The sequence below is a fragment of the Mangifera indica genome, chromosome 6 (assembly GCF_011075055.1).
Source record: "Mangifera indica cultivar Alphonso chromosome 6, CATAS_Mindica_2.1, whole genome shotgun sequence".
Taxonomy (NCBI): domain Eukaryota; kingdom Viridiplantae; phylum Streptophyta; class Magnoliopsida; order Sapindales; family Anacardiaceae; genus Mangifera; species Mangifera indica.
In genome coordinates, this window is record NC_058142.1 from 9000746 (window position 1) to 9072834 (window position 72089).

The 72089-nt window shown below is 32.1% G+C and overlaps 5 protein-coding genes and 1 pseudogene across 9 annotated transcripts; 4 read left to right on the forward strand and 2 right to left on the reverse strand.

The window, feature by feature from the left end:
• The first annotated feature begins 2477 nt into the window (after positions 1-2477).
• LOC123219147 lies at positions 2478-8906 on the forward strand (annotated as a pseudogene).
• Positions 8907-16245: 7339 nt separating this feature from the next.
• LOC123218456 (protein BIG GRAIN 1-like B) lies at positions 16246-17932 on the forward strand. Its single transcript, XM_044639917.1, has one exon. It carries the CDS (start codon positions 16660-16662, stop codon positions 17827-17829), a length of 1170 nt encoding a protein of 389 aa, XP_044495852.1. The 5' UTR covers positions 16246-16659; the 3' UTR covers positions 17830-17932.
• Positions 17933-38654: 20722 nt separating this feature from the next.
• LOC123218138 (omega-amidase, chloroplastic-like) lies at positions 38655-44684 on the forward strand. Its single transcript, XM_044639379.1, has 10 exons — positions 38655-38841; positions 38944-39060; positions 39146-39367; positions 39465-39558; positions 43402-43476; positions 43560-43638; positions 43745-43760; positions 44021-44101; positions 44209-44291; positions 44364-44684. The coding sequence occupies exons 1-10, from the start codon at positions 38773-38775 to the stop codon at positions 44437-44439; spliced, it is 912 nt and encodes a 303-aa protein (XP_044495314.1). The 5' UTR covers positions 38655-38772; the 3' UTR covers positions 44440-44684.
• Positions 44685-44834: 150 nt separating this feature from the next.
• On the forward strand, positions 44835-46808 carry LOC123218136 (putative pentatricopeptide repeat-containing protein At5g37570). Its single transcript, XM_044639374.1, has 2 exons — positions 44835-45918; positions 46130-46808. The coding sequence occupies exons 1-2, from the start codon at positions 44883-44885 to the stop codon at positions 46780-46782; spliced, it is 1689 nt and encodes a 562-aa protein (XP_044495309.1). The 5' UTR covers positions 44835-44882; the 3' UTR covers positions 46783-46808.
• A 74-nt stretch (positions 46809-46882) lies between these two features.
• LOC123218137 (developmentally-regulated G-protein 2) lies at positions 46883-55834 on the reverse strand. 3 transcript variants are annotated; one of them, XM_044639375.1, is made up of 12 exons: positions 55691-55834; positions 55461-55543; positions 54949-55016; positions 54644-54720; positions 54319-54499; positions 54005-54061; positions 53473-53547; positions 52992-53111; positions 48222-48392; positions 47707-47820; positions 47408-47578; positions 46883-47211 (listed from the first exon to the last, which is right to left on the reverse strand). In XM_044639375.1, exons 2-12 carry the CDS (start codon positions 55528-55530, stop codon positions 47116-47118), a joined length of 1200 nt encoding a protein of 399 aa, XP_044495310.1. In that variant the 5' UTR covers positions 55531-55543; positions 55691-55834; the 3' UTR covers positions 46883-47115. The 3 variants fall into 3 exon arrangements, with proteins under 3 accessions (XP_044495310.1, XP_044495311.1, XP_044495313.1); XM_044639376.1 differs by lacking the exon at positions 55461-55543 and having other exon boundaries at positions 55691-55808; XM_044639378.1 differs by lacking the exons at positions 54644-54720; positions 55461-55543 and having other exon boundaries at positions 55691-55808.
• Positions 55835-69911: 14077 nt separating this feature from the next.
• LOC123218314 (protein ELF4-LIKE 4-like) lies at positions 69912-71461 on the reverse strand. Of its 3 annotated transcripts, none has more exons than XM_044639699.1 (2): positions 71265-71461; positions 69912-70548 (listed from the first exon to the last, which is right to left on the reverse strand). In XM_044639699.1, the coding sequence occupies exon 2, from the start codon at positions 70505-70507 to the stop codon at positions 70163-70165; it is 345 nt and encodes a 114-aa protein (XP_044495634.1). In that variant the 5' UTR covers positions 70508-70548; positions 71265-71461; the 3' UTR covers positions 69912-70162. The 3 variants fall into 3 exon arrangements, with proteins under 3 accessions (XP_044495634.1, XP_044495632.1, XP_044495633.1); XM_044639697.1 differs by having other exon boundaries at positions 71173-71455; XM_044639698.1 differs by lacking the exon at positions 71265-71461 and adding an exon at positions 70726-71134.
• Positions 71462-72089: the final 628 nt, after the last annotated feature.

Sequence of the window (72089 nt, forward strand, 5' to 3'; positions counted from 1 at the left end):
TCTCTTTTAGGTTTAGAAAACGAATAATTTCCCTATAAAATTAAATTTTAAAATATTATATTTTTCCTTTAAGGTTTCTCCCTCCCTTTTGCAATTTTGAAATCGGTCGGCTTAGCTCTCTCTCCCTTTTGCAATGTGAATCATCTTCATCTAGTGATTATCGCGATTCACAATAGGGGAAGAGAGCTATCAAAAAAGGGGAGAGAGAGTGAAGTCTATTAGTTCCAACGTCAGAAAAGGGTGGGAGAAACTCTAGAGGAGAAAATGTAAAATTTTAAATTATTAGTTTTTTAAATCTAGGAAGGAAATGAATAATGTTTTATTATTTTTAATATATTATTAGTTAAATTGTAATTTTACCCATAAGTTTAACTATTTCTATTAATTTTAATAGTTTATGGGTGAGAGTTTGAATTTTTGATATTTAACGGGTGAAAGGTATCGTAGTTTTAAAAAAGAAAAAATAAAAAAAGTTTAAATATAGATTTTCTTATTGTAAGCATAAATTAAAATAATACAAATTTAGATTAATGTGCATGATGAGATATGATTTTCAAAAACAAATTTTCTCAAGAATAACAATAATTTTGATGTATTATTTGTACTCTAAGAATATGTATATATATATAAAATTATTATATCCATTTTTTTAAATATTTTTTTTTTACCACTCATGCAAATAGAGAATAATAAGGAACCTTGGTATTTTAATTCCTATTTCATGTATATGTTCTTCAACGCGCTTAGGATGACAATGGGGAGAAATAGGGCCAAATACCCTAGTCTATGTTCTCATCTCTATAGGGATTTCAATCTTCGTTTCTGATTCGTCTTTGTTATGAGAATAATAACGATTCTCTGTTCCTTTCTTATGAGAAAAAATCTTCTCCTTATTTTTTATTTACAGAAAAAAATCTCTTTCTCGTCCCCATATTTATGAAAAAAAGTTTCTTTTTGTATCATTTAAATATAATATAAACATATTAAATAATAAAATTAACTAAAATTAAAATCAACTTATTTTAAATATCACAAATAATATATTTTTTGTCTTATCTCTTTTTCCTTTTTTTATTAGAAAATCTTTTTTCTATTAGAAAAGTAAATTTTAAATTCAGACTGAAATTGTTATCTCTAAAGACTATCACTTATTATAAAATTCAATAATTTCGCCAAAATTGCAAGGAAGTTGAAAATTAAAAAAGAAAAAAGAAGGAAAAAATAAAAGAGAGAGAAGTGGAAAAAATATATAAAGGAAAAAGAAAGAAAAGAACAATAACTAAAGTTCTGAGGTTTCGTCAAATTGAGTGGATGCTGTCATGTGTGGTGAATTTTGAATTGACAAAATTACCCAGCTTCAAACCGTTTATAAATTGATCAATTATTGTCTACCTTTCTATTCAATGTGTTAAGATGATATAACAGGCCAATGGATAACTTCTTACCCAAATTTTAGCTCAATTTTAAAAGCATATTCACATTAATTGAAAAACTCAAATACTCACCCATAAACTAACATTTGTTAGAATTTTTAGTTATAAAAATACCAAAATCGTCATTTTATTACTAAACTCTAACATTTCACTTATCAGATTTGAAAAACTAAATTTTCACCTCTATTCTTAAAATTTGAAAAGTTAACATTTCATCCTTACGTTTCATTTCTTCGCCTCCATTTTTCGACGATCATTCTTTGGCCAATCTCCCATCTGTCAATGCACCATCTCACATCTCAAACGACTATGCAACGACGAAGTTGTCACAAATTAGATGGATCGTATCTCTTTGTTCAAATCCATTGCGTGATAGATCGTCATGCTTCGTCCAGACCCGTCGTGCGATGGATCTCAACCAATGAAAATGTCTCCCAAGAGTCTTTGTCATTTTCCTGGCTGAATCAAAATGTCTCTCAAACATCTCCATCGTGGTTTTGATTGAATCGAGGGTTTATGGTTCGTCGTCGTGACAAATCTAAATTAAAGTGTCATCGTTGAGTTACCATGGTAGCTTTGTCATTTGGGATATAAGAGGGTCTGCCGGTAGATGGGAGGTTAGCTAGAGAATGATCGCCAGAGAATGAAAGGGAAGAAATAAAACTCTAGGGGTGAAATTTTAATTTTTAAAACTTTTAGAATGAGGGTAAAATATTAGTTTTTCAAATCTAGGGGTGAAAGTTAGGGTTTTAGGGTTAATGATAAAATGACGATTTTACTTTTATCTATAACTAAAAATTATAACAAAAGTTAACTTATAGGTAGATATTTGAAGTTTTGATCTAGCATGTATATACATTTATATTTATATCAAAACTTGGGTGGGAAATAGTCTTTTGCCCTAAATAATATTTAAACTGAATTTGACGTGTTAAACGAATGCTCTTAGTCAGGGGTATTTTGGTAATCTAGGCCTTAATGGGAGTTGGTTTACAAGAATTATGTAAATTTCGATTTCATTACACCAAATCCCATCAAAATGGCTGTTGATACTAAAAACCCTAATGAAAATTAAACTATCCGGAAAGGTCAAATTTGGCATTTCAGAACAAACCCCAAAACTCCACAACAATTCTTCAAAGTCTTTTTGAGTGGGGGAGCGTTTTCAAAACCCTCCAGCAAGCCGTTCATTTTCTCCTTTAATGTGTGTTAATGCAAACCCTAACCCTAGCCATAACCAACCCGACTCCAAACCAGACACTGTACACTTTTCAAGCTCTTTAGTTGACCCTTTTTGCCTATTCGGTCTCTTATTTTGGGGCTGAAACTTGGTGGGCTTGTGTTGAAAGTGGATTTTAGCTAGTGTTTTGGTTTTTGTCTCTGTGGTGGTTGTGGCGGCGGCGCGTGGCGATTGCGATGGTCACTAGTGGCGGGTCAGTGAGAATCGAAGGTGGGAATCAGATTTTGTCTGCGGGTGTGAGGAAAACCATTCAAACAATCAAAGAGATTGTGGGTAATCACACGGATGCTGATATTTATGTGGCTTTGAAAGACTCTAATATGGACCCAAATGAAACTGCTCAAAAGTTGCTTAATCAAGGTCAGTTTTTGTTAGTGCAAAAATTTGACCTTTCGAAATCGGGATGTTTCTTGTTAGCGCGTGTTGGTTTATTTTGTCGGGCAGTTAACAATTGATTACTAGTTTTAACAAATTCGGTTGCATAGTGGCATTTGCAATTTTTATCTGTTTTGGTTATTTTGTTAGTTATAGTAACATAGCAATTTCTATTTAACTGCGTTTTTTATAATCTGATTAGTTTCTTGGAAGGTTGTTGAGATAGGAATTTAAGTTAGTTTCTTCATATAAATAATGTTTCTTTGAATTAATTTGCTCTGTTGTTTAGAGCTTTATACAATTGGCCATCAGTGGTTGGAAAGTTTGATGTTTGTATATAGAGAGAACTTGAATGTGTAAGGTTGATGTTTGTGAATAGAGAGAACTTGAATATGTGTAATAGTTCCCAAAGATGATGATTTTCTTTTTGTTGGAACATTTGGTTTGTGTGAAACCTTTTTTTTTTGTTTATTTTTCTATTAGAAAATATGTTATTTTTTTGGTTTAATATATTATGTATGTGCATTTTGTTTTGTTATTCAGATCCATTTCATGAGGTAAAGAGAAGAAGAGACAAGAAGAAAGAGGTGCAATTTTGTTCAGACATTGTTTCATTAACTGCTAATTGCTAGTGGTCATCTTTTACTGCACCAACATTTTCTAGCCTTACAGTTGTTGAAATTTAAATGATTAGGATACGACATTGAGTTTTCAACAATGTTTTCTCTCATCTCCAAATATTATTTATTGTTCATTATTTTATTTTTGTTTTCTATGCGATTAAACCAGGATTGCTGAGAAAAAATTATAGTTAATAATCATGTATACATCCCAAAGGAAATATGTTGCTTCTTCTGCCTGTAGAATAGGTATATGCTGAGTGAAATTCTAGGACATTTGGACAGTATTGTACATATGTAAATGTTTAACCACCGGGATGTCCTCTTATTTATTCTTTTTGACCTTTTGTGGCAACCCTGTTGCATGTTTTATTTGCCATACGAAAATGCTGGTAGGACTTTTGGTAAACAACACATTGAATGGCTCTATAAATTTTATTTTGATTCAATTGAAAATATTTCTTAACCAGAAGTTTAGTACTCTTTCTATATTTTTGAGTTGATTTCATCTTGAAAGCTTTTCTAATTTAAATACTTTGCTTCCCAATACATATGTACTTAGCTTCAGAGTGTAGGCTACAAGTTTTCAGCTGATCCACGAAAAAGTTCTGCGAATTTTATTCCAATGACCAAAGTGCAGACATTTACTGACCGTAATGGTCGAAGAGGTGGCTATACTCGGAATGCATTACCTGGTATTGAAAATTTTAACCTGTTATTGCTTACATGTTGCTTTATCATTGATGCATTAATTGAATTTTAGCTATTTAAGTCTACAGATTTTGTCTAAACTTTCATTGTTTGTTATGAGGCAATTTTATTGCACTTTTCTTGATGGATAGGCTCTTACTAGCTGCAGGAATTAATAGAGAGTTCCGTGTTGTGAGAGACAACAGAGTTAATCAAAATACAATTAAGGAGATGACGTCTCTTCTGCCCCAATGCTCAACATCTACTGATGAGAATGTGGTACTGAATGCTGCTGAAAAGGGGTACGTTCCTGTTGGTACTTTCTGCTTGACTTCTAAATTGGAAGTGGCCCCAAATTAGCACTTCTATTACCCCTACCTATAGATATTACTGCTTTAAGTTCTGTTCTTATGGTTTTCATTGCCAAATCTTGCTTGTGATTAGGATGACATTGAACATAGCCGTTTTACTTTTTCAGTAGCCCAGCAGGAATTCCAAGCTGTCAAAAGCCCTCTGGTGGATGGAATTTATCTCAAGTGTCAAATGGACCAACCAATCCACAGAATAGACCTACTCGAGATTCAAATCATAGTGATACTGATAGGAGAGAAGCATCTGATGTACAGGAACCGTTTCCTGGTGCAGGTTCTCATGTGCAAGTGGTGAAAGCTAACAATTCTCAAGAACAATCTGTGACACTGGCATCAAGCAATTCTCTTGGTGCATACTTTTCTTCCACAGATCCTGTTCATGTGCCATCTCCTGATTCAAGATCTTCTGCTGCTGTTGGAGCTATTAAGCGCGAAGTTGGGGTTGTGGGTGGTGGGCGACAGTCTTCTGAAAATGCTGCCAAAGATGCCTCTGCAACAAATGGTTCTTTCTCAAATTCACTTTTGGGAAGGGATAATTCTTCAGAATCATTTCAACCATTTCCTGCAATTTCTAAGGCTGACCAATTAAATCAGAATGTTGCAAGTGGTTCTGGAATGCCCAGTATTCCAGTTAGCAGGGCTTTGTTTACTAATCATTATACTGGCAAGTCGCACCAGCAAGCTATTGGTCATCAAAAAGGTACACTTCTTACAGATTTGAGCTTCGATATAAGAATTTTTGTTAAAAGGGAGCAACGTGTTAACTGAAAAGTTAAACAACTATATTTGTTAACCCTTTTTCATATTTATTTGGTGGACTTTAAGTATTCCTCATTAAATTGATATATAAAACAGTAATGGATTGAATTTGTACGCATATGCTGTGATATGGTAAAGGGAACATGTTAGTTTGAAATGATACAGAAGCTTAACAATTTACCCTCTTGTTGACCTACAGCTATAGAAATTACAATGGCTTTATATGATCCTCTGTTAGAAATGTTTTATTTCCTTATCTATATAATGTGATGTTGTATATGTCATTTATGTCATGATTCAAAGTTCAGTGTTTTTTGCATCAAGATGTTGGGGAAATGGGGAGTTTAAAGATCAGTCATTGGCATATTTAAACTATATTTGAAAAAATTGACAGTACTAATCTGTATCATTTATTGACAAGGAGGTAGACTTTTTTTGGTGTATTATTGGGAAATTTTCTTGCTGGTACCTTTTCTAAGCAGTGAGTTATTAAGCTGCTATTATCTTTATGTTACAATATGCATTTGTGGTGGTGCATTGAAAGTGTTTTTTTTAGCCTTTTGGAAATTAGTCAGTTCATGGAAAATATTCTGATTTCTTAACTGCAAAATTAGTTTAATAATTTGAGGCTTAAAGCCTTGCTTTTCTGTAAATCTTTTGGACATTATTGGTTATGTTCTTTTGATGCAGCATCACAACATAATAAGGAGTGGAAACCAAAATCGAGCCAAAAATCAAGTGTAATAGGGCCTGGAGTGATTGGAACACCAACTAAATCTACAGCAGTGCCTGCTGACAATTCTAAGGAATTAGAGTCAGATGTAGCAAAATTACGAGATAAGCTTTCTCGAGTAGACATCTACGAAAACCAGAATGTAATCATAGCCCAGCATATTCGAGTCCCTGAGACTGATCGCTGCAGACTAACTTTTGGCAGTTTAGGTATGGATTTTGATTCCTCCCGCCTTTTTCATCTGGATTTCAATCTGTTGGTGCTGCAGAAGAATCGAATAGTGAATCTGCTGCAAGGTTGGTGTTTTATATAAGTAATTAATTGCTTTTGGTTGATGTGCTCACAGAGTTGGTTGTTTACATATTGTATAGGTAGTTTTGATTTTTTTTTATTTGATGTGACTGAATTCTGTATTTTGCCTGGTTGACTCAGCAATGAAATTATTGATTGCATAGAGGATTATGTTAACATTCATGGGCATATCTAGTTCATTAAAAAATAGCATGTATGCCTATTAAAAATCTGTTGGTTTCTGGAGTAGTGAAATAATAATCATCAGATGGTATAAATTAATGTGTGACATTAATATTCTATTGGCAGCCTGTCTGTAGCTGCTCCCAAGTCTTCTGGTGATGATGTTTCTGATAACAAGCCAGTTGATATCGTAGATGATCAAGTGAGAAATTCTGGTTCTGACTCAACAGCATCAGGTGAAGCATCTGAGCATCAATTGCCTGATGATATTAAAGAAGCTTCAAGTCCTCAGAATTTGGACAACTATGGTGATATTGGATTAGCACGGGAAAATAACCAAACCTACACTCTTTCAGAGTCACAACAGCAGCAAGATCCTTCTGAGATGGCTACTTTTTTGGTGAGCACAATTTAAGGACACTTGACTGTTATCTGTGATCTTTGCAAGGCTTGTAAAGCTGGTTTTTGCATGACATTTAACAGTACTGTATAAACTGTGCTTATGATGTACTTATAAATAAAGAATATTTACATTTCTTAGCTATTTCATTGCTTTTTTGCAATTTAACATGCTTATGTGAATTGCTTTTCTTGCAGGCATATGATCCCCAGACTGGTTATGATCTGCCATATTTCAGACCCGGTGTGGGGGAAACTGTACGAGGACAAGGTCTACCTTCGCCTCAAGAGGTAAAATGATTGTCATATTTGTATATATTCGTAAATAGATATGCAGTGCATCATTCATGAGTTACCTGTGCATGTGCACTCATAAATTAATGTATATAATGTATTTGTGTATTTGCTTTTTATATGGAATCATGAATTCAGTTAGCTTGATTTTTATCTTTGTGAGTTAATGAATTGCCATGGTACAGTCCCTGGCCTCACATGCAACCAACAGCATCCCTGCATCTACAATTGCCATGGTACAGCAGCAGCAACCACCACAAATGACCCAGATGTATCCTCCAGTCCATGTTTCCCATTTCACTAACCTGATGCCATACCGCCAATTCATCTCCCCACTTTATGTGCCACAGATGGCCATGCCTGGCTATTCTAGTAACCCTGCCTATCCGCATCCACCAAATGGGAGCAGTTACTTGCTGATGCCAGGAGGTAGTTCGCATCTTAGCACAAATGGCCTAAAGTATGGAATTCAGCAGTTTAAGCCAGTTCCTGTGGGCAGTCCTACCGGGTTTGGAAACTTTACAAATCCAACTGGGTATGCCATCAATGGTCCTAATGTAGTTGGGAGTGCTACTGGGCTTGAAGATTCGTCTCGTATGAAGTACAAAGATGGCAACCTTTATGTTTCCAATCCGCAGGTAAAAATAGTCTTTCTGTTTGCAGTAGCCACTAATTCTTTCGTTATCTACAGTGATGTTAGTTAAGCATGCAGCAAAAAGACATGTACAGGCTCAGTCAGTTTATCATCTTAAACATCTGTGATATCTTATTATGTTATTAGGTGCATGAGATTTTGCTCGAATTCGAATACATTTGACAATTTAATTGATGGTTTGAATGCAGAGTGTTCTGCTTACACTGAGAAAAATGCATAGATTTAAACCTGATTGATAACATTATAATAATTGATATTATTGTATGAGAATGAACTTTGGAAAATTTTTCACAACATGGCAGGCTGAGACTTCCGAACTTTGGCTTCAGAACCCAAGAGATCTTCCGGGCTTGCAGTCGGCTCCATACTACAACATACCCGCACAAACACCTCATGCAGCTTATTTGTCATCCCATACTGGTCATGCTTCCTTCAATGCAGCTGTACCACAATCTTCCCACATGCAATTCCCAGGAATGTACCATCCAACACCACAACCTGCTGCAATGGCCAATCCACACCATTTGGGCCCTGCTATGGGTGGCAATGTGGGAGTTGGGGTTGCCCCAGCTGCTCCCGGAGCACAAGTTGGTGCTTATCAGCAGCCGCAATTGGGAAATTTCAACTGGACTCCAAACTTCTGAAAGAAATGCAAATCCTAACCCACCTCCTTGTACCGGATTGAAGTAGCTATATAAAGTTTTTAGTTTTTATTTGTGAAATGAGTAATCCATATATCATTTTTTCAATTAATGCATTATGTGGTTTTCATCCTCCACCAACTCTCTCTGTTAATATGTTATCTGACTCTTATAATTTGAATCTTACGACTAACTCTCTAAAGGCCGTAAATTTTTGCTCTATCAACTCTTTTTGGATTGGTTAAAGTTACCAATTTACAGTAGTAATGTTTAAGTAAATATTGATAATTCAATAGCTTTTCTGTATTTTCATATTCACAGATTCTTGCATCTCCTCCTGTAGTTAAAGCCTAAAGGTAGATTCATGGTCGTGTGCAGATGGGGACTATGTTCTGGGGTACCAAATTTCAATTTTCCTGAATGTTTCTTTTTTAAAGAGAGAGATTTGTCATTGTTAAGTTGTGCTTCCTTTGTCAGAGAAAAAAAAGGGAAAGAGGAAGGGCATTGTTGTGTCTCTTTTCTTTCTGCACTTATGATCAGTCTGCTGCATTGCTTTCTTCCTGGGGATTACCAAACATTAATTTCCAATGCTTTCATATTTCTGCACCTGGGCTCTCACTTTTACTGGCCAAACAACAATCCCCCTCCTTTATCTACTTCCAATGTGAAATCAAACCCCAATTTCAATGCCCTTTTTCTCTCTACTTTCCATGCCATTTTGATATTTGAATTTGATCCTCATCTGCATGGTGTCATAACAGCAGGAGAAAAAGAAGATTGATCATGTGAGTTTAGCCTAATCTAAATAGAGGTTGTTTATGTTATGATTTTGTCATATAATGGGTTCAACTAAGTTGTATACATTTTCAATATTGAGAGTTTTCTTTTAACATGAATGAAGGACATGGCCATGAACCATGCTTAGGGTTTAGACTCGAATTGATCTGGCTCATCTAAAAAGCTAGCTCAATTCGGTTTGGTTTGAATTTGTTTAATTTGAATTCGAGTTAAATTTGAATTCGAGTTAAATTTGAGTTAGGAAGGTCAGCTTTTTTTAAACCAAGCTGAATTCGCTCTAGAAGGAGTTTTATTCAGTTTGATTTGAGTTTGATTCAAATTTATGATTTTAAATTTGTGGCTTGAGTTTGTTGTTCATTGATAAAATGACATCTTTTAGCCATTATTGGATAAAATGGCGTTGATTTGTTAATGAATTGTGAACTCAAGTAACAAATCCAAGTAATATATTTGAGCTATGAATTTGAACTAAATTCAAGTTAAACCAAATCAAACTATTTTTTATTTGCATCAAACTTGAGTCATCCTTAATTTTGCTTTAATAAACCCAAATTGAATTCGAATCAAACTATTTTTATTCAAATCAAACTCAAGTTACCGAATGTTCAAACTTAGCATGGTTTATATCCACGCCTAACCATGCTATTGGGGGTTCAAAATCATCTTCGTGTAGAAAAAATATCATTTTAATAGGGGAAAGAATCATAATGAAAGTTGGATTAAAAAAAAAAAATCCATAGACTATGAATGATTCATATCTTAAATCTAAGTCCAACAAATATTAGAAGCATTAATATAAAATAATAAAATTTTATGTACACATTTTTTAGTTCATAATTGAGTATATAATTGATATATTATCAGTTGATCGATTAACTTTAAATTACAAATAAAATAATATTTAATTATATAATAATATATATTAAAATATATATTTATTTATATATTTAAAATAAATACATATAATTTTATTATTTATGATTTATTCATGATACGCTTTGATGTGTTTATGATTAATGGGATCTTTCTGACAATAAAGGTTTTGTTAAACCATTAAATTTATATGAAATGGGTCAAACACAATCTTAATTAAACTCTTAATCAACTAATTAGCATGGTGACCCACACTTCAAATCAAGATCTTCTATGATGACAATTGTTATTAAGCCCCTTAATTTCAAAAAGACTATTCATCAAACCCAATTAAACTAGATCTGGTGTAGCATGAGTTGGAGGTATCTTTTCTATATATTCAATTCATTATCAAAATTTGAATGTGGCAGCCACCATAACAGCATTAATTTAGAGGTAGTGCTTTTGTGACCCAACAAATTGAATTCCAATATCATCAATCAAATCAAGCAACAAAATGTGATGGGCATGCAAACAAATTAATTTTAGCCATGTGGATCTGCATTTATTGAATGATTGATTTGATTTGTCCATGTATTCTTTATTAGCTTACAAAAATAATATTAATGGACATAAATTAAAACACCCTTTTGAGTTTTGATTGAAAATATGCGGGGTGGGTGGGTTAAATTCAATTTAGCATAGTTTAAAAGTTCCTTCAAACTAAATTAAAAAATTAATTAAAATTTTTTTTAAATCAAATTAAATTATTTTATATTTTAAATTAAATTAAATTAAATTAAAAAAAATGTTATTTGATTTAGATTATGGATTTTATAAATTATACCAAATTATACCTATTCCTATTAAATATACATATATTAATTAGCTAGCATACAAAAAAAAGTAATGAAGTAAAACCCTAGACACACCTTTTAAATTGAATGAATTAATGCATTCACAATGGGACAATTTTTAATAATGTGGTAGCAATGGGAACAATCTCAAATGATGTGTCAAATCTAGTGGGAAATCAAATCAAATCAATTCATCAATGGTGGAGGCTTGGGTCATCAGCTGCAATACCCACCAAGCATGCATTTTCATTTTATTCTTAGCAAGGATGATGATGTTGATTGAATGGGTAGAAATAGATTAGGGGTTTGGTGTAGTTCAAAAGTGTTTTCAAATTAAATTAGAAAATTGGTTTGAAAAAATTTTAAATTAAATTGAATTATTTTAGATTTTAAATTGAATCAAATTAAATTAAAAAAAATATGATTTGGTTTGGTTTGGTTTAAACTTATTAAAATTATTTATTTCTAAATTTATATTATTTAATAAAATTATTTAAACTATAGTTTTTTAGAACATAATATAAATATATAAAATAAATATAAAATATATATAATATACATATAAAAGAATATAATAAAATAAAGATAAAAAAATAAGTTATACACCTAATTGTTTATCAAAAAATTCTGACAAATATAATTATATATGTATTTAAAAAAAAAAAAGGTTTACAGTTTGGTTTTGTTTAAAAATCACCTAAACTATAACCCAAACTAAAAACTATTTTTTAAAAATTTATCAACTTAAACCAAACCATTTTATAAAGCAAATCAAATCAAATCATAATTTTTAAATGATTTGATTCGGTTTTATGACTTGAACTAAATTATGCACACCTCTAAAGGAGACTCTTGCCTAGCTTAATTGTTAGGGCATGTCAATGGACACACTTTGCTGGGTTTTCAATTGGGTCCCCAAATTGGTCACTTCAATTCTTTGATCTAAACGGAATCTTATGTTAACTCAGTCCACAATCCTTTATCATCACTTTGAAATGAATGACTTATTCTATATACTTTTATAATTCACATTTAGATACAGTCAGTTTGATTATAAAGTATAGTACTCAACTCAATAAATATTTGGTGGTAGATTTTGATTTATTAGATTTTGACTCACTCATACACACTATATATTAGTGGAATTTCATACTTTCATAAATGATTCATTTTCTACGTCATGATTTTTTAGGTCTTTCAAACTATCGATTTTGTTAATTTACTTTTTCATTTTATATTTATTATTGTCATTTTATTGTTTTTCTTTTAAATTTTACATGCATTTCAATTTAAGCTTGTTAAAGGCACTTTCTTTTTATTTTGTTACCATTTACGTATCAAAAGAGAATATCTCATTCTACCCTCTTATTAACAAATTTGTGATGATTCCACCAAGTTTTTTTTTTTTAGTAACGACAAATTTTATTTGAATTAAATTGTTATATTATATCAAAATCAATCACATCAGATAGAATAAATTTTAGATCTAATAATTAATTTTATAACTATTAAACTAAATAACTTAAAAATTTAATCTTGAAATATCATCTGAAAATTCTGGATAGGAGTTTATTAAGCTATGGTTTATCCAAAGAAACAAAACATTGTTTTAAGTGCAAGCAACTGAAAATGATTTTAAGGCTTTAAGTGAGTTGATTAAGCTTTAATTGATGCGTATGGCATTTAATTAGGGCTAAATGAACAAATCCATATAGCTTCTTATCCATATAATATGATGAATAATAATTTCTAGATTAATTGTGTGCATGTTTCCAACGCAAATGCAATGAAATAATGTAAAATTATCTTGAGTTTTAAGCGAAGCTAAGAAGGAAGTAATCAAGAGGAATTAATGCAGACGCACGTTCTCTCTTGTCCTAATCCATCATTTATTTCAAATGATTATAATTAATTAATTTGTATTAATTAATGACGGCCGCTATCATTGCCCTAATGAGCACCATCCACTTTGAACCTCATGCAAATTAACAAATTAAACATATCGCCCACCCAATTTTGTCTTCTTGTGTTCAGAGCGTAGGAATCCTACATGCAAGCCCAAATAACGAAATTACAGTGGAATTAAAGGACAATAAATCAAGATTTTTGGGATTTTTATGATAAAGATGGGAGAGAAAATTAAAAAAAATAAAATAAATTAACGAGGATAATGAATAAATCTTCGTGTAGAGGCTTTATCTCTTTGTGATTCATCTCAAACTTGTTCACTTTCTCTCCTCACACGATAGTAAGACTCTTAATCATCCTTATAGAGACACCAAAACACTACAAACAATAACATAATTATCTAGGGCTCGTAAGAATGCTACTTCATTTTTTAGGGTGAATGAATTTGGTAAAAAGTTGAGAAAAATTATTTCTCTCCATCACTTGATCAACTAGGGTTAGGGTTATTTGAATTTATATGAAAATTTCTGCTTATGTAAACCTTAGGTCAATATCACAGTACACGTAAAATCTCTATTGTAACTCACTTAATATGTATCCTTTGTTGTGTGTGATTCATAAGTTCACTCTAATGTATCCTTTATTGTGTGTGATCCATAAGTTTTGTGTTATGTTGATAAAGAATAGAATTGTGATTATCTATAATTAATCAACTTTTTATTCATAGACCAAAAACAAATTTTACTTTTCAATGATATAATTATTATACAATCGAATCATTTTATCAACTAATATCTTATCAAGGATGAGATACAAAAATATTGTTTATCGCAAATACCAATGACATTATAATTTGACTTTTGAAACAATAACCAGATATTATTAAACATGGATACCAATTCAATCTCATTGTGATCATAGATTTAACTAGTTATAGTAATTTGTTAAATAATGTCACGAAAAATCTTTTTTAGTACCTAAGAGTGATGAATCTTATGTTGATCTATCATAGCTTCAATACGTTTCGAGATATAATTGTTTTGATATGGGTAATCAACAGTGCCTATAATCTATTGGAAAGGGGTGCATGGTTTACTCGGGCTTCTTTTCTTGAGTGGCCAAGTTTCTTAGAACTTGTTTGTGAGAATGGAATTTTTTCACCTCAAATTCTGACTTCTCTACTAGAGTGGTCAAGTCTCTTAGAGCTTGTCTAAGCTCTTGTAGTGGAGTGTTCACTTGATTTGGTTTGACCACTTTTATATTGTGAGCCTTACGAGCATTTAAGTGATCACACATGTCATGCCTTTAGACTTGTTCATCAAGGTGGGTTAACCTGTCAAAAATGATTTTCAACCTATCTTGTGGTGGTGTTGATTGAGTTGATCCCTTGAGAGGGTTGGTGTCCCTATAGTGAGATCTATTGTTTTCACACCTATGGGTGCCTCCATTAAGGTGTGGATTGTGCTCCACGAATTGTTAATTTCCTTCATCACGGTGTAAGCTTATATCTTGCTTGTTGATGTTGCCTCAGTGTGAGTTATTTTGAATATGAAAGGGTTGATTATAACCCTAGCGTATGAAATGCTGTGTGATGATAGTTATCCTTATCATGATGTGAGTTAATGACTGCGCATTGTGGGTTGTTATTGTTGTCTTGTGAGTTTATGTCTATACGTGAAATGTTGGTGTCGTGATGTGTCACGATTGATCTATTACATGAGCTTTCTTTTGCATGTTGGACAAGGAATATACCGTTTACCTCAAGGAATTTCTATTGTTGTCTCTTGAGGAGACTTGAAGTATCCATACGTGATGCATACAACCTCATGCCAATTATTGGTGAGGGAATTGGTGCCCTTATAGGTGCTACTAGGGCAATGTCATCGAGTTGTTGGATGAACACTTAGATTACGCGTGTCAAACTAGCTAGTTGTGTTGCCACCTTTGGAGGCATAAATGGTTGCTTCCCAATTGTTGGGTTAAGTTATCCTTCGATAACAAGGTTGAGTTCTTAAAGTAGAGAATTTTGAAAAACATTACCTTATCAATGTGATTGGTGATAGTTTGGATGAACACTTAGATTATTCGTGTCAAACTAGCTAGTTGTGTTGCCACCTTTGGAGGCATAAGTGGTTGCCTCCCAATTGTTGGGTTAAGTTATCCTTCGATAATAAGGTTGAGCTCTTGAAATAGGGAATTTTGAAAAATATTACCTTTATCAATGCGATTGGTGATAGTTATGGATCTAGTCTCTCTTCTTTCGCAAGATGTCATTAAAAAAGTTAAAATCTTTAATGCAAAATCTGAACTGACACAATCTATCAAGTCTAATCAATTTGGACCAAAAATCAAAACCTTTTTACAAGATCTCGTATTGTTCAAAATTTAATTTAATTACAATATAATCAAGTTTATAATAAGATTAAATAGATTATAATTGCAAGAACATGCACATAATTTCCTTGTCTGCCTAAGTTTACTCCCAAATTGTTGGGAAGATTAACAAACAAATACATTGGTAATGCGTGACAACCATGATTGAAAGCCAAGGGTCCAAAAGATTAAACAAAACAAAATATTTATTATTAATTATTCCTTAATTGTTTACCGTATCAACTGCACAATCATTATAATCTTTTTATATTCTTAATTAAATTATAATATAATATTATATACATTATGCTGTCCTGTTTAATCCACAATAGAATTTGCCGACCATCACTGTGTATATTATATAATATAGAAATAAAATAATTATATGAATGAATTCTTTTGTATACTCCTACGCACCGTTTCATTTATTAACCAAAACCCTTGGCACTATTCTTATGTACACAGAAGTCAAAAAGATCAAATAAGCCGCACATTTTAATTGATCAGCAATCTAGTTTATAATTACGATAACACCCTTAGATGAATTTTATATAGATAAAATATAAAAAATATACTAAACATATGTGTATACTAAGCATAATACAACAGGATCTTACGTCACTTAGTCAAGTGTTATAGAATTAGAGAGAATAAATCAATTAATTAATCTGCCATGTCATCATCGCCAATCTGGCACTATGTGCCAGCTGGCTTGAACTCTCTGGCCTTATAAGACTTTCTCAAAGGGAAGTTACACAGAACAGAACCCTTTCTCTTTGTCTTTCTCTTTCAAGCATTCTCTCTTCTGTCTTCAGGCGTGAGGTTTGGCTTTTGATTACAAATACTCTTTTACAAAGCCATCAAGAACCCATCAATGGCTGTCTCATTTTTATAAGATTAGCTAAAAAAGAATTACAGAATAACAAGGCTAGTGCTTCTTTTATCCCCACTTCTCTGTCTTGACGTTTATGTTTTCGTTTCTTTCTTCACTCATGGGTTATCATTCTCTCTGTTTCTCTCACTTTCTGGCTCAGTTTTTTCAGCTTTTGATTCACATATAGTTCTCTTTGAAGCAGACAAAGAAGAGAAAACAATATCATTTGAAACCTACTGTTTCTGCTTCTTTCTTCATTTCTTGTGTGCGTTTGCGTTTATTATTATTATAAAAATCTGAATTGAGTTCTTCCATGGATGTGTGGGAGAAGTATTCGTTGAGGGAAGATAAGCGTCTTTTTCATCAGAGCCGAAGCAGGAGAGAAACTAACAATCCTTCTTTCTCTTCAACTCTTCTCGACTCTATTTACCGTTCCCTTGACGAATCAAACGGTAAAGGAGACGAAGATGACCGAGAGAGGATTTTCTATAGAGAGTCCATGAGGAAGAAGAAGCACGGGCGTGGAGTGCAAGAAGATGATCAAATGGCTCGTGTGCAACGAGCTTGCACGATTGAGAGGTGGATGGAGAAGAAAGTGAGCTGTGAAGAGGTCGCTCTTCGAAGAAAATCCACGGCCGATTTTGAAACAAAGCATCATTTTGATAATTCGGTGTTGTTGAACTCTAGTTCTAGTTCTTCAGAATCCAGCTGCGGAGGCGGCTTTTCGTCATCGGAATCAGACTGCTTTTATGGTGCAAAATCAAAATCCAAGTCAACTTCTTGTTATTCGAAACCAATTCGAATCAGTCTCTCGTCCTCTCGCCCGGAGAAAGAGTACGTTTCATCGCAGAAGGCGGCGGCGGCAGCGCCAAAACACGAAGGAGTTTCCGGGAAGACAAAACTTTCCAAGGCCTTGAAAATTTACAGTGATTTGAAGAAAGTTAAGCAGCCGATTTCTCCAGGCGGCCGACTCGCAAACTTCTTGAACTCTATTTTCACTGCAGGAAATGCAAAGAAGGCAAAGATTGTAAACTCATCACAGCCGGAATCGTCATGCTCATCAGCATCCTCATTCTCGAGGTCTTGTTTGAGCAACACGCCATCATCAAGAGGCAAGTTAAGCAACGGAACCAAAAGATCTGTCAGGTTTATCGTTGATGAAGACTGCAGGCCTTGTGGGCAGAAGAATCTGTATGAAAATAACAAGAACGAAGAGGTTCAATATCGAGTCATGATAGAGAGGCAAAGAGTTCAAGAAGCGGCCAGGGAATTGCTGAAGAATTATCAGAAGAAGAAGGAGAAGCTTGATGAAGAAGAAGAGGAAGATGATGATGATGATGCAAGTTGTGCAAGTTCCGATCTTTTTGAATTGGATAATCTTTCAGCCATTGGAGCAATGGAGAGGTACCGAGAAGAATTGCCGGTTTATGAAACAACTCATCTTGATACTAATCGAGCCATTGCAAATGGTTTGATCTTGTAATTCCAAAAACCAAAAAAAATTAAGTTTCTAATTAATTAGGTTTAAATTTAATGAATGGTTTGGGGTTTACATAGTAGAAATGATAAAATTCCTCTTACTTATTTATGCTTTTATAATATATAATTAGATTTATAAATGATGAGTTATTATATGATTAGATAATTTTAAATTAAAGATAAAATAACTATCAATTATATGATTCTTAATTATGTATTAAAAAATGTGTACACTTTGAACTCTCCTCAATTTGGAGATAACAAGAATCTTAAAGCACCCTTCACATAAAGCATAGGGCAGATTTTCTTCACCATTAATCCAAAGTGAGGGAAGCTTTTGCTTTCTCTTCACTATATGTGGGGACCTAAATTGCTTCAATAGAACACAAACTCAAAACCATATAAATGAAGGATATTTTTAGCCAAAAGAGTGACAATTAGTCTAGAATTTTCTTTTTAAAAATTGAATTATTCTTTACTAAAGTACTTCCCCGGCCACCAGGGGCCGGCTGCGATCACCCAAAAATGATTTTCCGATGAGGGTTATATGGGTTTTTAACTCTAGTTGATTATAGTGGAAAAAAAGGAAAGAAGAGAAATGAATACATGGTCTCCAAAGCTGTGGACAAAAGGATCTAATCTTTGATCTACAAGGCCTTCTTGTCAAATTTGGTTGGCTCATAAGCCATGAGTATTTGCTCAAAAGTAATTCAATAAAGGATTTTCTACAAAATTTATTGATAAAATATTGCCCATAAAAATCATTTTAAAACCACCTAGCAAATCAATTTATAGCAAATTCGTGTTCCCTTTTTGATATTATATTATTCACTCTTTTGTCTCATGCACATAAAATAACACACAAAGGAACATGCAAGGCATTAATTAGTATGCAAAATGGTAAGCCTTTTTAACTGTCAACCAAAATTCTCGCCCGAACAAGGTATTAATTTGGATACTAATAATGACACGTTACTTTATATTTTGGTGTTACTTATCTTTAATTTAAAAATTAGTAGATTATATTTCATTCTTTCTTTGTTGTTTTCTTCTCTTCTTAATAGTATGGTTTTTGATTTGTTACTTTTCCCATGATGGACATATGCGGTCTTGTCTTTCTAATGAAGGTCATATCGGATATGCGAGCTCTAAGCTACTAAAAAAAAAAATTTGTGATCCTTTTTTATGTGATGTTATTTCCGCTCTAAATTTTTTTAGGCCTGTATTCCCGCTTTTTTAGTTGCTCCTTCGTCTAATGATTAAGCGATTAATAACGGTTAGAAATATATATTGAGCTTATAAGTGTGAAGATCAAAATTTATATTACACAAAACTAATTAACTTGTGTTAAGATCTAATTCACAACACTTATATACTACTATTTTATATTATATTTATTAGATGTGAGACTTTTTAGTCTCTAACACCCCTGCTTAATTCAGGAACACTTAGACTATTAAACCCGCCGTTTGGTTCGTGTTCTGATGCCATATCAGAAATATATATTGAGCTTATAAGTGTGAAGATCAAAATCCATATTACACAAAACTAATTAGTTTGTGTTAAGATCTAATCCACAACACTTATATACTACTTTTTTATATTATATTTATTAGATATGTGACTTTTTGGTCTCTAACACCCTCGCTTAATTCAGGAACACTTAGACTATTAAACCCACCATTTGGTTCGTGTTCTGATACCATATCAAAATATATATTAAACTTATAAGTGTAAATATTGAAACTCATATTACACAAAATCAATTGACTTGTGTTAAGATCTAATTCACAACACTTATATACTACTCTCTTATATTCTATTTATTAGATGTGAGACTTTTTAGTCTCTAACAATAACTCTTCCTCGAATCATTAGACACAACCATACATTCTATGAGTTTGGTTGCTGGAATAGAGCTGACATAAGAATTTCCCAATTCAATTAAAAAATAAATCTTGTTTCTCTTCCCATACAAATATGGTCAGAAAAGTGAAAAAAATATGCTACTTAAATTAATACTCATTATAAATATATATAGTTTTACCTTTAATTAAGATATATATCGATTTGAGTATAAAAATTTTAAACCAGCGTTGTTCTGTTGTCTATAGAGTCTATATATATGTTGGCACCAAGTTGAGATTTCTTTTAAAAATCAAAACATTCATAAATGTTGGATTTTTTCTATTAATATATGTACTAATAACATTTATATGATAATCGAATCGTGTATTATATCATATATAAAAAACTTAATTTTCAGTATTATACATTGAGTATTGTATTTTATCGTGTGATACGATTTTTAAAAAATAAAATAATAAAAAATTTTAATCGATATATTATCATTTTAAAAAATATCATAAACACGATTGAAATTATAAAATTTTTAGATACAATTTTATTACATTATTATTTTTTCTAAAAGAATGTATCGATTCGTATCGTATAATATATTTATTATATCATATTAATTTAATATATTTTATAATATATATTATTTTTTATTTATATTACATCATATTATACATCATAAAATATATATTATATATGGTATATAATAAAATAATGATAACAAGGAGCAATTTCATGTTAATTAATGTTATTGTACTTATATTTTGGATCAGTGAGAATGATTTTACATAATCTCAACCGTTGGATGCGGTATAAAGCACGAGGGCCACTAAATCATAACAGTGTGATATAGTAATTAAGCTATCATCACATAATTAATTAATTTAACCAAAATTTAAAACTTAGCTTAGACTGTACTGTGGGAAAGGAAAAGGCCAAAAGAATTATAGACCCTAATTTGCCTAAACATAATTACTGAAGTGACCTTATGAAAGCAATTTGACACACCAGTGACTAGGAAAAATAATATTAAACTTATCTATTAGCTAATTAATTATGATTTAAGATCAGCTTCGATTAACGACAAATCCTGATTTTTCAAAGGGTTGGTGAGGTGGAGAAGGTGAACAAAACTGTGGGAGATCTAGTGGTGGGTGTGAGACCACCAAACTCGTATCCTTGCGTTGACAATATTGTTTTTCTTCAATATTTATTAGTCTAATCATAACTATAATCGTGGTCAACTTATTTAATGCTTGATGAAGATTTAGACTAATCCAAAAATCTAGCACCTAATCATGTTTATTAAGTGTTAGTTGCGTCTGTGATGTGTAAGGCTTTGTCATTATCTTAAAATGAAACAATTAGGGATGACGCTAGGAAATGGTGGCATAAGGGTATGCATCCTTCTCTTTGTCTTTATTTCTTGTTCGTCCTCGTTACGAGGATGATAAAAAATTCTTATCTTCGTAAATAAAATTATTTCCTACTTCGTAAAAAAAAAAGTTCATCTTTTTATCTCGTAAGAGATAAAGAGAATCTTCTTCTCACATCTGTAAATATAAATTTTAATTTTTTTCTTGTTTTTCAATAGATAAAATAAATGATAGGTGACAATTTTGCAATAAAAACTATTAAATGTGTATTTTTTAATAAATATATATTAGATTTAGGGTAATTTTGTAATAATTTTAAACTATTTAGAATATATTATATATTACATTTAAGAGAAAATGTGGGACAAGAAACGGATACATATCCCCGTCTTCGATTGCAGAGATATATTTTTTTTTCTATCCTCTTATTTTTATTGGTGAATCTTTTCTCCAATAAGAACGAGGCGAGCCAAAGACCCTAAACTCCTATTGAAATTGTCATCCCTATAAACAATGAGAATGCCTTGGTTATCAACATGAAATGTACAAAATGAAATTATAGAAACATATATATATATATATATATATATATATTCTTTTCTAGTTTCCAATTGTTAGACTAGGAAATTATAAAAAGGAAACGAACAAATATTAAGGTAAAACAAAAAAATGAAAATGAAAACAATGAGCACAACTAAAATGCCTTTAATTAATTGTATAAACATTATTTAACAATCTCTGGATGCTCTACTTTGAAAAAATAATCCCTAAAAAAATTAATTAAATAGCTCATAATAATGTTGACTATAGATTAAATAATGACGAAGATGGGTAATAAAAATAACAGTAAAATTAAATTAATTTTCATTTTAAGATGTAATATGGATGATTTTCAAACTAAATTAATCTATAAACTGTATTTTTTAAAATACATATATATAATTATATTTGTCAGAATTTTTTTATAAACAATTAGATATATAAATTGTTTTTTCATATTTATTTTATTATTTTCTTTATTTATATATTATATATATATCTTATATTTATTTGACATATTTATATTATATTCTATAAAATTATAATTTTATTGAATAATATATATTTATAAATGAATGATTTTAATAGATTTAAATAATATTTTTTAATTTTTTATTTAAAAAATTTTTTAATTATCTTTTTTAAATTTAATTTTAAAAAATTTAAATAACATCAACCTTAATCCTGCACACCCTCTGCCCATGTCAATTCAGTCAAGCTTCAATTAATCTGTGGTGATTTTATCTATGTTTTTAAAACCATATCAATGATCGAATCAGTTATTTTACTGATTTATAATTCAATTGATTTAATTGATTTATTCAGAGAATAATATAAAAATAAAAAATAATTAAATTATTTAAAAATAATTAAAATTTAAACAAATTTAAAAATCAAACTTAATCAAATCTAATTTTGATCGATTCATTTAATTAAATCTGATTTTTGATCGAGTTCAATTAAATCAATAATAAAATTAATTTTTTATATTAATCTATTTAAATTTAAAATTGATTTTTAATTTAATTAATTAAATTAATTAGTTTGATCTAATTTTTAAATCATTAGATTTTATAATTGGTTGATGAACTGATGGAATAAAGACAAAGCAAACCTCGAAATTGTAGACCAACATTACGACATGAATTGAAAATTGAAGCTACGTCAGAAATTTGAGTGGTCCAACAACTTTACCCAGCATGCTTTCAAGTTAGTGGTTCCCATAAGTAGTTCCCTTTAGACTGCAAGGCAAAGGGTGAGTGAGTGTGATGAAGAGTGACTTACCTTTTCGGCCGCACGTGATGGGCTGGCCTGCCTGCCCGCCCCTGCCCCCATGCACACGTGTGCTTCTTTCACTTTCTTTGGAGAAGTGAAGTCACTCATTTTGTCTTGGATTCTAGATGACATTTTCCTTTTGGATCAATTCAACTCACCTCCCCTCACATTTGTGTTGAAGTGGGAAAACACTCTATTTCCTTACACGAACTTTTCTACTTATTACAAAATATTCGTTCAATTTTTAAGTTTTTAAAATATTAAATAGCAAAAAAAAAAAAAATAATAATAATCGTTATATTGATAAATGATAGATACATACATAAAATAACTGTCAATATTTTTTTTGAGAAGTTTGATGTTTACAACTTTTAGTAAGCTATGTTGAATGACTGATCACAGTAATAACAACTACTAAGTGACTTTTTTATTACAAATTAAAATATTAGCATATCAATCTAATCAGATCCTAACACGTTTGTGATTTAATTCTTATGAGGTTAGCCTTTGTTTTGTTATTATTATTTTTCATTATTAACAACCATAAGAATACATTTCTTGAGATATAAGCTCAAATGAAAACAGTTAATAGTCTTTGGTAAATATTTGAAAATATGGATAAATTCGAATTGAATTAAGTTTGAGTTTGAGCCAACTCAAGTGAAGTTTCAGCTTGAACCTAACAAGCTTCTCTTGAACCACTTCGAGTTTCAACCAACTTGAAGGGAGCTAAATATGAGTTCCGCTTGAATTCGACTATAATATTAAGTTCAGCTTGAGCTTAACAAGCTTCCCTCAAACCACTCCAAACTCCGCTTGGAGTGAGAGGAGCTAGACTCGAGTTTGACTATAAAACTAAGCTAAGCTCAAGCTTTCTTAGAATCAGTTTGAGCTCAAATCAGTTCAAACGCAATTTTGCTTAAGGGTAACCAAGTTTGAGTTTAGTTAGAGTTTGACTATAATACTAAGTCAAACTCGAGTTAAGTTTGATTTAGTACCGTAATCAAACCAAAATGATACTAATTTTATTCATATTAGTTAAAATAACATCCTTTTAATTAAATTGAATTAAATTTTTTTGAATCTAACACCTACTAAGCTCAAGCTTTCTTAAGTCAAACTCGTTTAAATTGAGCTAATAATCAAACTTAAGTTAGTTCGATTTGAATTTACCGAACTTGAAAGTCTCCAAAGAGAAAAGGGCAAAAAAGATAATAAGAAAAAAAAGGCCAAAGGGGTGAATTTGATAATAAAGAAAAGCTGAGGGATGTTCAGAAATTATCTAACTTTCTTTATAGATGGGTATGAAATGGAGACAAGGAAAAACTGGAGGGGAGAAAAAACAGGCGAGGCAGCTTTAGTAAAAGAAAGAAAAAAGAAAAAGAGTAAAGAAGGCACTGTGGATTTTGCATAAGAATGAGAATTCTGAATACATATGAGCAAAAATGGAGACCTAAAAAGTTGATGGATCGAGGAGAATTTTGAAGATCCCAAGAAGGTGCAATGTGAAACTGTTTAACAGTTGCAGCCTTTGAATTCTTTTCTTTATTAAAATCTTTGTCATGATAGATATAGAAAAAGAGAAAGAGACATAAAGAACAATAATAATATTTGATCATATCATATCATATGATGACATAAAATTCAATTTCAAAGTTTATCTTTACAATATAATATATATATATACATACACACATACATACATATATATATATATATATACACACACACACACACACTAATGTTTCCATATTGTTTTTTTTAAATAAAGATTTTATTCGAATCAGATTATTCTTTTGAAATCGAATCAATCATATTCTATAAGACAAATTTTAGATTTAATGACTGACCGTGCAATTATTAATCAGATAAATCAAAAGTTTAATCTTAATATATTATTAGAGAAAACGAACTTTATTCAAATCAGATCATTATTTTGAAATTAAACAAATTATATCGTATAAGACAGACCTAAAGTTTAATGACTAACAACATAATTATTAAATCAAGTAGATCAAAAATTTGATTTTGATATATTATCAAAAAAGACTCAAACTTATACTCTCTTATATATAAAGTTCTCTTTTTTGTTAATTAAATTATCCTTTGGGGTCACCTTGTCTTCTTTATTACTATCCGTCCTTATATATACATGTTTGTAACTAAAGTGGGAGAAAAAATCATGTGAGGAAATTTCAGTTAAACTTTTTCTAATAAAATTATCTATTTTTATTTTAAATATACAAATAAATATATATTTGATTTATATTATTATATAATTAAATAATTTTAAATTAAAAATAATATTTAATCATATAATTATATATATAATTACGTATCTATTTGCATCATAAAGTTGGTTATTGTATTGCTCAACTTTTTTATATTGAAAACTGTAAATTGTTTTATTTTTTAAACATTTGCCATCATTTATGGAAAATAAAGTATGAACATCCAGTGTTAAGCCAAACTTTAAATTATCTGGTGCAGTGATTATAAGTTTAGTTATTTTATCTTTAGTCCCCGGTAACAAAAAAAACTAATATAATCATGAGTAGACTTAATACAAAAGAGGATGTGTTTAGTTTATCATATTTAACCCAAGTAATTATATTATATAAGAAATTATGATATGTTTATGATTACTTATGTAAATAATTTAATTATGGATTAATCCAAAAATTAGTAGGATTAAATTTTTTGAATGATTGGAGTTTATGAATTTTTGACATTTCTAATGCAAAAACTAAAATATTAGGCATATAATCTTATTAGATTACTTGTCAAACACTTATACTTGGATTATGATTATTCATTATCCAATGATCATAAGTTGTAGAAAACATGCAAGATTTGATTATCACATAATCAATTATTCTTATAATCATAATCCAATAATTATAAGTTATGCTAAACATACACATATCATTTTCATCTAATTTTATTTTTTCAAGAAGAGAAAACCTAACGTAAAAGCATTTCTATCGATCATTGAAAGTGAAATGCCAAATGACTATTTCTCGCAAAAGGTTTGGTAAAATGACAAAAACAAAATCCCACATTTTTAATTCTACATTTTTAGTTTGAAAAAACCATTTTTCTAACTATTTATCAAAATCAGTCGATAATTTTAATAGTCAAAGGTATTTATGTCATTTCATTCAGATATCATAATAAGGGAGAAATTAAATGCAATTTTATCCCAAGATTTAAAATATTACAATAACACTTTTGTCAGACTGAATTGTGAATAGTATTTTGAGGGTGTATAGACCATTTTTTAAAACTTATTAGAGGCAAATGGATATTTCCCCTATATTATGTAAAAAATTATTATATTCGATCCTATATATTTTGATAATATTTCGTACTCTGAACAATTTGTAATATAACATTTACACCTTTAATTTATTTAGTTATTAGGGTTATAATTATTATTTTCGAAACTACCAAATGATATATTGAAAAGTTTGAAATTTCTTAACAACACCTTGAACTTTTTTCAAATTTTCAAAACCCCCTAAAAATATGTTAAAAAATTATAGTTATCCTTATCTTTACTTGTATATATAATTTTCTTTTAACATTTCAAATCAAAATTAATATAAGTTACGGGTACAAAATTAGGGGTAATGCGTTATTTAATTTGATGATTTTTTGTATATTCAAGAATTAACCCTTCTTTTTTAAAATTTAATAGATCGGTCAAAAAATGGATTTTTTAAATTTAAAAAGTGAGAATATATTATTTCATTGAAGGGGAGTTAAATAGTTAATTGGCTAAACTGAAGTTATTTACAATAAAATTATATGTACATATTTTAGTATATAAATAAATACACACATAAATAATTATTATGTGATTAATTAATTTTAAATAAATAATAAAATAATATTTAATTATAAGATGATATATATATATATATATATATATATAACATTGTTTAATTATTGAAGGTAGTGGCTAAAGGGGTCAAAGTCAAGACCCACCATGGGTGGCTTTAGCCTTTAAGTAGTAGCTAGCTACCTTGCCCTTGAAGTGATGAAGTTCTAGGCTACCCTAGCTAGGTTAGAATTATTTCACTTTCATGGTCCACTCTAGTTAATTTGTCACATTTCTTTTTTATAATCATTTTTATTTACTGAATTTATTTAGAATGGCATGATTCAGCTGGGTTATTTATATTTTTAAAGAAATTATGAAAATGAAATTCGAATCCAAGGCATGCATGTATAAGAAAATTTAAGAATTGTACGTAGAAACAAGAATATCCTTTTTTATATTCTCTAGTCTTTTTCCCTCTTTCCCTTGAGGTTTATCAAATTTTTTACTTTGATAATAACTCAAGAGAAGTAAGTTTTGATTTTAAAACTTTATTGAACAAAATGAAAGCAACCCATCCATAGTAGAAAATAAATAAACTAAACGTCTTTTAATGGTCCCCTGAACAAAGCCAAATTTAATGCCTAAATTATGGTAAATTTATTTCTAAGTTAGGCATGGCCAACACCAAAAATTTGAAGTTTGAATGTTTCAAAAATGGTCATATTTTTATGTACATTTATGTTGCAATCTATGGAAAGCAAAAGATTTCTTCAAATTAATTCATTTTCATGTATGGTTGCTTTCTTCTACGATGTGACTACTTTGGGACGGATTACTCCAATAACTGCCCTGATTCATGAATGGTGACAAACCCAGACTTAAATCTAGGCACAATTGATGGTGACCAGATCACTGTTTTGTGAATAATCTGAGGCGGAGGCCGCGGCAGGGCGCCACGGTTGGTTTCAATAGCCATCCTTGGTAATGTAGCTTGATTTTGAGTTGTAAATTATGATAAAAGAAATTAGGCAGGAGTCTTTGTTGCGTAGATGGTGTAATTGGTAGACATTTATTTTTTCCGAGGCTTTAGTAACAGTTAATTTGGTGCTCAAGTTGACATTCATTAGGGACAAAATTTTTTATTTGTTTGGCTTTTGTAAAAATTTACTTTGTCTATTTGCCAAGACTTATAAATTAATGGCATAGTGATAAATGGTAATTGGGCCTGATCACCGCCCATGATTATTTTATATCTTTTACATGAAGGCTTAACAACAATTGAGCTTCTGGCAGAAGAAGGGCCAGCAGTACATTGCTTCCTATATGACTTGTGATAAACTTGCACCTGATTCTACTACTCAACAAAAAGCAACTTCAATGATGGTTTTACCTAACCAAAGATAAAATAACGTTGTTTTGCCAATAAGTAGCGAATTCAAATTACAAATTCAAGCTAGGAATTCACACTGAACTCATAGCAAATTAGAACAAAGATATAATAATGATGGTTTAAAACCTGACCTTATATATATATAGTCAGACCATGACTCTTATATACTTTTAGGGCTAGCCCAACTCGAAGGTTCATAACTGTGTGAGCTTTAGGCCCAATTTGGGCCCTAGGCTTGGTGGGTTGTGTCAAAGTCGGTCCGACCCACTAATACCTCTAGAGACCACCAAACTCATATTTAGATATGTCAAATAGGTCAGACTGACTTAAAGCATGACTAAATAGCTCAATCTAGAAAGACGTGACTCGATAGTGTAGTAGGTCGTGCTCAACATGGCAGTGAACCCAGTCTAACATGACACTATAGCTATGCCTATAAAAATTAAAATATAGATATATATACACACATTTTGAATTAATCAGAAGCCATAATGATTTCTGCTATGTTAGGTCAATGATTACTAGCTAGGCCATTAACCATTGGCCTTTAAAAAGTTTTTTGATTTCAATCTATGGTGGAAGCGTTGATGATATTATTGATGATTCATGTGGAAGATAAGGAGCATGAGTACCAATAGGTGAAAGTAGGACAACAACTGGTTTGACAGGAAAAAAAAAGCAAAAGTCTATGGTGTGTGATCAGTTTGATCAAAAACAGGAAATGATTGAAGGAGGAGTAATTTACTGAGCAATGTGCAAACACTGTAGTTCATATTTAGCATGTGCAAGTTTAGGTGGAATAAGACATCTTCGCCAACATATTACAAATTATTATAAAAAAATTTCACAAAAGATGAGAGGGCAAAAACAAATTGTCTTCACCATATCGTGATTCGTTGGTCTTGGTGCAAATGTAGCACGAGGTTCGAGCAATTTTAGGCACATGAGAGATTTGTCCACTTTCACATATGATCAAATAAAAATACGAAACTACACGATCATGTATGTTGTTGCTTCTAACCAATATTTTTCTCGAGTTAAAGTTAAATATTAGAATGGATAATACAAAATAGTATTCAACCTGTATTTAAAAGAATTTATAGGTCTACTCTTAGTCAAATATTCTTAGAAATTATAGATTAATAAAATTAAAAGTTATTAGGAAACTTTGTATTTTTAATGATGTTATTTCGATAATTTTAGACTTATAGATAGTCACAAATCAAGACATAGGATACTTATGTACAACTATTTACTATATTGATTTTGACTGATAATTGTGCAAAAAATAATTACATTTAGAAATTTAGAATATCTATTTAATAGTATTACAATTTATTGAGCATTAACTAATATTTTTTTATAAATATAAAATTAATAATTATATTTTTACAATAATGAAAAAATAATGATAGAGTTATTGAATTAATGTTGAATCATATATCTATTCTATTTAATGAAATATTTTTTCATATTATATATGCATGTGACATGTCAAATTATTGATTTAATATCTTAAGATGGTTTGAGTATAACCAAAGATTAGATATCAACAATTAAATATGTCATCGCATATATTTCATCATTCCCATTACAAATTCAAGTATATCATGAATCGTGTAAGTCAATGAGGTTAAGATAAAAAAAATTAAAAACGAATATTAGAACTAGATAGAATTCAACATACCTCATGTTGAAAGCATGTGGAGAGCATGAAGTAGTTATAATATGCTTCTTCTATACCCAATCTAAAGAATCAGAAAATCTTTTTTTTTTTTGGACAAATTATGATAACATATTGTAGCCATTGAAGATAGTCACATACCAATACTTAGATGTGTACTATCTAACTACTTATTTAATTTTCTATAGTATGTTAGAAATTAATGATATTTTTAAAGAGCTTAGATATTATAATATTTTCTAAAATATATTTAGACAAATGGAACATAAATTTAAAAAAATATTAAAATGAAATTTCTTTACTTTATGCTTCTGCCACTATTTTATATCCTAAGGCCAAAATATTAAGAGTAAAAAATTTTTTAGATGCTATTAATAATAATTTATTAATTACTAACGACATTAATTACATAGACGATGTTTAATATTTTTTATTGAAAATGTACAATATTTATGAAAATAAATATGTAAAGAGGGCATAAAGTTCAGAACCCGAGGTAAGTTCTGTAGTTCAGACAGAAGAAAATCACATAGATGGTTGGTCTTGTGTAAAAGTAAGCAATTTCTAGGGCAGAGTTTAGATTATGATGAATTTTATAATTATATCAATATTGATCATTATTCAGAAATTGTTAAATGACATAGTGATGAGAAATTAGATGTTTTGATATGGAAGAAAGTAAATCATGAAAGTTTCCCTATGCTTGAAGCTATGACCTATGATCTACTAACCCTTTCGGTGTCTACTGTAGCATCAGAATTCATTTTTTGTACAGGTGGATGCATACTGGATGATAAGTGATTAAATTTACACCCAAACATAATCGAAATAATTATGTGTATGAAGGATTGAGTGAAATTAACTTCAAATTACATAATCGGGTTGTAAAAAGATATCTTTGAAGAATTTAAAAATCTAGACATTGAGGATGAGTAGATGATAATATATATATATATATATATATATATATATATATATATATATATATATATATATATATCATACATTTATTTGTAATTGTACATTATGTAAATAAATTAATTTGTAATATGTTATAGTATTTTTCATTACGTAACCACAATATTTCTCTGCTACAAACGTTACGGGTACTATCCTCGATTTTAGTAATTGAAAAATGATTTTTGTTTTATTTTTTTAATTATAAAAGTAAAAAAAAAAATTGTTTTAATGAGTTGGCATGACACAACTCTATAAATAGTGCACAGTTTTATATACAAACAATATCATGTTATTATGTGATTGACTAATTTTAAATTAGAGATAAAATAATACCCAATCATATGATAACATGTCATTATTTGTGTATATAGTTTTATTGAAGTAAATTAATACATTAGGTTAAAATTATTGTTCACTAGTTCAAATTTAACAATTTGAGATAGAGATTGCCAAAGATAATTAGGTATAGTATCTTATGAGATATTCATTAAGGCAAAAGTATGTAGTATTATTGGAATAGATTTGTAAGTTGTCAAAAATATTTAATTGCCAAAATGATATATTCATTAAAACTTGCAAAATTTTTCTTTCAGTAATGATATATTTTTTAGTTTTTCTTACGTATAAAGTTAATTTTTTAGAAATACACCTATCGTCGGGAAATATTTAATACAACCAAAGATAGTGGGATTTATTCAATTGACATTGTTTTTCTTTCAAATAGATGATGAACGACGGTTTAGAAAATATATCTATTCAAATGTGATACTTCTTTAAAAAAATCATATGTTTCGAAGGTACTCTTTATGACTTTTATAATCTTGTGTTTAAAATCTTAATAATACGTCATTTCTCTTAGCAAAGAAGAGTTAATAATGATGTATCATGAATCTCCATAAGACGTGATTTATAACGTTTTAAAGCTACTTTGATTAGTTATTATTTAATAATATTGATCTGTTGTAACATTTATTATATTAAAATTGTTAAAAATAATTGTGTTCTATCTCATAAAATCTTAATTTTGACAAAAATATTTATTCTCAAATAAAATCATTGTGAGTTTTTATAATGTTTAATCTGCAACTTGATACATTCATTGAAGCTTACAAATTTTTTAGTATTTCTTTTTTAAAAATAAAATACATAATTAAAATGATGATGTATAAAAATAGACTAGGTTGTATATTTCTCTTCCTAATGGGGGGATCTACCGATTCACACGTCAAATAAACTTTTGGCTTAGTTTTTGTGTGTATGAAACCAACCCCCTTTGGTAACCTTTTACAAGTGTATAATGCAAAGGATTTTATAGATCACAAAGAGACTATATATTTAGGCAATACCAGATTTGAGTCTTTTAGGAAAATTTATATACATATGTACAACATATAATAATTATACAAATATACGATCACAAACATTTGCATTAGCATTTTTAGGTGCAACCAAACAGAAAATGGTAGAAACAGTTCTGTTTGATGCTACTAAGAGACTCTTGGAAGTGTGAGGATCCCAAGTCTCCGTGGAACTTGCCTTGACCTAGGGTTTTAAAGAAAAGCTTTAGAAACTGGACCATCGAAGATGTACTTCTTGATGTTGAGGACCAAGACAACAAAAAGAATCACAAGGCAACTGTTTGACTTTGAATGCTCAAAGATGTGTTTTATGATGTCTTTGATCACTTGTTCGATGATTTTTTGATTGAAAAGGGTTTGACTAAGAATACGATCGCAAAACAAGTATCCATATTTTTCTCAAAATCTAATCAGATTGCATATCAATCATCTTAAAATAATTCATAAAATTAATGCTAGTTGTGATGGAGACAACGGATGAGATTGAAAATGATAGGAAATTTCACTTGAATGAGTGTCATGTTGAGAAACAAGTAAGAAAGAGAGCAAACACGCTCATATATACTTGAAGAAAAGGTCATTGGGAGGGATAACAATAAAAATAATAAAGCTTCTATTGGTTGAGTCAAATGATGTTAAGAATATTTCTATTGTTTCCATGGTAGGCAAGGGAGGATTAAGAAAGAGAACACTTCCTCATCTTGTGTATATATGATGATGAAAAATGTTTTAAACCATTCTCAACTAAAAATGCGGGTTTGTATCTTTGGTAACTTTGACCTGAAGATAATTGTAAAAAAAAATTATAAAATCTACAATCTGTTACAGATCCAGGTGGCTTTCCACCAAATCAAGTCAAGAAAAAGCGGTGGGAAATTATTTATTATTGCAAGTACATGAAGGAAAAAATTGGTGAGGCTGACACAGGAGAAGAAAAACAAAAGAGTGTTAGTCAATGTATTAGGTAAAAAGGGTGACGACAAACTGTTATATAAACCCCCCATTTTCTATCACTTGTAAGACACATTGAGAAGCATCCGGTTCATATATGAAACACTCTCTCAATTCTTTCTCTCTTCAATTATCCTTCATTTGCCTCATTACAATTCTCCCTTTCTTTCTTTTATTTCATATTTGTTGAATTAAATTTATAACACAATCAACATGACACAAAGTTATTTGTGAGAAAATTGATGGAAAAATATATGTTAGTGTTGGATGATAATTGTAATGAAGATTATGCTTAATGGAGTCGAATAGAAGGTAGTATAATTCTAATAATAACTACTTGAAATATGAATGTTGTTGAGTCTACTTGCACAAAAATTCCATCATACGTGTTGAAAGCCCTACTTGAGATGAATCTTGGAATTTGTTTAAAAAGATGGCTTTTGAAAATGGGATGGAGCCAAAGAATTCCAAAGTAGCCAATGGGAAGGACATATTAGCAAAATGTTTTGGAGTTTCCCATTTAGCTTAGCTCGGCTCGGTTTATATATTACTGAGCTCGAGTTTGAGCTCGTGAAAGCTAAGTTCGAACTTTGTTTGAATTCGATTCGGCTTATTTTTCATTATTAAAACAACGTCGTTTTGTATCAAAATTTTTAATTGAAAAATTTTGCGAGTAGTTCAAGCTTAACCGAGCTCGGCTAGGGCTGGCTCATTTCGGACTCGGTTCGAGTTCAACCCTAGTAGGAGGCTTACTTTATAGTAAAAATGATATGGATTGATTGCATTTTAAGGAAGATGAAATGTCCAAAATAGGTCGAGATACTAAACAAGCTGGCCCGATAGGAAAAGGTTGAATTGGCTTAGTTGAGTTGGGCCTGCTTGAGTTGGGTTGCATGAGAGTAGTGGGTTGGGTCTGATAATATGTTTTTGGGCTGAAGTTATGGTTACAGATGGGTTGGGCTCATGGATGGGTTTTTAAACGTTGGGTTGTAGTTTTGTTAAATTGAGTTTGTGATATTGGGCTGGGTGATTTAGAATTTGGGTTAGTGGGGTGGTGATAGAAAGTGCGGGTGGAGTGATGGCTGGGAGATGGGCTTGGGCTGTGGAATCCAAGGCCCATTTTTGTTGGAGAGTCTCTCTGACCCGACCCAACAAGGGCCCAAATTTTGGCCTCTAGACATCACGCCAGGCGCATCACAACCTCCAAATCGCTCGGCCCGAAAAATTGGAGTTCCAGCTGTATCTCCCCCGTAAGTCTGACCAGGAAAACGCCGATCCACCATTCTTACGTCCTCCTTGGAATTGTCGGTGCCAATCGCTCGAACTTTTTACGGTATTTGATCACCGTTCTGGTTTACTTGAGTTTAATCAATTCTTCTTGTGGTGAACGGAGTTGGGATGAACCGAAACGCTGGAGTAACTCTTCCTGCAGTTGGAGCCAACCTAGTGCGGCTCCCTCAAGCACTCAGCTGCTAACCTTGATTCCTCAGGACCACCTTCCCTTCCAGCTAGCATTTCCTCTCCCTTGCTATTTCTTCCCTTCGCGATTTGGTCAGATTTTACTATTTAAACCAAATTATACACATTTCTAAACATGAACATGGATGAATCTTTCCTGGTAAGTTCAGTAGTCTCTACTGGAAGCAATGCCAAATGATGTTCATGTGTTGTATCTGATTTAAACCATGTGAGATTCGAAATTATTCAGAAAAAAATAACATAATGGATTCAGCTCATATTAAAATGCAGAATTCATATTAGAAAACATACAATTTCCCCAGGTGTTAGCTTCAAATCAGAAAGCAGGATCTTACATAACCTTTCTACATAACTTAAATCACAGTAGACCACACAACAGAAATGATGATAATGATCTAATTTTTGGGCCACCAAATACTGAAGGGTTTTATTACTTAAAAAAAAAAAAAACTATCTCATATATTAAGACTTAAAAATAGTGTTAAGAAATAGATGTAAACAACTGTAATTGCTAATTAATATTATGATTTCATTAAGTTAAGACTGTTGCAATCTTTTATCTATTATCAAATAAAACAATAAGCAGTTTCACAATCTGACCTATATTGGTCAAATTGCCAACTTGACCCAAGTAACCAATAAGTTTAAAAGCAAAGGTCAAATGACTTATTCTCACCCAAAGATTAGTTTTTTCTCAAGTTCTCGTATACTAATTTAAAAAAATCCAAATACTCATTCATTTATTAATTTTTACCGTTATTGTCAAAGGTAAAATCTTCATTTAGCAAAAATATTTAAAAAAAACTAAAAATTTATTACATTTTCTCTTGTAAGTTTAAAAATCTAACAAATTTCCTCTACCCTTATTCAAGGTTTGAAAAGTGATAAATTCCTCATAGGATTTAGAATTTTTTGCAGGTGTTTCTCTGGCGACTAGAGCTAGCCTTTTCCACCCATCTTCTGTTGGTGGCTGAAGAAGAAGGAAGGGCAACCACTTTTATCTTTGTCTGATGCTTGAAGGGGGATGTCCTATGATTCATTGATCTCGGCCACGATGACAACGAGGAGACGATGCTTGGGTGATGACGAGGACGTTTGGACAATGTTAAGATGATGATGAGAGATGCTCGAACGACGTTGGAGAGATGAATCGCGTGACCGAGATTCAAGCGTCATTTGAGCATTATGGTTGAGATCCGTTGCCCTTCAAGTGTGGGACGAATAAAAAAGTGGTCGCCTTTCCTTCTTCTTCGATCGACGAAAGATGGGTGGGGAAGGCCAACTTCGATTGTTGGAGAAGCCCTTGGAAAAAAATTCTACACCCTAGGGGGGAATTTGTCACTTTTCAAACCTTAGGTGGAGAGATGGAGAGAAATTGTTAAATTTTTAAATTTAAGAGAAAAATATGATAAATTTTTAGTTTTTTTTAAATATTTTTGTTAAATGATGATTTTACCTCTGATTATAACAACAAAAATTAACATATAAGTAAGTGTTTAAAATTTTCAAAATTAATGAGTGAAAACTTAGGAAAAGACTAATCTTTTGGTGGGAGCAAATCCTTCGTTCAAAAACAAAGTTTAATCTCACGTTGAAGTGGCTATCAAGCCAAGTCAAGCTCAAACACGAACTTAACCTATTGAGGTCCAAGATCAATCTGGACAATGGACCACAAAATTAAGCTCAAACTTAATTGTTTGTTAATTTGGTCAAGTTGCAATAAAATTTCATCAAGCACAACTCAGTTAATTTGGTCAAACTCTGTTCAGTTGCTTTGCATATATAAAAAGAGGACATTCAACTCATACAAAGTCATAGTTGTATCAAAGCTTTAAATTATATAAAAAATTAAAGGAGAAAAAAGGGACTTCGAGCACAGGGGAGAAAACATGATTAAATTCAAACGATTGCAGGAGTTATTCTCATTAAACAAAGATTTTATTGGCTTGAAAAAGGACTGATATTTGATCTGTGGTAATATATTGTGTTATAAATATAAAGATCAAAATCTATATTATACAAAATTAATTTATTTATATTAAGGTCTAATCTCCTATATTTATATATTACTCATTTATATTATATTTATTATATTTGAGATTTTAATCTCTAATACTCTCCTTTAAGTGTATTCATTATAAGTTGTTACACCCACCGTTTGACTAAGTGCATTGTCACTTGGTATTAGGAACACTTTAAGGTATTAGATCTATATTACTTTCGACTGTTAGACCCACCTATTTAGTTTTTAGCTCTGATACTATATTGAAATATATTAACCCATAAGTATAGAGATCAAAACTCATATTACACAAAATCAATTGGTTTGTATTAAAATTTAATCTTCCACAGTTATATACCACTTGTTTATATTGTATTTGTTATATGTAAGTGTAACATCCTTGGTCCAATAACTCGGCCCATTGTCAAGATATTGTCTACTTTGGACACAGTCTATCATAGTTTTGCTTTTGGGCTTTGCAACCCAAAACGCGTCTTAACAGTGCAAGGAGTTCATAAGCTATTTAACAAGTCAAATTCTCCCATTACTAACCGATGTGGGATACATAGACAGAGTACAGATAGACCCAATATCTCTCCCGTGCTTTGTCGATGTAGGATTTCCTTAAGGGTATAATATACACCTCCCCCTACGGGACTCAGCGTCCTCGCTGAGGTTTGCCCCACCATCATTCAAGAGGACACGCAGAGCCGCTCTGATACCATTTGTAACATCCCTGGTCTAATAACCCGACCCATTGTCAAGATATTCTCCACTTTAGACACACAGTCCATCATGGTTTTGCAACCTAAAACGCGTCTTAACAGTTTAAGGAGTTCATAGGCTATTTAACCAGTCAAATTCTCTTACCACTAATTGATGTGAGATACATAGACAGAGTATAGATAGACCCATCATCTCTCTCATGCTTTATTGATGTGGGATTTGCCTAAGGGTATCATAGTAAGATTTTACTCTTCAACAATAGTTATTTATCAACTATAGTAATTCATTATTTCGTTAAAAAAGCTCTTATCCTATCTATACTCATTGTGGTCATTTGTTGATTGATTTCTTTGATTTGGCAATCCATTCTTACTAGACTAAATAGACAAGAATCCAACTTAACAAGGGATAAGTCTAGATTTTCTTTCTTTTTTAATTCATTATTTCAAACTTGAATTTTCAATCCAAATGTACAAATTCCTTTCTTTACTCTGATCAAGTCATAATTACATATATACATTTGCTCGCATGCTACTTGAAATCCTATTTTATATTTGCTCTCCGCTTCCTCGTTCAGGCAGAATAATCAAAAGAAGAAAAAGGCCAAAGAGCTATGTGCCGCCCAAGGTATGCTGTATTCCTAAGTTTTTCCCCTTTAACTTTGATAATCTTAAATACCCACCCATAAGTAGTTAAAATTAACGGAACCCTAACTTCTTAAAATTTTATTTTTTTTTTCTCCCCTAAACTTTAAAAATTAAAAGTTTCCCCAAGTCTAAGTTTTAAAAAATGACAGTTTCCCCTTAGGGTTTCATTTCGAGATCTCTAGGGCCATCTCCGACTCCATTGCTAGCGGTCTCTTCCTCCCGAAGCTTCCTCTCCCTCCGACGGTCTCTTTCCACCCATTTGGATGTTCGATCAGAAGACGAAGTTCTTCATCCTCCCAGACGAAGACGAAGTTATCGTCTTCGTTTAGGTAGATGAAGTCTTCATCTAGGAAGATGAAGAGCTTAGGAGGGAGGGGTTATCGACAATGGCACCGGAGGTGACACCGGAGATCTTGAAAAGAAATCCTAGGGGGAAACTGTCATTTTTAAAAATTTAGATGGGGAAAACTTTTAGTTTTTAAAGTTTAAGAAGGCAAAAAGAGATTATATTTTAGTTTATTTTTAATATTATAGAGAAAATAATGATTTTATCTCTATTACCGTTAATTTTAACTACTTATAGATGGGTATTTGAGATTATCAAAATTAAATGGGAGAAATTTGGGTATGCAGTATACCTTGGGTGGGAAAGAGTCCTTTGGCCGAAGAAAAATGACATTAAATTGTATAGTTTTACGTCAGTTTCAAGAACGGTGTAAAGTTTAAACCTTTCTTTTTTTAAAGTATATTTTAGACTCCGAGATCTCTACGTTATCCTCTATTATTTTTTTAAGATGCCACTAATCAGTGGCTTTGATTATTTATAAACAGTGTACTTCCAACTTCGCCTAGTTTCTGTGTGGGTGTGACTGTGAGATGGCAAACCACACAGGAAGCTTCAGCTTTACTGCTCTTCAGCCTTTCCAATTGCCCACGATTTCAAAGGTTTGATTCTCATTTCAACTGTTTCAATTTTTATAGATCTTATGACACTTATAAATCAGTGAGTGTTTTTGTTTCACAATTTTTTTTCTGCATGTGAAACAGTTCAAGATTGGCCTCTGCCAGTTATCAGTTACTGCAGACAAAAATAAAAACCTAATTCATGCTCACAATTCAATAAAAACTGCCGCAGAGAATGGAGCAAGGCTTGTTGTGTTACCTGTGAGTTATTTAACCACTAAATACTTGGGCGATTTTAGCTATGTACCATGGCTAGTTGATGTTGGTTATCTTTTATTTGAAATAGGAAATGTGGAATTGCCCTTATTCAAATGATTACTTTGGAAAATATGCTGAAAATTTTGAGAACAAGGGTTCTTCACCATCATTTTCAATGTTATCAGAAGCTGCTTCAAGTCTTGGGATCACCATTGTAGGTGGCTCCATGCCTGAATGGGAAAATGGCAAGTTATATAATACTTGCTGTGTTTTTGGAGCAGATGGAAAGCTCAAGGCCAAGCATAGGAAAGTAAATATAAAATTATTCGATATGATATTTTCTGATCATGATGATAAACTCAAACTGCAAACATCCTGAACATTTAAAAGAAATATCTGTTTTGCAGGTACATTTGTTTGATATTAACATCCCGGGGGATGTTTCGTTTAGAGAATCTGATATATTTACTGCAGGAGATAAAATTACAATTGTAGACACAGGTTTGCGTTCGACCACACACTCTAATTTAGCTGTTAAATTATGGTGAATCTTACATTTTCTGCAGGCTTGCTTAGAGAACTTATGTGCTTCACTTTAACCGATTTGTGCTTCATCTCATCTCTTTTACATGTTCTTTCTTCCATGTAACTATTATACACTAGTCTACAACCTGCAAGAATTCTACCTAAGACTCATTTTAGAGTAAGCTCTAGATGTCTCAATAAACAATTAGTGACCTGATAATTCCTACCCGACACTCAAGTGAGAAAAAAAATTCTCTAGACCGAGATAACAATTGTACTCCTACCAAAAAATAATCAATATGAATTTTTCTATAAATATTCTCATATTACTTTTCCAATAGGAAGATATTTTCATCTTTCGAACCAAGATGTCTCCAATATATAAAATATTTATTTGAACTGAATTAGAAACATAATCATTATAATCTCAAGAGGATATGAAGTCCTAATCTTGCCAAATTTGAATATATTGTTGCCGTTCTAAAAATATTAAATATAGATGTAAATAGATAAAGAAAATTGAGGGAAAAGAGACACACTGAAAAAAGACACAGAAAAAACAAATAAAGAAGATATTGATTTCTAAGCAATAACAACTATCTTGTTGTAACACACCTTAATTAATAACAATATCATGAGTGTAAACATTTTGGCTATTGGGTTGAACCACATGAAAAATTTTGTATCTCTATTTTTTTCATTTACATTGCAATACGCCATAGCAAACATACCAGAGTCTTTTTAGCTAACTTACCCAAAAAAAATCTTTTTAAATTATAATAGTTGTTATTATAGTCTATCTTGTGCAAAGTTCCAAATTACTAACATCAGTTGGTGATAAGACAATGCATCAATAGTTTGGCACTAGATTGATGGCACAACCACATTCCCCCTTGAAATTGTTACAAATCCTAACAATGGCTCGTGACAAATGACATCGAAAAACCTTAGATAACTCATCTTCAAAAGACTTGAAAAGTAGTTCAGAGCATCTCCATTTTGTGGAATACAGTCAGTCCATCTTTAAGGTTGACATGATGTAGTCCGAGCAAGATATGACGCCTACGCCTAAACCAATTATAGATAATCTCCCCGATGCCATTTAATAGGTGCGTTTCTCTATCCCATTGCTATACACCCCACCAAAAAGGCTTATTCTAAGAGAAAAAACAATTGTAGAAACATATGCACTGTACATTAAAACTTCTTGCACTCAGCATAATGAGATCAATGAATTAATAATCAGAGGACTCCTTGTGCTTAGATATTGACAACTCCCAATAGCAAACCCTTGATAAGAATTTTGTAAAAACATTTTGGATCATTAGACACCACATCAAGCTCGACAACACATTAAGCCAACATTCATAGTCCCCAAGACTTATGAACCTAACAACTTTTTGACCTTGATTGATGATGAGATAAGGAGCCAAGCTTGCCTAACCTTTAGGCCACTAGTGCACACCCACCTGAATTCCCTCTAGGCGTTCTAGGAGAAGTTGGCCAAATTTTCCCCAGTACATATCACTCCTCAATTAGTAGAACAAGCTTCCCACCTTTCTAGTCGCTCTCATCAATTGATTTCTCCAACTAGCTCACATTTTGGTTATAACAAGTGAGGTGACCCAAGCTAGCCAACCCAAGGTACAAAAATGCATTCAGTGAATAATGCCTTCAAATGTTTGAACCAAGCTTCCCATTTATAGGATAACATTCACTCAATGTCCAAGGACATAGAAGTTACAAGAAGTGTACAACCATCTGAATACCCTTTAAGCCTCTCAAGATAAAGTGGTTGAATGCACCTTAACTCAAATCATGTTGAGAGCTTCATTGTGTCTTTTGATACCTTAATAGCAAAAACTCTCCAAAAGGTTACCCTTAGGGCACTAAGAATTTCTATTCGTGCTCTAGGGGTAATGTCGTCACGAGTGGCCAAGGAACGTAGATTGGGTCCAAGGACAATTCAACTCCCACGTGCAAGGACTTACATAAAGTAGGAAAGGTGTAAACTTGTGATGTCTAACAATAACTCATACCAATAGCATTCCAACCATCATGTGTAGAACACCCCCCTAGGGATATAACTCACATTAATTTAGGTTGAGCATCAATACACCGTGGTGTGCTAGCCCTAACTCACATCACTTATCACCATCATGCAAACTAGGAGTTGACACCAAGGTGGTGAATCCTTTGAAAACAAATGAACAAAAATTTATCTACTCTACAACTTGTCGTCACAACAAAGCAACAATCACTCCTATTTGTTCATAAAGGCAACTTGCTTGTAAAAGGAAACAATGCAAGCTTTGTCATAACCCAGATGACTGCAAACTAAAAGTACAACACTCAACAAACATTGCACCTTCAAAATCACAAGGTAATAACTACGATCTTCAATCAACTCATAAACACAATGCATTGTTGTCCTTTCTTTAGTAGGGCACGCCGTAAATCTTATCAATTTTATAACTTTATATTGCTCCATGTGTTTTGCTCTCACATTTGAACATAGTTTTTATCTCTCTTATTTTCTCATTCATCGCATAAAAGGTGTATAGACAAATTCTTTTATGCGTGGTGAAAAAATAAGTGGAGATAAACATGCTAAAAATGTTATTTTCTTAAATTCAGTTATATTTACAAAAACATATAGTCTACAAATAGACAAACGACTATACATAGTCTGTTAGTACATAAGCGACTCAAATAAAGCTATTTAGTCTATCGATACACAAAAACAAAGTAGCAAATGAAAATTCATCCTATTCGTCCAATTTTATCTATGGACATATGTCAACCATCTTGAGATGCAAACACTACATGACTAATTGTATTCCATAAGAAAATAAAATGATAAGATGGATATACCATTTGAAGTGCACATAGTCATAATAATGTCAACTTGCATGTCACAATCCAAAAGATATTGTAAAATCTCCATGTGGCAATATCTCTTTCACAACATAAGATTCTAAAATTCCTGAATTCCCTTAACACTTCAAGAACGGAGGGTAATTGTTATATGGTAGGTTGTTGCCTATAGGAAACCTACTCGAGGGTCATCTTCGAGTAAGCTCTAAAGTCTCGACAAGCAACTAGTGCCCAAATAAGTCCTATCTGACACTCATCAAGAAAAAGGAAAGTATCTTTAGATTGAGACAACAATTATACTCCTACCTAAAAATGAATCAATTAAGAATTTTCTACAAATATTTTCATATCTCCTATCTAGCAAGAACATATCTTTACCTTTCTAACCAAGATGTCTCTAATATATGCAATATTCGTTCTTCATCGAAATTGAATTAGAAATATATTTATTATAAACCCAAGAGGATGTATTTTATATAAAATCCTATTATTGCCCAATTTGAATGCATTATTTTCCTCTCCGTAGCCCTTTATATACACACACACACACATAGATAAAAGAGACAAACAGAGAAAAAAGAAACAAACAACATAAATACAGCAGAAACTTGTTACTAGCTTATCATAGTTATATTGTTGCAATATATCTCAATCAATAGTAATATTGTGAACATAGTTATTTCAATCATCAAATCAAATCACGTTAAAATTTTGTTTTTCATTATTTTATTTCTATTTACATTTCAATTATAACAAACATATCAAAGTCTCTTCAGATTCTAATCATTGCTACAATAGCTTATTTTCTGTAAGGCTCAAAATTGTGTATGTTAGTTGGTAATGAAAAATATCATTAATAATAATATACACTTCTCCCACATTTTCACTATCCAATAGTTCAAATATAGCAAGGAATGGAAAATTTTAATTTTTTGAATGCAGAAATGGGCTCTATTGGACTAGGAATTTGTCATGATATACGCTTCCCAGAACTTGCGATGCTGTACAGAGAGAAAGGTTTTCTGTTTCATTATATAACACTGGTTAGTAATAACTGTGTACACACATTTACAAGCCTAAATCACTCGTGTGAATGCTAGGTGCCCATTTAATATGTTATCCAGGAGCATTCAACATGAGCACTGGTGAACTGTTGTGGGAGCTGGTACAAAGAGCAAGGTAAAAAAAACAATGGCTCCTTTTGAGCAGCAGCATTTCTGAATATGTTGTAAATCCATCTGTTCATATTTGATTTATTTATCCCGTTTGTGCTTTCATTTTCCAGGGCAGCCGATAACCAGGTTACCACAAAAGCTTACATTTTCAATAATTTAAGAGCAATCAATGCACACTGAGTTTCAGAAAGCTGAATACTCAATTGGGTAGTTGGATAATATCTTATCATAAAATGTTATTTTACTTTTTATTTAAAATACGTTAATTATATGATAATATATTATCTTAATACTCAATTGGGTAATCAAAACTTGGTATACGTAGTTGTAATGATCAATCCAGCTACAACTTGAAAGAAAGTCTGATATGAGCTATATAATTGTAGTTATTCGTAGCTACTTGCTCTCCCTCGCGAGAATCCAGTGGTTCCTATATGATATGGGGCCATTCCACTCTTGTTGGACCGGTACAGAAATTTTTGGCATTAATTATCTTGTTTTTCATTCTGAAAATAAAAGATGCATTGGGAAAAGTTCTTAGTGAACTGATAATGGTGATATATGTACTTGACAGAATGGTGAAATAATTGCAACGTCCGGTCATGAAGCGACAACAGTAGTTGCTGAGGTTGATTATTCGGCAATTCAACACCAGAGGTGGTGTCCCAAAACTAAACTTTTATCAAGTTTTTGAACGTGTTCATAATATATATATTTTTTTAATTACAGAGGGTGCATACCGGTTCTGAATCAAGGGCGGGGAGATATATATAAGCTCATCGACTTACACCAACAGAAGCCTTGAAGCATTAGTGCATGACAACGGCCACTTTAAAACTCAATAATTTTAGTATGTCTGGCAAATGGCAATTTAGAGAAATTGTTAGATGAATTTTTGCACGGGGAATAAGTTTCCCAAGTCGTGCTTTCTAGCCCCATAGGTTGCATGGGGCGATTCGGTGGTGGCCACAATCTATTTAGAAATATACCGAAGTGTTTAATTTTAAAATATTATTGAAAAATATTTAATCTCTTCTTTTATACTTAAAATTTATCTTTTCTATTACTTAAATTACCTTTTAAAACCAACAGTAATATTATTGGTCCATGAGAGGTGAAAGCTCCTCATAATCTACAACCTTCCAAAAATGTAAATTTCCCATAAAAACTAGCCACCATTTCAATCATCTTTGCAATACCCAACAAAATATCTAGATGTTACTGTACACAAAATGACCAAAATTATCCATGACAACAAAGTACTTTCCCCCACCTTACAAATATTGCAAGATAGGACATACCATAACTTACTACCTACACATAAGTAAAACCCTTAATCAGCTAAAACAGATACATAGTGTGTTACTCAAAACTCTACCTAGACCCCAACATCAAAATTATTTAATCCAATTTTTCATCCATGTCCTTAGGAGCTCTACTGATAACTTAAGCTATGCTCGCCAAGTGTTTGACAAAATACCCAATTGTAGAAACCAGTTCCTCTGGACTTCCCTTATACGTAGCCATGTTGTTCACGCTCAGTTTAGCCAATCCATCCTGTTATATGGTAAAATGCATCGGTTGGGAGTATTGCCATCTGGGTTTACCTTCTCTTCTGTGCTCAATGCGTGTGCACGTATGCCAGCATTTCTTGAAGGCAAACAAGTGCAGTGTAAAGTAGTACAATTAGGTTTCTTCCAGAACAAGTTTGTATTCACTGCATTGCTTGACATGTATTCAAAATGTGGCTTTATATTAGAGGCGAGAAGATTATTTAATATGATGGATGATAAGGATAAAGATGTTGTCGCTTGGACTGCTATGATTTGTGGATACACTAAAATGGCTATGATGGATGATGCACAAGGATTGTTTGATAGCATGAGGGAGCGCAATGTGATATCTTGGAGTGCGATGGTTGCAGGGTATGCAAATTGTGGTGATATGAGAGCTGCGAAGGAGTTATATGATAGGATGATAGAGAAGAATCCGGTGACATGGGTTGCTATGATTGCAGGGTATGGGAAGTGTGGCGACGTGAGTGAGGCTAAAAGAGTGTTTGATGAGATTTTGGAACCTGATGCTTCATGCTGGGCAGTGATGGTGGCTTGTTACGCACAAAATGGATTTGCAAAGGAAGGTATTGAATTGTATAAAGTGATGAGAGAAAGAAATGTGAGAATCAGTGAGGTAGCAATGGTGGGGGCTATCTCAGCTTGTACACAACTTGGAGACATTAAAATGGCAACTGAATTGGCTGAGCATGTAGAGGATGGTTGCTGTGGTAAGTTCTTCTGGTTGTACATGTTATCATCAGAGATTTCATGAATAGCTTTGAACTCATCCTTACCGTGAGTGTTGTTGTGTTAGCTGATTCATTTATACCAAATGATTTGTGTGACATAATTGTATTATATAGGAGATATATAGATGAAAGAGACTCTTTTGTTTATGAATGATGCAAAATTGATAACTCTTTTTTCTCACTCCTTCAGAGCGGACGCCGTATGTATCCAATGCACTTATCCACATGCACGCAAAATGTGGATGTTTAGTTCAAGCTCAGAGAGAATTTGATAGAATGAAGGAAAAAGATACGATATCATATAGCACAATGATCATGGCCCTTGCTGAACATGGTAAATCCCAAGAAGCTTTGGATATGTTCTTGAAGATGAAAAAGGAAGGAATAAAACCAAACCAGGTTACATTCATTGGGGTCCTTTGTGCGTGTAGTCATCAAGGGCTGGTTGAAGAAGGCTGCAAGCACTTCGAGATGATGAATCGAGTTTTTTGTACGGACCCCTTGACTGAGCACCTTACTTGCATGGTTGATCTCCTGGGAAGGGCAGGCCAACTTGAGAAGGCATACAGTCTTATAACGGTATATGAAAGAGCCATTGATGGAGGAACTTGGGGAGCTTTGCTAGGAGCTTGTCAGGTTCATGGTAATGCTGAATTGGGTGAGATAGCAGCCAGGAATCTCTTCAAACTTGAGCCTGGGAATACTGGAAATTATGTGCTTTTGGCAAATACTTATGCTTCGACAGGTAGATGGAAAGATTCTGAGAGGGTGAAAATGATGATGAATGAATTAGGAAAGAAGAAAACTCCTGGTTGTAGCTGGATATCAAGTCAAGATAAATAAAGAATTTTTGCAGTTTTTTGGTTTTACTTGGCCAAACTGATCTTCGTGTTTGTAAATAAATTCATCAATCAAACATTAACAAAATTTGTAAGATTGCCTATTCATCCAAGTAAACAAAATTAATAATATATTGTAATAAAGCACTAGCATACATCTAGAAAATAAAGATTCAAGACACAATCCAGGGCCAAAATATATCTGAATTCTGGATAGCAGACTCAATATAGCCTAGCATACATTAATTTGGGCGCACCCTGCTTGCAGCCACAAGTTGTTCTTCAATGCCAATCTCATTTGAGAATCAAAGATCTGTATGCAGTACCATTGATGCATTCATGTCTTCAAGGGAGCTTTCTTCTGACGGTCAGATATTCGAGCAGGAGCATTTGAATGCGACTTGAACCGACCTCTCGCTCCATCTTCCTTTTCCTGCAAAATTCATATCACGACTCTTCAATTTTCAAATCTTCTTTTTTTCTTTTTTTTACTTTTTCACATTCAAAATGAATGCCAGACACAATTTTTTGAAAAAAGGAAAAAGAAATTAGGTACGCAGAAAGCACAAAATTTGTGTTCTGAGAAAGTAATAAGAACACAGCTTGAAAAACTCAAAAGATATCTGCACCTTTTTCTTGACAATCTGAACTACATCCTCGTCTTGAAGAACATGACTGAGGCCACAATGCTGCGGATAATGCCTTGCACTTGTGCCCCAAACTAGCACATACTTCACATCCTTCACTAAACTCCTGTGGATGTGATTACAGAAGTCTTCCACAATACAACCACCTCTGTCCTATCAAGTTCAGGAAGAGAGAAAGTAAAGAAAATGTAAAAAGAGACAAAAAAAAAAGGGAACATGGCACCAAAATAATCCCACTAATACACAGATGCTTTAATTCAAGAAGAGGATATTTGACATACAGCAGATAAAACAAAAGGGTCGATGAAATCAGGTGGCTGTCCTTGTGGTTTTGAATAAACTCTCACAAGTCCCATTACATCCCACATCCTTGCAAGCAGTCTGTCTAAGTTAAGCTGTACAAGGAACATAAAAAATAAGTTATTGTTTCTTAAAACCACTCACGTCAAAAAATAAATTTCACATGTTATATCATGCTCAAAGTACTTCCAAGTAGCAGCACTGTTCATCATCTTGATCAACTGAATCAACTGTTTGATGTCACAGTAATGTGTTTGAAGGCAAAAAAAATATGCAAATTGGACGTGGCAAATATACATGGAAGAAGAATGTATTAGACAATTGATCTGATAAAGCCAATGTTGTTAACTAGCCCAAAGAGTAGAAATAAAAATTGATAGTCACAACGCTTTTTACATGTCATTAGATTCTAGTGGATAACCCAGTTGCAGAATACATATAATCCTTCCATCCCCACTAAAAACACACAAATATAAAAATATAGTGTAGAACCTGCCTTCAGATTGCAGCTAATGACAACAGAATTTGGCTGTTGGGCCAACCTATCGACATCATCAATACCGATAACATCTATCTTATTGTAGACATATATACACTTAATGTATTTACGGTTTCCTTCAATGACGTCAATAAGATCGTCCACTGTAGCATCCTCTCGAAATAGCACCTACAATGAAATCCAACATCAAATAAGAACCCTTTTTCTACAAAACAAATCTACAAAATCTAAGCGTGGACTGTACATAAAAAGAAAAAAAATGAAAAATGCATGTAGGAGAATAGAAAATTATATCTTAAATATTAGTGATATGTTATTGGTTCCCATTTTGATGGAAGAGCAAATCATCCTTTGAAGAATCTTATAAAGGTAAAAGAGACTTCTGGATTTTCGTTATGCAATGACATGTATAAAATTTCAGTTAACTTTTTTCCCAAGTAAAAATAAAAAATTGATGTAAAAAGAAAAAAAATTTAATGCAAAGGGAAATTGAAATGAAAGAATAATAGTGCGATAATACCATGCCTCCATTGCCTCCATCATTTAAACCATCAGTGGGCTATTACTGAGTCATTCAGTCAGGAAACCCACCCAATATTCACTCAAAAAACAGTAAACAAACACAACAAAAACAGAAAAAATATTTTATTGATAAAAAGGGACTGGCAATTAGAGGATTCTGTTAGGGATACAGCCCTTTATTCAACAAAACTCAAGGTAAAACAAAAAATAAAATGAAATAAAAACTATTTCATTGGTAAAAATGATTACATAGATAAACCGGATAGTTCAAAAATTTGGGACTTGCCCGTTTGAGATACAAGAGATCTTCTACAATTAGCCAAAGGTGGCTGCCTAAATAACAGAAACTCTAATAATTTTTTTCTCCTTCTCTTTGATAACTTAAATAATCTTTATATAATAAACTTTAACCTATAATTGACGAACAATCGGACTTCGCAGTTTTTTTTTCTTCTGTAGTACCTCGACGTGACATGAGCACGAAAGGGGTTCAAGAATCCATTTTCTTTTTTATAAGGGCTAAAATCATTTAATTTGGCTTTTTGACCCCATATTGTAGGGTGGATCTTGAAAGATATGAAAGATCTCCCTCCAATTTGTACATACAACTTTCATCAAATATGGCTTTCCATAGAATTCTATGTTCATATATGAGATCGTGTATGAAATTTTGTTTACCCACTTTAAATCAAGCATTCGTTCCCACCCTCCCCCCTTCGGATGCTATAGGTATTCTAAAAGAAGATATATAGCTATGTTTCGTTAACCTCTTTCTTGATGCAAAGAAATATATTGTTTAATGCTTGAATGATCTTCAACATTTCTAAAGCCCACTGTATGAAACACCCCACATATAAACAAGGTAAAAGTAGGTTCATGATTTCTATGATGGAATGTGCTTGTCTTGCCGTGCTCCCCAAGCTCTTAACATTTCTCTTGAAAAACCACGTTCTCAAGGTGGGTATTTTTTTTTCCATATATTGAATTTTGTTTTCATTTTTGAATTTTCTTGTCACTTTTTTTTCATACATCTCTTTTTTCTTCCTACGTTACTCCACTTTTTTTTTTTTTTCAATTTTCTCTCACATTTCCCAATTTTCACACTTTTATATAACCTTTTTCTTTATTATTTTTTCTCACTTTTTTTTAACTTTCAAAGCCTCTTTTTTCAATTTCCACCTTTGTCACTTTTTGCCCATTACGCTTTTAACTTTCACTTTCTGGTAACTGTGACACATTTTCTCACTTTTCTCCAACTATCTGGTCTCACACAACTTTACTTTTTTCTCTCTCCTACTTTTTGTCTCTTTTCTTTTAGCCGAACTTTCTTCTATTCTTCCACGATCAGCCGGTATTTTATCGCTCATTTTTAACACGAATCCGTCATCTCTTTTAAATGTTGACTTTTCCTTTACCTCTGTCACTCTCTTTTCTTCTTATGTTTTCTTTTTTTTTTTTTTTTTGGAGCCACTTTTCTGGCGTTGACTCTGATAACTTTTTATCTTTTTGGTTGCCAATTTGTCTCTTTTATTGCTCAATCTATCTCTCTTATCGAATCTACTGTTCTGATATCATTTGTTAGGAATCTAACCTTTTATTCAACAAAACAAAGCAGAAAATAAAATAAAATAAAAACTATTTCATTGATAGAAGGGATTATATAAATAAACTGAATAATTCAAAGAGTCTGAGGTTTCCCATTTTTCGATCATTCGAGGTGTCAAAAACCTCCCACAATTAGTCAAAGGTGGTTGCCCAAATAACAGTAACCCTAATAATTTTCTCCTTCCTCCCTTTAATAACTCAAACAGTCTTTATATAATAAACTCTAACATATAATTAATAGACAAGCATCCCCAATATCTTAACATAACCTAATTGTTAGGAAACTAATAGGATAGGGGGACATTTGTTCATATCTTATAGATTGAGTTTTATTATAAAAAAGGTAGTTACAGTTATCAAAAGAGAACAAAAGAAGAATTAGAAAGTTTGAACCACTTAGGGTTGTAAGTTGTCTTAGGATTGATTGGGGAAGGTCTCTGTTAGGATATTGGAGACACTTGTCCATTAATTATAGGTTAGAATTTATTATATAAAGATTATTTAGGTTATCAAAGAGAGGAAAGAGATAATTATTAGAGTTTTTTTTTTTTTTTAATTTGGGAAACAACTTTTGGTTGATTGTGAGAGATCTTCGGCTCCTCAAATGACTAGAAAATGGGGGGCCCTAGACTCCTCGAACTATTTGGTTTATCTATATAATCTTTCCTATCAATGAAATACTCTTTATTTCATTTTTTTTTCTCTTTTATTGTGATTTGTTGAATAAAAATTGGATTCCTAACAAATGGTATTAGAATAGTAGATCCGACGGGAGAGATAGATCAAGTACTAGAAGAGATATATCGGCAACAAAAAAATGAAGAGTTACTGAACTCAACGCTAGAAAAATGGCAAGAGGAAAAAAAAAGAAAAAGAAAACAATTGAAGAAGAAAAGAGAGTGACGAAGGTGAAGGAAAAGTCAATATCTAGATGAGATTGCTGACACTACAACAAATTTGTGTCAATGGTGAGTGACAAAATATTGGCCAATTAAAAGAAAGTCCAGCCGAAAGAAAAAAAATAGAAGAAGAAGAGAAGAGACAAAGAGGAGAGAGAAAAAAAGTAAAGTTATGTCGGATTAGATGGTTGAAGAAAAGTGAGATAATGTGTCACAGTCGCCAAATAGGTATAAGTTAAAAATGTAATGGATAAAAGGTGATAAAAATGAAAATTGAAAAAAGAGGCTCTGGATTTTTTTTTTTTTTAAAAAGTGAGAAAAAATAATAAAGTAAAGGGCTATAAAAAAGTGTAAAACTTAAGAAATGTGTAGGAAGATTGAAAAGAAAGGTAGGGTAATGTAGGAAGAAAAAAGAAAGAGACAAAAAAAAATTAAAAAAATAAAAAATCCAAAAAAATGAAAAAAAAAAATTCAAAATATATATATACATATATAAAAAATACCCACTTTGAGGACAAGATGATTTTTCAAGGGAAGGGAAATGTTAAGATATTAGGGACACTTGTCCATCAATTATACGTTAAAATTTATTATAAAAAATTGTTTAGGTTATCAAAGGGAGAGAAAAAAAAATTATTAGGGTTTTTGTTATTTGGACAACTACCTCTAACTGATTGTGAGAGGTCTTCAATGCTTTGAACGATTGAAAAATGAGAGGCTTTGGACTCTTCGGACTATCTAGTTTATCTATGTAATCATTTCTATTAATGAAATAGTATTTATTTGAATTTTGTTTTATGTTGTGATTCGTTGAATAAAGGGATTCCTAACAATCTCGAATAGTAAAAAATAGGAGGTCTTATACTCTCCAAATTGTTCAATTTATCCATATAAATATCACTCTAATGAATAAAATGTTTCTTTTGTTTATTTGTTGGTTATCAAAGGGGAAAGGAAGAAGAATATGGAATTTTGGACAACATTAAGGTTGTGGACAACATTAGGGTTGATTGTGAAAAGTCTTCAACGCCTCGAATGACCAAAAATGGGAGATCTAGACTCCTCAAATTATCTAATTTATCCATGTAAATACCCCTTTAATGAATAAAATATTTTCTTTTGATTATTTGTTGGTCAGTGGTTGTTTTGGGTGAAATTATGGTTGGATTCCTGACAGAAACCCACCCAATATTCACCCAAAAAATAGCAAACAAAAGTAGAGAAAAGTTATTTTATTTATAAAAAGGGGATTTACAATGGATTATCAGACAATTCGAGAAACTGAAACCTCCTAATTCTAGTCATTCAAGGCGTCAAAAATCTCTTAATTCTTGTCATTCAAGGTTTTAGAAACCTCCCAAATCAACCCTTAGGCTACCCACAACAAAAGGTTGCTCAAAACTCTATTTTCTCCTCCCCTTTTATAATTCTAGCTCCCATTTATATATATATTATCCATACATTTTTCATAACTCCCCAATCCCATTTTATAATTGCCCAAACATACAATACTTATTTCATAACTCCCCAATCCTGTTTCATAATTATCTATACATACCATACACGTTTCATAACTACCCAAACACATTTATTTCGCCTAAATATTAGTCCTAATACATCCATACTCAGTAAGCAGTAAAGTTAAAATAAGAAACAAACTTGAGCCACACCCAGATTTGTTGCAAGCCATTAATTAAATACAAGCACAACTTTAACTGACATATATGCATAAATTGGATACCTCTGCATTGTGAATTTTGTATTCATGTAGAATTTGGTAACAAAGCTTCTCATCCACGTGAGTCAATGGTACAGTGGTGTTGAATGAAATGCCACCAGTTTTTTTCTTTTTGAAATAAATCTGCCAATGGAACAAAGACAAAATCAAACAAAGTAAACCCATCAATGAAATCCTCTAGAGAAGTTGGGAAATGACAATTCATGCTCACTCATTCTTCCATTATATTAGACAAAAAATTGCAAGAGGAAAAAACCATAATCAGAATCAGTATACGAACTAGCAAAATCAGAATCAGTGAACAAACTAGCAAAGTTGGTGCAAGAATAAAGACGAAAGGCAGTGGAAGCATAAAAACAGAGAAGAGTCATATATTTTCAATGTAAAAATTATTCATATTTCACAAACAGCTAGACAAAAATTCAATTGATTCAGAAGTTTATCGATAATCAAATTTTAAAGACATTATGAGAGAGAAACTTACTTGAGGTGGTTTCTTGTTTAAACGCAATCCGACAGCTTCCAATTCTTTTGTTAATATTTGTCGGTGACCCTCACTCTGAGGTATTTTCAGAATAGATCACGAGAAGATTATGGAAAATTTGTCAAAAGCTTAAAACCACTAACAGAAAATAAAATATAACATAAGGAGAAAGATGCAAATATAAGATAGTGACAGCATATATTTTCTACAAATATTGATGATAGATTAGCATTATACATTATACCCAAAAAAATTAAGAAAATGGGCAGTTTGAAGTAATTGATCCTGAGAGCCTAAGCTGATGAAATGAGGTACAGCAATACATTTATACTCGACTAGATCCTCTCAAATGCTAATTTATTTAATGGACTAGTCACAAGGTCATATCAAAATTATAATATTTTCAATCACCTTTAAAATTAATTTACTAGGCAATAAAGTCCAATATGTGACCTTAATAAGAATTCAACAAGCTAACACAATAACTTTCAGTCATCCAAATAATTACAATAACTAGAATACGAACACCTACTTTTGAGGCATCGAGAACCATCAACACAAGGTCTGAAGACTTGGCGACTGCAATTACCTGAGAGATAAAAAGTCTCATTTTATTTCTAGAACTCATATGATATCCAACCAAGCTTGGAAAAAGAATAAACAGCCAAAGAACCATCTGTAATAATCATTAACAATAAAATTTCCAGAAGAAACATAAAAAAAAAAAATCTTACAAAAATTAGTGAAGATTGTCCTTTTCTTTGAGCCCAATCAGGTGAGTGACTAATTTCTAATACATGCTCTACAGAAGAGAAAAGGATTAAAAAGCAGTTGTAAAGTTTTTACCTGCCTTCCACGTCCCTTGCCTTCAGAAGCACCTTCAATAATTCCCGGAAGATCAAGCAGCTGAATTTTAGTATCATTATAGTGTATGATACCAGGAATGCAGGTAAGTGTTGTAAATTCATAAGATGCAGCCTCAGAATGGGTGCCTGTTAACATGGTTAAAAGGGTAGACTTCCCCACACTGCAATCAATATGAGCACCATTGCACGTGTTAGCTCTGTCTCTCATTTCCACGTGCGCACACACAAAAACACACAATGGGGAAGCCTATGCACAATTTTCTTCAAAAATCAACACATAAGTTTAACTCATAAAGTGGGCAAACCTAGGAAAACCTATGAGTGCAACACGTCCATGGCCAAATTTTGTAACTTCAAAGCCTTCTCCAGACCCACTAGAACCCTGGTTCATGAATATAAAAAACAATAAAAAAACACTTGAAGATGCATGTAAGCCTCTATTCATGTGCCAAAGACATCACTCACAAAACTGTGATTAGACTTAAATAATACACACGAATAAAAATTATTCACAGCTTCAATACCAAACCAACATGGAAAGAGCACAGAAGAAAATCCAAAGCTTCTTAATATGCACCCAAAGTTATGGAATTAATAACAAACCACATACTTTTGGAGGCTCCAATAATTGTGTTCTTAGTTTTGCAATCTTTGCCTTGAGCTGACCAAGATGATACTCTGCATAGTCATAACATTACAATTACAGATACAAAAAACAAAACAAAAGCACTCCACAAAAGAAATTGCTATGTTGTTCAGAGTAAAATCCCTGTAATGCTATCCAAATGATTTACTTAAGTAATATTCAACAACACAATTGCAACATTCAACGTCCTTTTAGATAGAAAACCAACTAGTAAACAACATACTGGTACCAATGACATAAAATTTCACTAATGTGAAGTTCAATATCACAGATGTAACATTGCAGATAACTTTTAGGGTTTACCTAAAAGATATCTTTTAGAACACACAAGGTCGCATTTGTAAAATCATTTCAATAAAATTCAGTGTCATCTCACGTTACCAAGGGAAATCATCGTAACTTGCCGGTTCTCATAACCTGGTTTAGCCACAACAAATATGCACAACTAGACGATTAAATACAAGCAATTAACTTACCTGTGGCTTTATTTTTCTGGGTGCGAGCCATCTCGGCTTCAATTTCTTTAATCTTTTCAATGATACCCATTTTTTTTATATTTCTTTACTCCAGCAAATACCCACAAATGATAAACAAAAATCAATAAATAAGCAAACTGAGAGAAGCTAAGCAAGTTCAAGTTCATAAAGATAATATAATCGAATTGGACAGAAAGAGACAGAGTAAAATCGGTTAGTAGATGACACACCAAGACTGAGTCAAGACAGATTGCCGCAGCCAGTAATTGATTGAGCGAGAGGCACTTCTGAGTGCTTCAGGGAAAGTGAACGGTGAGGTGACACAGAAAACAGCTTAAAATTAAGAAGTTTTGAGCCTAGTTTTATAGGCTCAATTTCTGTTAGGCCATCACAATTGTAGGCCCAATCTAATTAATGAACAACCCAGCTTCTTCAATTATTATCTGCAAGTAATAAAATTTAGAGAAATTAAATTAAATGCCTAAAACTAAGAGACGCTAAGAAAATTATTCAAAACTCTAAGGTTTAAACAAAAATATATTTTTTGTAAAATGATTAAACTACCTTTATATATAAATCAAGAATTATACATATCCCTCCCCACATTTCTCATAGATTTACAATTGAAATTCAAAGAAAACATAGGTCTCCCACGGGTCTTCCATGAGCATAGAAATTTTCGTCTTTTCTATCAACTTTTCATGCTTTCCAATGACTGAAAATGATAAAGAAGGTTAGTAAATCATCCCTACTCTTGTTTGAATCAATTTATTATTAGAATTATTAAGATTTGATAGAGATTTTGATGTTTGAATTTTTAGGATTTCGATTTGAAATAATGCATAAAATATTTTGATTTTTGATTATTTTGCTTGAAATTCTTGAGGGGTTTTATATTATAGGATGTATAGATTTGATTTATATTAAAATTGGAGACTGAAATGACGATTCTTGATCGAAAAATGGATTAGATTGGCTGGAGATTGGGTCTAAGAGAATAGTAGATCCCACGGACCGAATTAAATTTCCCATGGGTAGGAACGATCGCCCATAGGATGGGGAAAAAATTTAGCTTCTTCAAAATATTAGGGCTGTGGAAAGAGGGGGAAATCCACTGGGGTCTGGGGGAAATTAACTATTTTTAATTTATAGGGTCTGTAGAAGATTAAAAAATTAATAAGGAGGCAAAGGAAAGATATTAGACTTGTTTAAGAGTAAAAAAATTATTAGGGGTTAAATTGATATTTTTCATACTTAAGGTTTTTCAATGTGTAGTTTTCGAATTTCATATCTATTTTTCCTATTTTAAGGTTTTTCGATATATGGTTTTCAAATTTGACATTTGTTTCTTGATTTTTATGCTTTTGTAGACACGATGTAATTATAAAATTTCAAATAAAATTTTCATGTTTTGTCACACTAAGCTAATTTAATGTTCATTTTCGAATTTCAATTTCGCTTTTCTTGATTTAGAATTCTTGGATGTGTCATTTTCGAATTTAATGTTTGTTTCATTATTTTTATGCTTTCTACTGACATTTTCTTTTGTAATTTCCTAATTTAAGTTCGATGTTTTGGTTTTTCCATTTCTAAGCTATTTCAACGTTTAATTTTCGAAATTCAGATCTGTTTTTTTATTCTCTGTCATTTTAGGATATATCGACTCGTATTTTTCATATTTTTGAGTGATTTTTTGATTGTTAACATTTTAGGGTATTTCGACATATAACATTCGAATTTCAATTCCATTTTTTTAATTTTTATCATTTTAGGATATATTAACTCGTATTTTTTAAATTTTTGAGCGATTTTTTGATTGTTAACATTTTAGAATATTTCAATGTATAGAATTCGAATTTCAGTTCCGTTTCATACCAGCTGAATTACAACAATGATGCTAACTAGGTTTATGCTTCCACTGTGACGAATCACAAAACATGTGTGCAAGAATGTTTTTTTATAGAGCTCAAACAAGACACATATAGGAGCCTTGACCAAAAGGATGAGGAAGTAGCAGTCATGTTGGTCGATAAACATGTGGAGTCACTAGAAATCTTGTTACATGACCTCGCTGGAGTTTCAACACCACAAACCATAAAGGTGTAAGCTAAGGTTTAAAGGATATGCATCATAGTCCTTGTGGACTTAGGATCAACAAACAATTTCCTTTATCAGTGTGTTGCAAAACTTCTAATGTTAAAGACCGAGTAAGGGCCTTTAATGCTAGTGATTATGGCAAATGGAGAATAACTTTAAAGCTCAAGTCTCTGTAGTCAAGTTCCTCTCGAGTTGCAAAACAAACCTTTCAATGTAGATCCTTTATTATTGCCATTGGAAGGTTATGACGCTATACTAGGAGCACAATGGTTGCAAACTTGGATCTATTATGGGACTTCTGGGAAATGGCCATGAAGTGACAAAGAAGTCATCACACTCAATAGAATTGGAACAAGAAAAGGCTAGCTAGTTTAAGAAAAGACTCTTCAATGAGCCTTTCAACAAATTAGTGGAAAAAAAATACCCTTATACAAATCTCCCTAGTTATGTAGATCCAAAGCAGATCATCGAACCAAAATAATGGAGACAACTCTAACTAGAATTTTCAGAAGTTTTCCAAAAACCAAAAGGTCTTCCCTCAATCAGAGAGCATGATCATCAGATTCTCCTTCAAACTAAAAGTGAGGCAATATGTGTCAAGTTGCACCATTATCCACATTTCCAAAAAAAGGAAATTGAAAGATTAGTGGCAAAAATGCTTTAACAAGGAATTATTCACCTTGTAAAAGTCATTTTTCCTATGTTGTTTTAATAGTTAAAAAGAGCGATTGTTTTAATAGTTAAAAAGAGCGATAGGTCATGGTGTTTTCGCGTGGACTATCTAGCACTCAATAAATTAATCATCAAAGACAAGTTCCTAATACCAATAATTGAGGAACTCCTCAATGAATTGAATGGAGCTAGATAGTTCACCAAACTTGACCTATGGTCAGGTAACTACCAGATTCGGATGCATTCAGAAGACATTGCTAAGACTATGTTTTGAGCACATTATAGACATTATGACTCTTTGGTAATGCCATTCCATCTAACAAATGCACCATACTTTCAGTCACTCATGAATAACATTTTTTAAGAATATTTGAGAAAAATTATTTTAGTATTCTTTGACGATATTTTAATCTATAGTCAAAATTGACCTAACCATTTGAATCATGTTATAATTGTGTTTTCAATTTTGAAAGATAACCGACTTGTAGAAAAAAAAGAAAAGTGTCAATTTGCTCAACAACAAATTCAATAATTGGGTCATAATTAACAAACAAGGAGTTATGATGGACCTAAAGAAGATTGAAGCAATAACAAACAAACCCAAACCAAAATTAGTCGAGGAGCTAAAAAGGTTTATAGGGTTAACAAGGCATTACAGAAGATTCATAGTTGGATATGGTATTATAGCACATCCTCTGATCAGATTACTCAAGAAAAATGCCTTTAGTTAGATAATGAAGTTGATCATGCCTTTGAGAAATTAAAAGATGCCATGACCAAGGTCACAATTTTAGCACTCCTTGATTTTTCTCAACCTTTTGTAGTGAAATGTGATACCTTTGGAGTGGAAATATGAGCGGTTCTTATGCAAAGTCAACAATCGATTGCCTATTATAGTGCAAGCCTCAAATGTAAAAATCTTTTCTTCTTAACCTATGAAATAGAACTAATGGCCTTAGTCCTTGTAGCATAAAAATGGCAACCTTACCTTTTAGGAAGTGCATTTTATGTTTATGGTTGATTCGGAAGCATACTAAAATTTTAAAGATTAGTTTGAATGAATACCTATGTGTAGATTGCAGTGTTTTGGTCGAAATTTGTAGAAACTAGTAGGTTAGCAATTTCTAGAGTCAATAAATGAACAAGCGTGCTTAGCGAAGAAGGTTGATGCCATTAGTCAAATAATTACATGAACGCCCATTCAGGTTAGAGGTTCGCATGTTCATGGGTTGTGTGAAATGAATGTAGAGCAAGGGCAATGGATGCCCATTCGTGCATTAAGAACAATGTATATCACCTTAGCCATCGAGTTGTGTGCAGTGTGATAGTTAAAGTATTAAGACTATTTGAGGGATACATATACTTGTGAGATACATTATGCACTCAACATTAGGTGCCTTAGCGTTTGAGATGCTTGTGCATGTATACAACGCTGGAACGCCTTAGCATCTGAGATGTTTATGGGAGTAAGAAAAGGCATAAGGTCTGACTCCTCTTATAATCAAGGTATCATTAACCTGAAGCCCAGTCGGTAGTGCACAAGGTACACTTATATGATAGACATTTGGGATGATGTATATTTTCACCAAGCATTTGAGATGCTGATGTACATTGTTTGACATTAGTCATCCGAGATGATATCATCAAATGAGTTATGGGTTAAGTGTGTTAAAACGATTCGGATAGGTATTTGGGATGCTAGGGAAACATTCAAAAGTACAACATTATGATTTGGATTTGGAGCACATTGGTTTTAAAATATGTTATATGCAAGCTATCGAAATGTCACCTACTTATTGAGTTCTTTTCACTCATGTGCTCCTTGATATGGTTTTGCAAGTAGGTGAGACAAGTAACAAGGTGATTGGGGAGCCAATAAGTCAACTTAGGATGTTGCATGAGCGGAAGGACATTATTATCATTTTTTTAATTATTTATGGATATATGTTATGTATCTATGGAGTTAATGTATGCACTTTATTTACTTGGGCTATGATTTTGGACACTTTGGATGATGTATTATGATTATATTTATGGTATTTGATGTGGGGTTATTCAATTGATTATTTTACACATTTTTGCATGTTGCATGTGTTTGAGTGTTGATCATGCTATAAATTCCATGTAAATTGGTAAAAATTTTAAGTTAACACATCTCTTCAGGTTCATATTCTAGGTTGGGGTAGGTATTTATAGAGGGGTATTACAAGTGAAAGTTTTGAGAGAATTCTATTCTATTTATGGTGGGGTGGGTTTAAAAAACTCATTAGGTTATGATGAAGGTCTTTATTTATATAAGACAAATTATAATTATAATCGAACTCTTTCTATGGTTCAATCTATGAGTTATTCTAATTGCACCTTTGGCCCAATTATTTAATAAATATTAATTGAGTTTTTAAATGTCCTTAATATTTATTCCTTAAATAGTAAGATACATTTTTAGAAAATCTAAATTCACTATATTTGATATATTGCATATATCTTGAGGCGATTCACTCTATGTCCAAGTATACCCAAATCCAGTTTTTCCTAATTGCATTCTAACCCCCTAAACAATTAGATTATTATTATTTGACCTTAATGTATTAGTCTTACACACTTAAGTCAATAATGAGTAAAACATTCGTTATGATGTGACTAGATCCATATTTGCTCATTAATAAAGCTCATAATCACAATGTTTAAATGTGATTTGCTCTAAGCATAATAATCCTTAAGCTTTCTAATCGTGGCTAGTTACCCTTTATTATGTGTGAACCATGGATTCCTTATCTTGTTTACGGTGAATAAAATTTGTGATTAATTCACAATCAATCATCCATTTATTCAAAAATCATGAACGACCTCTAGCAAGACATCATGGTTACCTAATCAATAAAGAATCAGTGGAAAACTGATGTTTAACATTTCAATGGTATAATTAGTGTACATTCAAATCCTTTCATCAACTAATATCTCATCAAGGTTGAGGCACAGAAGTAGTGTCAACCTTAGCTCATCCTTGACATAACTGTTTGGTTATTTAAGTAATGACTACTTTAACATTGGATTTTGCACCAACCCGTTCCCAGTATAGCCATATATTTTAGTTTGTTGTCATAATCAAATGATGCATTGAGATATATGCCTTTATACCCAAGAGTGATGAATCATTTATTGATCCACCATAGCCTTGATACACTTCTCAACATAGCCAACCACTACTTTTCTAATTGTTTATCCAAAAAAGGCTACGTTGGGTTAGTGTTAAACTATACCACTTGATGCATAAGATGTTTCAATGATTTTAAGTCAAAGGATGACATACCACATTGTCTATTAAAAGGATATATTTCATAGACACTGAAGTTACCATCTATATAGAATCCTCTTAGTAAGTCAGTATAGTAAACATGCTTTTATATACACTCATGTTTTATACTAGGTTAATACCCATTATCTCAATAGATGAGATCTATCACTATCTTTTGTTAAACCCATCTAACATATGATAGTCTTATCATATCATATGTGCCTTTAGGTAAGATATACTTAGACTATGAACATTTTTAGATTGGCCACCATATGTGTTCATAGGGTATTTACGATCAAACACCCTATTGATCTCTCTTCACAGTTCTACTAACTTAAGAACATTTATCCAAGTATACGTGCAAACACAGACACTTACAGATAAAGATTACCACTTGAATGTTCAAATATGACTTTTTATGGATTTATATCGTCAAGAAGATTGACTTTAAAGTATCTATTCCAACACCATACCATTGTCATACTTAAAAGAAACTTTAATCTTGAGACACATGTTATATTGTAATCATGTACACATATATACAAATAAAGATTACCACTTGAATGTTTAAATATGACTCTTTATGGATTTATGTCATTGAAAAGATTGACTCTAAAGCACCTACCCTAACACCAAATAATTATCATACTAAAGAGAAACATTAATCTCAAGGCAAATGTTTTATTATGACCACGTACACACACACACACACACACATTATTATAAATTTATATCAAAACTTCCTAATCAAAATAAAATTTTCAACTCAACCTTATAAGGAACTATCATTGAGTTAAAAAATTAGAAAACTTTCACTGAACTTGAACAACAAAAAACCCTAAACTAGTTTGTAACACCCACAAGTACGTCTTGAGGGCAAAATGGTTTTTTGCTTGAGAATGATTGATATATGAATGGTTTAATGTGAATTTAAAGTTACAATATGAATTTTGGGGAATATATTATCATGTATGTGAAAGTCATACTCTTGTGTTGCTGCCACATTAGTCGGATAACGTGATCTCCATGTAAAATTTGAATTTTGCAATACACAGTTGTGTATGGCAAGGTACACACTCGTGTATCGAATTATGCAGATTCAGTTTTAAAAAGACATGTTTATTTTGTTTTAGGGATTTTTATCCCTATCAAAATGCATAAACAAGAGTAGAGAAAAAGAGAGAAATATAGTTTTATTGCCTAGCTTTCACATGGTAGCTTTGGTAATGTTTACTGGCGACCAAAGTGGTAACAATCGTAGAGAGAATAGAGCTTATCTACCAGGTAAGTGGGAACTCTTTCTCTTTTCTTTGATTTATTGTATGGTGAATTGAGGCTGAGCCTTTGCCATTCTTAATTCATTTATGTTGATGGGGCTATTATGTTGATGGAATTGTGAATTATGATGTGTTACCTTAATATACCATGTTGAAGTGATGATGGTTATGTTTATTATATCTTGTTGTAAGGATGAATGGAGATATGATTGCGAATTTTTATGAAGTTATGAGTTATTTGTTCTCAGTAGGAATTAATAAAGTTTGATTAACTATAGTTGTATATGGATAAATCTAATTATGCATTGTATTGATGTATTGAGATACACTTAGTCTTAGGGAATAATTTTTGCATGTTGTGGATGTATTATAATGCTATGATATGGCTATAATTCTTACTGTGATGAATTTAAATGCATAAGAGTATGATCTGGTTGATTAGAAACCATTTAGGAGCTTTTAGGGTGAATTTTCAACTTTACTCGTCTATTTTCTACACTTGATACTATTCATGTGATATAGGACACATGCTTGTGTACGTGATGTCCAAACTTTGGATAAAGCTTTTCAATTATTTGATGATTGTTAGGCTCATTTGACCATTGAGTAGTTAAATAAGGCATAAGAAGTGCTTGTGTATGATTTTTACATGGTCATGTGTAGGGGTGAAATGACCAAAATACCCCTAAAAAATAGCGCAGTCGAGATAAGTCTAAAAATGGAAAAGGAAATAAATATCACGATGACACACACCTGTGTTAACAAAAAGACACCCTCGTGTATGCTGAAGATGGCTTACACTAGGAGAGGTCATGCGGAAGAAGGTCGTGTATGTCCAAAATGGGATACACCCCATGTATCATGAAGTACACTTGTGTAAGAAAGGTAGAAGAAAGAAAAGAGAAGGGAGAATTAGGCTTAAGATCTATGGGTCATCCCAAGAGTTAGTAGAAAGATCCTAGATATGTAATAGTACCTTATATGTCTAAGAGATGAGAATTTAAGGAGGCATTAAAGATAATCTAAGTGAAAGTTATATAAGCCAGAGATGTTTTAAGGCTCAAGATATATGTATACTAGACATCATAAGGTTGTTACGATAGGGTGCCATGAGTACATATTCTTTATATTGCCTATAATAGGACATCGTACCTACAGTAAGGTACTTGCTCGTATTAAAGCTAGTTGAGATTATGTATGAGTATAGTGGAATACAGAAAGAGCTCACATGACTAATGTGCCAAATCCCTTTATTCGATCCATTTTGATAAGGCTTTCATTGAGAGATGTTATAGTCATGTCAAATGAGAAATTGGGGGGTGGTTCCTTAATGTTTGAGTGGGACATAATTTGATTTAAAAGTTGAGAGATATAGCCTAGACATTCCTTAGAGTTTAGTATGAGCACATAGATGACATATATGACCCATCATCATACTAATAGGAGTTTAATACTAACTCCGATGACAAACATAGTATAGGTAGGGATCAAAGACATTTTTGAAATTATGTAAAAGTTAATAGTAAAGTCTTCCATTTACTAAGTGTTTTGTCATTTACTCCCCCACTTTCACATGTGCAATTGCAGGTGATTGCGATGGCTATAGGATGAGTGACGATTAGCCGACATAGAACTGCGAGGGCATTTCCATCATTTCAAAATCTATTAGCTTATGTATTTAGTTTTCTTTATATTTAGTTTTCTTTATATTTTGGCTATACATGATATGTTTTTATTATTATGATCTTTGTGGGGACATCTTTTGTACGTTTTCAACCTTTATGTTTTCAAGTAGGGTATTTCTATAATTTCTATGTATTTACAAATGATGTTTTATTCCAAGGTTTTATAATATTTATTTATAAAGTTTTGAATGACTGTAAATGTATGCATGCTCCCTTAGCCAATTTAGTGATATCTTCCTCTAAAGGATAGTACTTTTGGAGTAGGGTATTACAAATTGATATCAAAACATGATTTTGATACCTAAAAGATGTCCTAGGTTATCACTTATATGACTCCCTAACATTGTAGAGCCTTTTATACATGTCACTTGGGCTTGCATATCACTTTCATCTTTCTAAAATGTGATAATAACTCATGCCCTAATTCATAGTTTACTTTAGGCATATCTCGATATCCATGTGTATCATTAACGTCCTTTTAAAAACTTGTGGCACAACTTCTCAAATGGTTGCTCACTTTTGTGGAATATTCATCCATATATCTTCTTTAACATATGACCGTTCACTATTATAGGAATGGATATTCACTTCTTTCACCAAGAACGATTACAATTTCTCATTCATGATTGTTCATGCCCTTAACTTTACAAACAACCATTCATGACTAAGAACGGGCATTTATGATCGCCTTATAAACGTTCTCTTAAACTTCCTTTTCCCAATTGGTCATCTTTCTAATGGTATTTTTTTTATTTCCTACATGAATAATTGTGCTATACTTCAGTATGGGCATTCATTGTGACCTAGTTTATGTGGCAGGAATGGTCATACTTGCTCTTGGGATAAGTGCTCCTTCATAAATCGTGAAAACTTGATTCTATAAAGGAACAATTGTTTCTATCCTTGGAACAGTCATTCCATCGCATCTAGAGCGATAACTCATGATTGTCTTTGCCAAAATTATCATAACCAACAATTTTAACTTATCAAATACATATTCTTAAAGACTTCTAAGTCGAAATTTACATTTGTTACACATTAGAATGACCGTATCAAAAGCTAGTCATTCATCAATACATTTAATTTCCCCAATTTCAACAATAATCGAAATTGTAATGGTAACACAACATCATAACACACTTCTAACAAACTAGTACACTCAACATACTTTCATCATTATATCATCATATTTGGTACACAACATTCAACCTAATTCATTCAAACACATGAAAAATTCATAAACTTCTACTCACTTGATTACCTGGCTTAAGGATTGATGCTAAAATTCTTTCTCCTTCACATTTGATCACTAGAAATCATCTTTGGTCTCTGAAAATCCTAAAAACAATAGTTTAGTGAGTGTTTGAACATATGCAAAGTGATGACTTTATGCGATGTGTCTCTTTATATAGGATTTCAAATCAGATAACTATCAAAATGGAAATTCACCTTAGTGAATTGGTCGTTTATCACTTAATCTACTTGTGACATGACAAATTATTTAATTCATCCACTTAACACTTTCTGAACGGGCATTTACCCTCAAAACGATCGTTCAACTGCTTAACTTAATAATATTTAACATCAACACACAACATCATCAATTCAATTTAAGTGAAAAAAAAATTGACTTTGTTATGCACCTGTGGTTATTACACTATATGTGGTGTATAATGCATTAAAACACTTTTAACTAACACCTGGTATGTCCGCAGAGGGGTGGGCAACATTATTAGGATTTGTAACGGGTGTTTTTTATAATATAAGATGTGTCGACTATTAGTGTGATTTCTTGTCACCAACTAATATTAACCAATTTAGAGCCTTGTGCAAAATAAGCTACAGTAACAACGATTAGACTTTGAGAAGACTTAGGTTAGTCTGCTATAGTTATGAGAGCGGATAAATGAAATTAGCAAGAAAATAAATAAGCACAAGATTTTTATGTGATTCAGTCCAGTGATTGGAATGTCTACATTCACAATGTTTTCATTAGTTTGAATGTAGTACAAGAATACAACATATTGTACATAGTAGTAATGTTTATTGTGGTTGTGATCTTTTTGTATTGTCTCTCTCTTCCCTTTATATCTCCCCTTACATGTTTACATACAAGATTTTGGAAGGAAAAGTACATTTTAAACTCCCAAATTTAGAATCTTAATCCGTAATTTGAATTTAACTAAAAAGGAATAATGCTTATATCAACGACATGTTATTTATAAAGAAAGTTAACATTTGGTTAGATGAACATTATGAGGACATTATGTTGTAAAAATCCAGATATGTCGCTCTTTTGATAGGATTATAACCATGGTCTAACCTTGAAGAGAATCTTCCATTTTACAAGCTATAGGTTCAAAGTCATTTAGTTACCAGTCTCTTGTCAAGATGTGTAAGGACAAGATTTTATTGAGCTATGGACTTAGAGTTGAAGGATCGCTTAGTCGCTATTTACAGGTTGTCGTATCTAGTTTGTCTTAGAAGGTTGACTTAAAGGAGAACTTTTTGATCCACAACACAAGTGAGGAAAAAAAAAATATGAGTTTAGATTCTTAAGTTGTACATGGAGTTGCGTAGGAGCAACTCTCATGGCATCATAAGGAAGTGAATCAAAATCAAACTCTCATTTTTTAATTAATATTGAAGGAACAGAGAAAGTAAAGGAGACAGAGTAAAGACAGACTTACATTATTTATTCGGGAAAAGGACTATTTCCCACCAATGTTTTAGGCCTATCTCAAACTCATACCCACGGGAGATGAAAATCCAGTTTTCCCACCCATGACCAAATTGTCGTTCAATTTCTCAGTTAGGGGTAGGGGTAAAATCGATATTTTACTGTTTAAAACCTTAAAACTTTAAAATTTCACCATTTGCCCTCTCCAGGTTTTAAAAATTGACAACTAAACCCATCCTCAAAGTTTAAAAAGTTTAATTTCACCCCTAGGGTTTGCTTCCTTTTCCGGCCACCACCGACGGCCAACACATTCCATTGATCTCGCATCTCCGACTACAAAGGACGATGAAGGACGATCCTTTGTCGCCCAGATCTGGACAACGAAGCGTCGTCCAGATTTGGAAGAGCAGATGAAGGACGACGCTTCGTCGTTGCGTCAGGACGACTCGACGAGCGACGAAGGACGAAGGGTCATCCTTCGTCGTCTGGGTAGAGCGACAAAGAGAGACCTCTTCATCGCACGGTGGTGCAACGAAGAGATGGTGCGACGAGGAGATGACGCCATCGCACCAGGAGAAGGAGGAGGCCGGTGATATGTTTTGAAAAATATGGAAACCTTAGGTTTGAGGGTGAAAATGTTAGTTTTCAAAGTTTAAAAACTTTGGTTAAAGATAAAATGTTAGTTTCTAAAACCTAAAGGGAGTGAAAAATAATAAACTTTATAACTTTTTAATATAAACAGTAAAATATTGATTTTGCGCCTATCCCTAATTGAGAAATTGGACGGCAGTTTGGTCATGGGTGAGAAAACTGGATTTTCATCTCCCATGAGTATGAGTTTGAGATAAGCCTAAAAAATGGGTGGGAAATAGTCCTTTTCCCTATTTATTCTCTGATTCCTCCACTTCATGTGGAGAGCATCCTGTATGCATTTGATTTATTTAAGCCAAAATCTTCCTTCCCATCCTTATCAAAAGTCTTGAGATTCTTCATCTCATTTTCCACGAGGAAAATATATTTAATCTTTTCAAATATTCTTATCATATCTCTAGTAGAAAATCAGATGCTCCATTAACAAGATCACAAGTACACTTTCTTTCCCTTGAAGTACCTCTAAATCACATGGATTTATCATAATGATGCATGAATTGGATCTGTCCATAATTAAGTCTTTACAGGATCTTGTGCTCTAACATGATTAACTGTACAATGCAGATTCAAAATCTGCAGAATGAAAAGGAACTAGAATACTAGAAATGATGCACTTAAATCAAATGCTTATCTCACCTTAAATGTGATTCACGCCAGAATACACTGTATTAAAAGTGTTTAAAAGATCTAAAATATGCAAGCAATTAATAAATTATCATTGCAATAATGATCATAATGTCAACAAGGACTAGTAAAGAATAGATGGGCAGTAAACTTTTGAATATATAGTTGTTTTAATATGTTAGTTCAAAAGCAACATAGTTCCAGCATCTGCAATCCACTATTAACAGTAAAAATAAATTCTATGCAAATCCATATGCGGAAAGAACAAGCGGTAAATAAAGAAGTAGATTCTCTTTCTGTCCCCATGTTCCCAAACTCTTATTTGTCCTGGCTTGTTGTAAACAGTGACAAATCATATTTTCTTGACTTCATTATCACTTTAAACAAAGAAGATGCTGTATTTACGCCAATGAGCAATTCTATGTGAACATTATGTCTACAGTTGGATACAATAGGATTTGTCATTATATGATTGAGTGTTACTTTATTTTTAATTTAAAATTATTTAATTACATATTGTCGCATAATTTATATACCTAACTATTTACTAAAAATTGCGTATATATAGTTTCATTGTTACGGAAATGAGCAATTCTATGTGCAAATATATCCATCCAACAAGGACTTATTGTTCAGCATCCGAACAGTCAAAAAATAAAACAAAAGATTAATCACATGAGCAAAATTGACTCAATAAATATAACAATCAGAAAGCTAAGCACATTCAAGGAGCAGTAAATTGAAGCATGAGATCTAGTCTGTACTGTAGCAATAATTGAAGCGATACATATCACAATGTTCAAAATACAAAGCCAAAATCCAGCTATCAACAGCAATCATTCACATGGGTCCTTCCACCTAAACCTATAAAAGTAATAAAATGCTTCAAAGAAAATACACAGGAGAGATGAAACCAAGTCATTTGGGTCCACTGACAAAACAATTGGTAAATCAACTTGTTTGTTTCTGCATATGTGAGTAAATGGAGGGAAAGGAGGAGGTTCTAGAGAGACAACCTTCAATCTCATGGTTAAAAAAATAGTATATACCAAAACTTACAATAAAATCTCAACTGGGTACAGACATCATAAGGAATCTCTTTTGACAAACATGGGAAAGGAATAAAGTGGGTTGTTGAAAGTTCCCATCAAAAGCAGGTCATGTGATATCATACAAAATTGAGATGAGATTACAAAAGATGATTAATAATGATAAGCATATTAGACTTAAGCCTCTCCAACAACCTAAAAGTTAACTAAAACTTATACAATTTCTCTCCTTTTCTGATGACAGTTCAGAAACTAATCTAAAGTCTATTGATCAATAATTAAAAATTAGACAAAGTACAAATGACATGAACCTAACAAATAACATGTCATCCATCAATAAACCAGGTACACAAAGAAGAAATATAACACCAAACAGACACTTACAACCTAAGAATCCATGAAAAAAGAAAAAGGATCAATATATAGAAGGAAGGTTGATTTCAATGAGATTATATACTGTTATACAAGATTACACTGGTATATTTTTCAAAATGCTACCAAGACTGGAACGTTGAGATTAATTATACTGAAGATGGAAACATTATTACACATATAAATCATTCATATGACTAACTGAAGAGCATCAAATTTGTTCCCTCTTTTTTTATCAAAATACTCTCCTTATTCCACCAGGAAAGAACATGAACTTACAAGAAAGCCTGGCTCAATAAACTACCCGGATCTAATCCTCTTCTGACTGGCTTTCCCATCAGATTTTAATGTGCCACCTGATTCTCCTTCTGATGAGGCCTCGACTGATTGGGAGAAGGAGGTAGAGAGGTCAGCATAGAGATTGACCACCGTTCTGATGTTGTTATTGAGTTCTCTGATCAAACCAACATTTCGCGTCAAGTTATCCGGGACCTTTGACTCATGGTTCTGGTTAATCTCATTGATTAGCAACCTGTTTTGATCTAAAATGTCTTGAACTTGCCCAAAACTCTTATGGAATGTTTGTAAGACCTTTCCATCTACTTGTGTTCCATTGGCCATGCCTGAAAATAAATCCCCTTCCATTTCAATTCCACTTTTACCCAGTCAAAAACCAAGTCCTATACCTGCACAAAAGTTAGTATAACTCAAGCCACAAAAGATGGAATCATCATTTTATCTTAGCTAAACACACTAGTATAACACAGGCAATTTCAAAATAAAAAATTGAGATGGCAAGAATCATTATCATGCATATGGTTTCTGAATACAGAGAAATCAAAGTTTCAAAATTGACTCTCTACCCAAATGAGGGTAACCCAAGAATTTGACTTAGTTGAGGTAAATATCTACTTTCTTCGCTTTTCCTTCTTTTCTCAGTAACCAAACAAAGAACTAGCGAGGTTCCTATGAGACAACAAATTAAACCAAAGAAACAAACATGGGATCGTGCGTGTCACCAAAGCCTGCATCTTTCTCAGAAATAGAACATTTTTCTTCTTTTACATTTGAGATTTTTTAAAAAAAAAAATTACTTTTGTGTTGCAAAAACAATGTGATTTTGTTTCTCTTCCAAAAACTATCAGCTAATTGCTATGCCAATGAAAGAGATCAAAATAATCTCTCAAAACAGAAAAAAACAAAACAAAAGTCCGAAAGCATACAAAGATAACGAATCCTAAACATACAAGCCCAATTTAACCCAAAACTAAAACAAACCCACCAAGGCTTCAGACTCTTTCATCACATACCTTGAAAAGGAAGCACATGTTGGAGAAGAAAAATAAAGAATTAAAACGAAAACGGAATCTTGTACAAATTTTGAGATTCAAAGGGAGAAGACCTTGAAATCATGAGCAGAAAGAAGGATAAAAGAAATAAAGCTTTAAGATTTGAGTGACAAACAGGGTAGAAGGATGTTTTGCTTTTGTTGTTTTTAATATCTCTACTCAACTATGTTTGTTTGGTGGGGGAAGGAAGAAACAATGAACAAAAGTGAGGGAGATACAAGGGGGGAGAAAGAAACAAAATGAAGTATTCTCTTCCTTTAGTCGGTTATTTTAGTTGATAAAATGAAATAGACCGAAAAAACACATCTTTTTTTTTAATTAATAACTATTAATACAAAATTTAACCTTTTCTGTTCTTCAAATGTAAATAATAGCAAACTTTGATTATGTTTTATTATATATAATGAATCTGTTAAAAATTTTTTTGTGTACACTAACATTAATTATCTTTTTAGTTTAACAAAATTGAATAATTGAATAGTTTAATATCAGTTTATAAATAAATTAAATTGATCTATAAATATAAGTATAATATATTAAAAATTATAATTTGAGTGGATAACATAAAAATGGCTTTGAGATTTATTGGATTTTGATAGATTCAATTAACCTATTATATATATATTGGTTAGGGCTCTACTCTAAAACCTAATGTAGTATGCGTGTAGTATAATTTACCTATTTAAAACTGTTATTCAAGAAGGTTTATAGAGTAGAAGATAAAGTTATGTTGAAAGATAATTTGAACAGGTAATTTTAGATGTTTTATGAATTCAAATTGTATAATATTTTAGGTATTCTTAAAACTCTAATATTTATTATATATAGGTAGATTCTATGGATTTAGGATTGTATATTTCATGTTTGTTTATGCAAAA

Coding starts and splice junctions, on each gene's coding strand:
- LOC123218456 (XM_044639917.1), top strand. CDS start 16,660: ATGGATGTGTGGGAGAAGTATTCGTTGAGGGAAGATAAGCGTCTTTTT.
- LOC123218138 (XM_044639379.1), top strand. CDS start 38,773: ATGGCAAACCACACAGGAAGCTTCAGCTTTACTGCTCTTCAGCCTTTC. Junction 39,559..43,401: donor AATTACAATTGTAGACACAG/GTTTGCGTTCGA, acceptor TTTTGAATGCAG/AAATGGGCTCTATTGGACTA. Junction 43,477..43,559: donor GATGCTGTACAGAGAGAAAG/GTTTTCTGTTTC, acceptor TGTGAATGCTAG/GTGCCCATTTAATATGTTAT.
- LOC123218136 (XM_044639374.1), top strand. CDS start 44,883: ATGACAACAAAGTACTTTCCCCCACCTTACAAATATTGCAAGATAGGA. Junction 45,919..46,129: donor TGTAGAGGATGGTTGCTGTG/GTAAGTTCTTCT, acceptor TCACTCCTTCAG/AGCGGACGCCGTATGTATCC.
- LOC123218137 (XM_044639375.1), bottom strand. CDS start 55,530: ATGGGTATCATTGAAAAGATTAAAGAAATTGAAGCCGAGATGGCTCGC. Junction 54,721..54,948: donor AATTATTGGAGCCTCCAAAA/GTATGTGGTTTG, acceptor TTCATGAACCAG/GGTTCTAGTGGGTCTGGAGA. Junction 54,500..54,643: donor GCACTCATAGGTTTTCCTAG/GTTTGCCCACTT, acceptor TATTGATTGCAG/TGTGGGGAAGTCTACCCTTT.
- LOC123218314 (XM_044639699.1), bottom strand. CDS start 70,507: ATGGAAGGGGATTTATTTTCAGGCATGGCCAATGGAACACAAGTAGAT.